The sequence below is a fragment of the Amblyomma mixtum genome, chromosome 2, assembly GCF_055824585.1.
Source record: "Amblyomma mixtum isolate Tamu chromosome 2, ASM5582458v1, whole genome shotgun sequence".
Taxonomy (NCBI): domain Eukaryota; kingdom Metazoa; phylum Arthropoda; class Arachnida; order Ixodida; family Ixodidae; genus Amblyomma; species Amblyomma mixtum.
The window spans coordinates 7546794-7607741 of NC_143013.1; the positions used below are offsets into that span (position 1 = coordinate 7546794).

At 45.4% G+C, this 60948-nt stretch overlaps 1 protein-coding gene across 7 annotated transcripts; it reads left to right on the plus strand.

Moving 5' to 3' along the window:
- Window positions 1-9931: 9931 nt before the first annotated feature.
- Window positions 9932-58172, plus strand: Magi (membrane associated guanylate kinase, WW and PDZ domain containing protein magi). 7 transcript variants are annotated; one of them, XR_016288655.1, is made up of 27 exons: window positions 9934-10585; window positions 12287-12400; window positions 17099-17218; window positions 19061-19340; window positions 21170-21243; window positions 21446-21503; window positions 21605-21669; window positions 22332-22628; window positions 22743-23036; window positions 23913-24128; window positions 25226-25458; window positions 27635-27928; window positions 29041-29259; window positions 31374-31452; window positions 31764-32060; window positions 32949-33132; window positions 33908-34193; window positions 34624-34806; window positions 37021-37122; window positions 38671-38863; window positions 41181-41309; window positions 42352-42519; window positions 45638-45672; window positions 50015-50218; window positions 51342-51483; window positions 53214-53425; window positions 54630-58172. XR_016288655.1 is itself a non-coding variant. In XM_089570357.1 (26 exons), the coding sequence occupies exons 1-25, from the start codon at window positions 10243-10245 to the stop codon at window positions 53354-53356; spliced, it is 4866 nt and encodes a 1621-aa protein (XP_089426483.1). In that variant the 5' UTR covers window positions 9933-10242; the 3' UTR covers window positions 53357-53400; window positions 54630-58172. The 7 variants fall into 7 exon arrangements, 2 of the variants coding, with proteins under 2 accessions (XP_089426484.1, XP_089426483.1); XR_016288656.1 differs by having other exon boundaries at window positions 22746-23036; XR_016288653.1 differs by having other exon boundaries at window positions 9933-10585; window positions 22332-23036.
- Window positions 58173-60948: the final 2776 nt, after the last annotated feature.

Genomic DNA, 60948 nt, shown 5'->3' on the forward strand with positions numbered 1-60948 from the left:
TCCGCCCGGGCAAAAAAATATAAAGGACCACTGGTTCCATTTGGCATTCCAGTTCGACACGTTTGGAATCAGATTGACTCGAATATGACAGCCAATTGGACTCACGAATCTAATTGCATAGCCCAGTTGGTTTTCCTACTTCCTGTCGGCAAGTGCAATTGTTTCTGTCATTCCAACTTAATCATCCAATTTGGAGGTCCAATTGAAATGTCCAACCGGACATTCCAGTCATTTTCTCGACTGGGATCTGCATAATGCACTCTACAGACACAGAACAGAGAACTAACTAGGTTCTTGTTGAAAAGATGTCAGCATACGAATTTGCTGAATTATATTCATCATTTTCACCATCACTGCCGTCGAGATTAAATTCAATAACTTCGTTCAACGGACAATCAAGCTCCACGTGGTTCCAGGAGGAGGGTTCCATGAATGGGGTCCATAAGCCCAAAGGAAAATGTCTATTCAGAGGATATACTGTGACTATTATTGTTTTCTCTTCAGGTTTGTAATGCTTATATATAGTTTATGGGAGAATGGCGCAAGAGTTCGGAGCCATTATTTTTTATTCCCTTATATATATATATATATATATATATATATATATATATATATATATATATATATATATATATATATATATATATATATATATATATATATATATATATATATATATATATATATATATATATATGAATTATATGAAAAGTGAAGCTGAATAAGTTCTCAGTAATATTTAATGGAATTCAAAATTTCAAAATGTCGCATTTTGCCCCTCCCCATGGGACAGAATGAGGCGGTGTACGTGGCAAAATGATGCGCCCTTTTAAAATCGCCGTATCACTCATCCTTGCAATGAATGCACATGAAGTTGGCTTCATGGGCATCTAGACAACGCCTGCCAGCTTATTCGAACGACAGACATTGTACTAAGACCAAACCAGGCATTGTTTTGTTCCGTGCAGTCTATACGCAGTTCCAACGCTGAGCTCTGCAGACTGGTTGCGAGATGTTTTTGAATTTCCTGCCTTCATCACAACTTTTTTTTTTTCTGTTTTAGTGTCACATTTGTTGCTTTTCAGCTCAGACGTACGCGTTGAATAGACATGCGATTGTATTGCGAGCGCGTGAACACGAGGTTTTTACACATCCAATATTCTCGGAGAAAAAATCTGAAAATTACAAAATTGTAAGACACTGTTATGAAAACATTGAAGTTAATGGCAGGTTCTTCTGATATGTAGCAAAAATTTTTCTTTTAAAATGCTTCCATCGATCCCATCGAACACTTAAGATAGAAAACCAATGGGGGAACGCTATTGACGATAGGAAGAACTTTAACAGAAAAAAAAAAAATACAAGACTGCCGTCGGGTGATCGGCCGGTATATATTACCTGTTATAGTGAAATCTTAGATCACATGAAAAAATTGCGTTCATAGACGGTTTCCCGCTGAAAACAGTTTTTGTCCAGAATTGTTAGGTATGGTGGGATAGCAAGCCAGACCGAGCGGGGCTCACTCCATTGTCAACATGTTAGGTGCCAGTAGTTGTCCATGCCCGTCGTACAGAGTGCGACGCTGAGATTCGCAAGACTTTTGTAAAGTTCCTGCTTTTCATAAATTCTCTAAATTTCTTTACTGTTTTGTGTTGGGCGCCTTCGGGTTCACCAAAACGCTTGATGACACCGCGGTGCTTGTGTCTTTTCAAGGCTTAATTACTAGGGGTGTGCGAATATCAAATTTTTCGAATACGAATCGAATACGAATACTTGATTCCGAATATCGAATCGAATATCGAATAATCAAGGACAGACGCATTTAACCACTACCAAACATTTATTTGAGCACCCAAGAACATCACAGTTCAACTATCGATGATTAAATGGACACAAAAGGTGTGTGTGGCTGCACAAAAAGTATCAAAGTCTCGAACATTATTCTTAGAAGAGTGGAAATATCAGAGAGGATGGCTAGTACACAGCATTGATTAAGGCTAGCTTGCCATCAGCACAAAAACGCGTTGCTGGGATGAACATAAAAGGTTGTCGTGAAGGAAAACCAGGTGCTCCACATGGTCAGGCAGAAGTAGTTCCCTTCTAGCTGAAACGACTCCTCCAGCCACAGAAAATGCCCTCTCACTTGGCACTGAACTGGCACGTATTGCGAGGTACTTCGTGCACAGCTCTGACTATAGCAGCTTCGCAGGTATAGCCGCAAAAAAGCTCACCAGCGCAGTCAGCTACGGCATGGCCCTTGGAGGAATGAAAAAATTTCGTTCCTCGAAAGAAAAATTGGAAGGAAAAATTTTCCTTCATCCATGCGCATTGCTCTGGGCGCCGCCATGCTGTTATGTCTCTGTCGATAAGGCTTGCGGACCGAAATGAACGCCGGTGCTCACAATGAATATTCGGCTAGATACGAATATTCGCATCGGGTCGAATATTCGAAAGAACACGAATACTAGGATTTCGAATCGAATACGAATACTAAAAATATAATATTAGAAATATATTCGAAAATTTCGAATATTCGCGCACCCCTATTAATTACCCAAAGAACGCAGGCTATTAAACTTTGTGTAAGTTAAGATCAATAACAAACTGTAATAACAATTGCGTTAAATCTAGGCCGTCATGGAGGTTGAGTGAGCTGCGCAGTCATGAAAAATTTGGCGTGCAGAATTTCGCACTTTTTCGACCGCTTTCAATTGTTCACCAAGGCCCACTTCGCAATTTCGTTTTTTTTACTTAGAAGGGACCAATGTGGACATGCAGCGGGTCATACCACATAAATAACAAGTCAATATGTGAGCTAATTTAAAGGTTAGGTGGCCCTATGTAACAAAATGCCGCATTTTGTCCCACTCTCCTCTATAGATGTGCCATGCTGCTCATGCATGCCTGCCAGAGGTCTTCAAGTAACGTCCCAATTTTTTGTCTGTGTTTTTAGTGACTGGGCGGCGTTCAGAGACTGCCGCGCGTCACACATGTCACAGGCACAGAATTTCGAACAGAAACGATACGATTTGTCCAATAACTGGGTCAAGTGCAACTCGGCGCCAGTCGATGCGGGTGGCACACCGGCACTTTGAATCAAACCGCCTCTGACTACGTGCAGCTCCGTACTGATTGATCCGCATAGAGGTCAACTGTACAAGCCTTCCCATCAGAACGGCTCGCGCCCTCTGGGACAATTTTCTCGCAACAGCTGCTGACTTGAAGAACACCGCCAATTTCAAATCTTGAAGGGCTTGCAGGAGGGCCGGCAAGGGGGAGACCCTCCCTCTGGCTGAGCCCCTGCCCCGAGGCCCATGTCGGTGTGAATAAAGTCGTCTCTCTATCTCTGTCCCTAACCTCCGGCAGATTGAAACAGCGAAAGCTAAATCACAGTCCTATTTTTTGGAATTAAACTTTTTCTAGATGTCTTTGGTATGTCCTCTGGCAGCAGGCGTGTAAGTGATAAGATCCCCATAATACAATATCGAGCATGTTTATGAAATCAACTAGCACCCAACCGCGACGCTCCCACTTACCATTTAATGACGTAGAGTGGAAACGTCGATGATTATCGTCACTATTATCTCCACTCAGGCTCAGCCCTATTTAGCAGGGCAATATCGTCAGGAGATCGAAGGTTACCGAGGTACATTCTGCATAAATTCACGCCACAAGTTCTTCCCGATCCAACCTTCCGAATATTCCTTGCAAGAAAGAGGCGAATAACAACGAAGAAGTGTCCCTCTAGCTGCAACCTTTTTCCAGCGACAGCTGTATATATGGCACGTTCGGCGAGGTCGCATCGTCGTTGGCGATGTCGTCCGCGCTCTCCCCCATCTTCCTCATTTCCTCCTTGCCCATTTTGTTCGCTGCTCCTGTTGCCTATCACGCCGGCGATGGGTGGTCTATTGCTGAGGGGAAGGCGGGTGGGTGGGGCGGCGTCAGTGCGCCGAGAGAAGCATATTGGTCGGCGCTGCATCAATCGGAACCGAAGCGCGCCCATTTGGGCAACCCAGACAGGCGTGTTCTGAAACGCGCTGCAGGTAAAGTATACAAGAATACTACTACTTCGGACAAACAAATTGCGCTGCCAATCGCCGCACCGTTTTTATGAGCGAATGTCAGCGCTACAGGCGGCCACGGACGCGGCCGAGACGGAGCGTCCAGCTCGGTACGCTGCATACACGTATCCTGCAGACGTGCGGTGTGTGCACGAGTAGAGGACGAAAGCGCTAGAAACGCTGGCCACAAAGGCGCTGCGTGAGTTTTTTTTTTTTTTCGCTGTCATTCTCTCAATGTTGGGCTCGAACTACAACACTAAAGCAAATGGCACTGATGTCGGCCTTGCGCCTCGGGTAGGATCACGAGATTGCTGCCTGAATTCGGCTGCAGAATGTCATAAGGTACGCGACAGAAACCCTGAATAATCGCCGATTTCTACCCTAAGGATAGGAATCTGAGAGAAGCATGGTTACTTAATCTAAGAATGGGTAAAGATATAAGTGCACACTAGCCAGATTGTGGGGGGGGGAGGGGGGGGGGCAGAGGGGGCGGTCTCCCCCCCCCCCCCCCCCCCCCCCCCCAAAAGCTTTTACTCATTTTTCCGAACGTCCGTTTTCGGACTCTCATAGGACGAGATGGTATTTTTGACGTAGAACTGGAAAGCTTTTTCGTCTGTGATGCGTCAAGTGGTCTCCTACTTTGTACGTTCACCGTGTTAGCGGCTGTCTTATTTCACGCAATTCTATCTTCTGCAGGTTGGTAGATATACGAGTACAATTCGCAGTGATTGTCGACGTATCGAATTCCTGTTGTGCCCTCACCGTTGTCTTGCCATGCCGCAGGAGCGGTGACCACGGTGACAGCGGTGCCATTCACCTGTGGTTGCGGTGGCCAGCAACCTCGTCGGGGCGGACAGAAGCTACCTCTTCATGTCTTTAACCCACCATGGGACACAGCGACGACAGCGAGGGAATCATCCCTTTTTGGCTTGACAAGGAGCGCCGACCAGCCGCCTTGAAGGAGGGGACTGAGGGCGGAACAAAGCCACTTCCCAGAACTGAGTAATAAGGCCTCTAATCCAACTGGTGAAATGTCCGGGCAGGTGCTTTTACCTTCATGGACATGCCGTGGCGGGATGTCTCAGCCGTGGGCTTGTTTCCCTTGGTATCGAAATGAATATTGCTCGCGTAAACGTTAACATTCGAAGAATGAGTAATGGTATAACATCTATATCGTTCGCCATTTATTTTTCAACAACAATGCGCACAATTTTTTTTTGTGTAAATAAAATAAATAAAAAAACCGCTGTTTCTATTCTTTTTCTTTTTTGGTATACAGAAGTCTGTCCCCCCCCCCCCCCCCCCCGCCTTCTCTAAAACCTCTCTCTGGGACCGTGTGCAGCAAGTAGTAAGTATTTAATGCAACACCCTTATAAAAATGGTCTACGGGCTGTCTATAGACTTCTTATTGACTTTATTGCCTTCCTATAGATATTTCCTTTCGTCTAGTCATAGTCTATTGACTGTCTATAGAAAACCGTCTAATACAAGTGTATATATCCATAAATCTTCATTGTCTATAGACTGTCTATAAGGTTTGTATTGCCTGTAGTGTATAGTCTGCAGGATTTGTCTGAAGAAACTCTATAAACTCTATGGACAAAAGTCTATGAACAGTGTATAGACTGTCTAAAGAAATTTTTGTAAGGACAAGACGCAACGCGTTGGATCGCAGTACTCCGTAGAATCAATTAAGTGTTGTTTTTACAATCGTATCGGCCGTTCCTTCATTCTAATCAGGTAAAAGGACCAGTAATTGTAGTCGTGGGCCTGAAAAAGCGTTTACATTCCTAGTCTGAATAGAAAAAACTGCTGAAGTCGTGGATGGACTCTAATACTTACCGCGCTTCCGAAGGCAGTGCGCGCTTTGCAGCGGGAGCTAGAGCCACTGTAGCTGTCTATGGGAGGTCATCAGGGTCCGCTTCGAAACCTGACTATAGTGCGCCTCACTGATGGAGACGAAACGCGTTCTAACCACAACTAGAAACTAGAAAATAACAAAAAAAATAGAAAATAGCAAAAAAATAAACTAGAAAATAGCAAAAAAAAAACTAAATGCAAGTGTCTCCGTCACCGACCGATCTTAATTGCGCGAAACGCATATGTGCTTCTCTACATCGCCATCCACTTCGAAACAGTGACAAACAGTTTTTTAGAGCGAGAGCTCTATACTCCTCGGGGTACAACTTCCGATTTCGATGTAGATGAGACAATGACCTTCAGTGCCTCAAAGGTCAAACCGAACTTGACTGCCTGGTGGGATGGCCCAAGCTATGGTGGACCATGTGACCATATATATGACTGTCACCATTGCGTACTTGACCATATTAAACAGCGCGAAAACGACGAAGACGGAAACAAGCACAAACTGTTTAATATGGATAATAGCAACTCGCCCAGCTTTCTGTTCTTCTAAATGGGTACCCGAGCCCTGACCTTTCACCTTGACATTTGATTTGAGACAGTGGGCACCACATCGACAATGACCTTCAATTCCTCACAAGGTCAAACCGAACTTAAATGCGTGGTGGTATCACGTGATCATATGACAATGACCATTGGGCAACTGACCTTGACCTTTGACCTTGAAATTTGATTAGAGACAGATGGAGACCGTGCTTAACTTAACAGAGCTATCGCTCGTACAACTAGGTTCAAGCCCCGTTCAACTCCAGCCATTTTTTGACGATAAGAGTTTGAATCGACCAGTAAGAATATTCTTAAATCCAATTTTCTCGCCATTAAATTGACTTTTGCTGCCGGACGAATGTCAACATAACCAGGAAGAGGAATAAATTTTTGCTGAGAACGATAATTGTATGGAGTTTTCCCCTGTGTCCCTGACTCGGCGCCTGCATGCTAGTTTTTGATAATCACAGCTCGGACCATCATTCACAAGCCAAGACATCAATACCTAAGCGGGGCGCCGATCACGTTGCACCTACTCCTCGAACTATGTGCCGATTTGCGAATATTGAGAAATAAACGATTAATCATTATTTATTAAACCAGTAACAAATTTCCAGATTAAAAAATAAAAGCCTCACAGACCTAGACAAAACATGCTGGTTCGCGGATAACTCACGCCTTTCCTCAGTACTAAGGCGCGATCACACTAGCGTTATGCATGCGCCCAAGGAACGAGCGAGTGGTTAGATAGCGTGTTCTTCTCCGTACTGTCTATGCCTGTATGCTTGCAAGCCATATGTCGTAAACTTAGACATAATCGAGGATATATGTCATAACTCCCGAGCACATCATGCAGCTGAAACCGCACTCGTGATGAGCATACTACATGGAGCGCATTGAGCAGAGCTAAGGCCCGACAGCATATGCACAAAACCAAAGAAATTCTCCCTACGAAAGTGCGTTTACGGTCCCGCAAGCTGAAAACTAATGCACTCACCTTGTAATTTGCGTCTTAGGTGACGTGAAGACGTGAGCGCGAACTTCTGACGAGCAGTGTGTGTGCGACGAAAATGTAGCCGCTCTCTTTTTTGCAAATTCGCACCGTGAAAACGTCTTCCAACGTAACAGATATCTTGAAGCTGTACTGCGAACGATGCTTGAAAGCTTCTGTCTGCCATGCAACCTTGCGAGCAGCGATAGAAAAGTGCTCATGTCGACGAGAAAGTGACACGGCGACACCGACTAAGTGACCGTTGTATGAAATTCCCGCCTTTCCGCCTCAGAGACGCTGAATGATCGCTCGCTCTCAAAGCGCCATCTGGCCAAGGTTGAAGATAGCCTGTGTACCAACGTTCATGGTTTAGTTCCATTGACGTTGCTGTGTACAGTAATAACACAGTGTGCAGTCAAATATGAAAGGGAACAGAGTTTGAGCATTCCTCTATTAATTACTCTGCAGTTATGTGTGACAAACTTAGTTTTTTTTTTCTGTTTTATAACTAGTTTTCAAACTCTTGGCGTATAATATACAATAGTAAATAAATAGCCAGAAAATTTGCAATTTTGTGGATAAGTTTTGTTCGCTCTCATACTGCTCACGACCACGGCTCACGACTGTACAGTACACTACAGTGTAAGTGCACTGAAGCAACTCTATGACTGCAGCCAAAGCACGGGCGCTAAGAGGTGCTACATCGTAGGTACTACTATAGGCATTTCGAGTACGGAATAAGTTTCATTCAGCTTTTTCGTCTAGATCAGCTGATGAACTCGGAGTACATTGTTTTCTTTTTCCCTCTCAAAAAGGTTTTACTAGCGACAGGCTCGCCCTCTGTTGCACCACTCCCAAAGTAAAACCTTCGAGCGTTTGTAGGCGCGGAATTCAAAATATGCGAAACACGCGCGCGGCCAGCTAATCAGTTAAGTGCTAGTCAAAGCAGCACTGCGGATTATAAGGCATGTGGTACTAGAGGGCTCCAGATTAATTTCGACCACCCAGCTTCAATAACATATACACCGAAATCGCAGTGCATGTTTGTTTTTATATTTTGCCTCCAGCAAACAGTCCAAATGAATGAAAAGCTAACGCAAAGTACAAGTGACAGGGGGAGCAATATGGAAAGGTCAGTAAAAAGCTCAAGGTTGTCTGTTTCGTGAAGTACACGACAGGTATACGTACAGCCCGGAAAATATGCACTCGCGCCATGTGGAGAGCGGAAGAGGTATCAGACAAGCCTCTCGTATGTCATATTAACGAGGGCAGGGTCCGGCGCGTATCCCGAGAACTCGGCGTGTGTGTAAACAGGCGGAATGCCGGCGCGCCCAAAGTTCGTCAGACAGCGCGGCGTCACGCACCGGCGACTTCCGACAGCTTCCCAACGGGCGGAAGCAAAACGGGGAATCGAATTGCTCGTTTGTTAGTCGGTTGACTGCGCCTCTCTCACGGCTGCCGATATCGGGTGTGGGGGAAACAAAATCAGCAAAAATGGCACCCAGTAATGCCCTCACCTCAGGGGTGACTTCCTGCTTTATATATTTTGACATTTCATTTTACGTTTGCACAACGGGAAGTGGTACACGAAAAATTATACTGGTATGATTAGTCATAAGAATCAAGAACTCAGTTAAGCCTACCTATCATGCACGAAGCTATGTATGTTAGAGCCCTTCAAAACAAAAAGAACGCAAGTGGACCAGTATATATGGGACTCATACAATTGGAACCAATCGGATTTCACTTTGTTCCAGTTACATATTTGAAAGTTCCAACTGCTTTCATTCGTTACATGTATTTTTAGGACGAATGTGTGCGGGTAGGTGGAACTTATTGCACGTTGTAGACTCGCGCATTCCTTATTGTTGCAGTACAACGAATATCGCCTACAACGAATTCTGGCATGCGGGACGTCTGGCAAGCCCGCAGCGCACAGTGCTCTGAAATAGCGGCGTGATCTCTTATGTAATCTAGCGGCGTCATCGTTACATAAACGAGCCGACGTCCTTTATGGAGTACGCGCTTTGTCGGCGTAAGTAGAGCGCGAAGCCGCTGCAACCCTGTACACCTTCCTTCCTTCCCTCCTTCGGCGTGTGACCCGAGTCATTTTGTCGGCGCCTTGGCCGCTCACGTCAAGACAGGGCGAAAATGCGACGCGTTTATAAAATCTCGCACGCAGTATGAGGTCAAGGACCGCGAATGGCACCACTGACCGGCGACGCGCCGTGCGCGTCGCGCTTCGAGACGACCATCGGTGCGACGTTCCGACGTGGCACGCGTACTGCCGCCGCAAAGCGACGCGTTCGGATGTCAAACCAGAGAAACGATGTCATTGTCGACTGCTCCATCCTCTTTCCTTTCGCCGAGCCGCGCCTGAGTGACACGAAACGGTGCCGAAATAAAGCCTCCACTCACACACCGCCGCACATCGCCGAGCACGGGAGCCGACGACGGAAAACGTTACGGCGCATGCGCAGAAGCGGCGCGCCTGCTTTTCCGGACGGGGAAATCTGAGTGTCCGGTTTGTTTATGTAGACTCAAGTGATGGAATTCTTTCTTTTTTGGTCGGTGCCACTGGGAATTGGATGAAGACCACCGTCGACGGGATTACTACACTATCCGCGCGTCGTTCGGCGTCAGCACCGGTGCTTGGTTTCGATGTGTGTGGACGCCGGAGAGCATGAGACGCGGAGACGGTGCTCGTTTCGACATTAGGCCTAGCGCCGTGCTGTGTTGTGCCTCGGAGAAGTGCAAGTTTGCGCCGTTATCGCCGCCAAAATGATGTCCAAACAAGAGTCAAAGTCACACACAGGTCCCAACCAAGTCAGAAAGGAGTTTAGCTCGTGGAGCCAGGCGATCTACGACGCGGTGCTCACGGCCGATGACAACGGAAATTTGAACTTGACCGTCGACGGTGGCTCCGACAGAGGCGAGTTTGCCTACTTTAGTTGTGTCAGTGTGGATAAAGTGAATTTCCTGAGCGGTCGAATCGAAGACGGCGACACGATCTTGGAGATCCAAGGACATCGAGTGGCTGGTTACACGAGAAACGACGTGCTGTCGCTGCTCAGCTACAGCGCACGAAACGACAGTGCCGTGTCGGTCCGATGCGTCAGAGCAGGTGAGTCGCCGGAAAAGTGTCAGCCGCTCGCGCTAGCCACACCAAATTATTCCTTAATTTGCGCAGTCCTTATTGGCAGCGTCGTCGCGCCTTCTTTGGGCGGTGACCTAAGCGGTTGGCTGTGCTTGGTATGTGTGCCTCGATGTCGCGCCTCTTATAATGGCGCACGGGAGGTCAACCGGTGTTTAAAGAGAACGGCAGCAGTAAACAAAACAGAAATACGCACTCGGAAGCTACTTGCAGGCGCGGTTCGAGGAAGTGCGCGAGAAAGTAAGAAACGATAAGCAACCGTGCAGCCCCCTTTTTTCGCGAGATACGGTACGGGAAATCGTGTAGCGTCTAGCGACTTTATCGAATCTGTTCTTTCTTTTCTCATACGAGCGTCTCGTTTCCTGAATGTAGCTCACGCCTCTGCGCGCATGCCGTCGAAACTGGCGTCTGCGCGAACAACGTCGCGCGCGGCCACTAATCTACACTTCGCGCTGAGAAGCGTTTTGATCGGAAACCTCGCTCGCACTACGCGCTTAGCGCCATGTATGCGTTACCTGGGCATGTGTTAAACTCTAGAAGCCTTGTAAGTCGGTTTTCAGGGAGTTTAGCGACAAATCTGTTGCACTGTCCGATCTGCAGCGTTTCGACTTAATGAAGGCGGTGGTACGAGCATACCCAGTCAAAAAAAACCATTGGAACCAATTGGATTTCCAATGGGTTCCAATTGGTTCCAATTGAACCATTTGGGTTTCCAATTGGTTCCAATTGGAATGGTGTTCCAATTGGATGGTCCAAATGGACTAACCAATTGAACCATTTGGGTTTCCAATTGGTTCCAATTGGAACACCGTTCCAATTGGGTGGTCCAAATGGACTAACCAATTGAACCATTTGGGTTTCCAATTGGTGAGCCCAATTGGTCTTACCCATTGCATGCAATTGGTCCGCCGAACTGCACCTAATTTATCCAATGAATGTTTGCATGTTTGACGAAAAAGGTAGAACTAATATGGTACTTACAACAAGAGCTATCAGCAGCTTAGCCTAATAAATTGTACTCATCACCTATACCACCACTGGAGCTGAAATTAAATTAAATATCTGCGCTCAGTGGGCAAGCGCCACCGGCCCCAGCATGAGAGCCTAATAAATTGGGTATATAGGTTGGAGAAGAAGTGTGCTCTGGATGTACATATTGAGCTAATGTATGCTACTAGTGCCTGAATGTGCAGTGTTGCTTGTGTGTGATGCATGTGTGTCTGTTGGCTTTGATTTTCATAAAAGCATGTTAATTTCAATTCCGTAGAAAAATGTTGATTGGTACTAGGCACAGTGTCTCCTTGCAGTCCTCATATATCAGTTTTCCTTTTGCACATTTTAATATGTTAAGTTGTAGAAATATTCATCCAAGATCCTAGCGCATATTATTCAAACATTTAGCTACCTTTCTCAATGAACGTAGAATATTTTGTGAATATTTTCTGGGTCAAATAACTGCCTGGCCTAATGGGTCCAATTGGCTAGTCCAGTTGGATCCAATTGGTCGGGGGCTAAAAACACAACTGGAACCAATTGGTTCCAATTGGGAAGTCCAATTGGAAGCAATGGGAATGTCCATTTAGTTCCAATTGGAATGTCCAATTGGTTCCAATGGTTTTTTTTGACTGGGTAAGCTCACCCAATGTGCTTTCGCCTGTTGCTGCTTTGCAGGACACCTCACCAAGGACTTGAGGCAGTACCTGAATACCCGCTTCCAGAAAGGCTCCATCGACCACGATCTCCAGAACACCATCAGGGACAACCTCTACCTGCGCACAGTGCCTTGTAAGAAAGAATTTTTGCATCGTGCACACTTTTCTGGAGTAACAGTTTTGGGCAGCTTCACTGCTTACCAGCTGCGACTCGTGTGTGTGTGTGTGTGTGTGTGTGTGTGTGTGTGTGTGTGTGTGTGTGTGTGTGTGTGTGTGTGTGTGTGTGTGTGTGTGTGTGTGTGTGTGTGTGTGTGTGTGTGTGTGTGTGTGTGTGTGTGTGTGTGTGTGTGTGTGTGTGTGTGTGTGTGTGTGTGTGTGTGTGTGTGTGTGTGTGTGTGTGTGTGTGTGTGTGTGTGTGTGTGTGTGTGTGTGTGTGTGTGTGTGTGTGTGTGTGTGTGTGTGTGTGTGTGTGTGTGTGTGTGTGTGTGTGTGTGTGTGTGTGTGTGTGTGTGTGTGTGTGTGTGTGTGTGTGTGTGTGTGTGTGTGTGTGTGTGTGTGTGTGTGTGTGTGTGTGTGTGTGTGTGTGTGTGTGTGTGTGTGTGTGTGTGTGTGTGTGTGTGTGTGTGTGTGTGTGTGTGTGTGTGTGTGTGTGTGTGTGTGTGTGTGTGTGTGTTATCATGAAAAGTGCAGTACTTAGTACTAGGTTGAGCCTTGAATAAGCTTGCACCACTTGTTGGCATTTTTTTTAATTGTGTATAATCGGCAGCTTTTTCGTGCAACAGCTTGACATGTTTGCATGTGACAGTTGCAGATACCGGGTGGAACTTGTTTTTCACCAAGCCCTTTACCTATGAATACCTGCAAATCGTGGTGCAGTGGTCATGGTGGTTGTGTTTGCTTTTTCTGTCTCTGTGCAACTGTCAGCTGTGCACAATGGTACCAAAAACACAAATGTGTGGGGATGGAATGGGTGCCCACACATTCGGCATTAGGCCTGCTATGTACAATCATTGTAGGGTTCATTTGGGTGACTTCAAGAGGTGGCAGGCATTTTTTCTAACCTGTTGCAAAAATGCTGGTGATGCTGCTGATGTAGACGTACTGCCTCTACGGTTCGGTTCGGTGAAAAGTGCTATTCATACAACCTGCTTTTTATTAGTGGAGTGGTAGTTTCAGTAGTCCTTTCATTCATACTCTTAGTAGAGACATCACACTCCAGACTTCACTATCTTGGTGCTTCAGCTACTTCACGATCTTTCAGTTGTGTTGGTACCGGGTCATATTACATTGCAGAGTATAACATAAGGTCACAGAGTAAGCCCTATACTTCTCATGTATTTTGGGGCACATTTAAGAGCTGTTTTCTGAGCAACTACTTCACATTATTCAAAATTATCTCTTCTTTTAGCTGGACTATAACTATTGTTTTGTAGTCCATGGTAGAGAGAGGGTGTGGTAGATGGTCCTTTTCGCATTTTCGCATTTTTGTGACATTCCAGTTCTAGTAGTTAGCTTTGTTTGTAATAATGGCCAAGTTATAAAAAATGGCACAACATTTTTAGATATTCAAGGTCAAAGACAAAAACATGTTTACTTTGTTGGGAGGAAGCAACGTGCACTGAAACATCTGCCTAGCAGCTGTTGCATATGTAGTCAGTACCAGAGTTGACTTTACATTTATTTGCTTGTCATTTTGCTTTTCCTGACTCCATTGTGATCTGTCCTGCATCTCCGAATAAATTATTTTCGATGGTGGTTTGCCCCCATATCGTGATGTAGCACCTTGGTGACATCTCAAATGCCTTCTGGATGTTAACTCGGGCCATGCTGCCATCATAAACTGCATCCAATGTGGCAATTCGAAGACGTACATTCTAAGGAATGCATCCTTTGGTGTGCACTTTGGAGTGATATGGTGAAAGGACTCGTGGGCATTTTTAGTTCGCTGGTGAAGGCACTTCTCGAGTAATTCTGGCTGAGCTAGTTGCTGGAAAACAGGTTTTGCAGCGTGACAAACTGATTTGGGTAAGCATCACAAAGGGCTCATTCATCTATTGGTCCTTACGTGCGCACCATGTGTTGGTGTCTTGCGCACAGCCTGTGACAGGGGCCGTTGTCAGTAAACAGCGTTATGCATATTTTCAATGTCTCCATCCAAAAGCAAAAGAAACCTTTTTAAATGACCACACAGGACTGAAGAAATTGTGTGGCCAACACGAGGTGAGAAGAGTACATGCCAGTGTTCAATAAAACGCAGAACGTACTTTTTTTCCTTTGCCTTGCTACTGTTAAGGAGTTAGCTGAGCTTAGGAAAATTTCCAGTTTTCATTTTGACATTATTTTTTTCTGACATAAATGTGGCTGAATAGGAGCTTCAGAGAAATTTGTAATTCCATGTGGTATCAAAAACCAGGTTTTTTAGCTTTACTAAAGAACAGAAAAGCAAAGGAGTGTCACTAAATAGTGTGCAAGATGGTCTCGGCATTCAAGGTCGATATAAAACCAAAATCTGTTTGTTTTTCTCTCAGTTTAAGCTTACCCTGTACCCTTAGACACCATTCTGATAAAGGCGTGGTGGGTTCGAATCCCACCGCTGCCACCAAGTAAACAGTAGGCCTGCAACACCAAACTTTTATATGTGTGTTCGTCATTTCAAGTTTCTGTTTCTAAAATAATTAACTAAATATCCTTGTGATGTGTTTATTTGTAATTATGTTAAATCGCGTGCAGTATTACACGGAGTATAAAATTGTGAATAAATTGCCTAAGTGTTAAAATTCCAAAAGTGTGATGGTGAAAGAGGGCTAAGCATTTTTGGTGAACTTGGGGGGCTGACAAGTTTTATCAAATAGTGGTTAGAGTAAAGAGAACACATGCAGCAAGGGTATGTTCGTACATTGGAACTGTGTTTGAAACTATGTTTGGAACGGAAATGGATTTGTAATGAAACTATGTTCACGTAATTAACCAGGAAAGATTGTGGGTAATCATGTGCACATAGTTGTTTCAAGGCGGTAGCATTAGCATGGTTGCATTTTTGAGTTAATGGGTGCTTGTTGAGTGAGTCACTCGGATCAAAAATATTGCTGATTTGCATTGTGGGCAGGGTTTGAAGTTTAGGCCCTGAAGGGCTGCACACAATCTTGATATTCAAGCTGAAGCGGGCTTAACGGGGTCCTGAGGCATTTTTTGAACACGCCAAGTAAGCTGACCCAGTAGTGCAATCACATGCTGATAAACATCGAAGCCAAGTACTGCCGCCCTAGGTGTGTGGTGGGGGTTCTACAGTCATGCTTAAAAAATGTTTTTGATTTCCTGTTTCCTTTCTAGCAGATAATTGAAAGGATCCAGGAAATGAAACTCCGTGTACAACAGCCACCAGGGGGAGCGGCAGGGCAGAGAAAACAATCCTGGCAGGCTGTATGCCTGAGCCTGCAGCTATCAGATTTGCTGTGCAAGAAAAAAAACAACAACATAAAAGTATAAAGCATTGTTGCTGGGCAGGTTGTCACGGGCACCTTGCAGTGCCGATGATGATTCATACACTCCGGAGTAGTAGGAACAAAAAAAAAAAGGTGTGAAAGCTTTGGAAGATCGGGGATGAGAAGGTGCAATTTCAGACTGCTGATGTCTCCAGTGATGCAGATTGTAATTTAAAAAATTCTTGGCGTAGGCGACGCCACTGGACGTGGCCCTTTATGCAGCACAGATTTCTCAGCTTCGGTGTAATTTGTTTCAGGGTCCTTTTAAGTGGGCAGCTGTAGTAAGCACAGATCAGGAAGTGCGAGCAAATGTAAGAAAATGCAACACAAGCAAGCAAAACTAAGCAAAGGCCTCGACTTGGAACTGGTGGGATGAGATTTAAGGAACACTACTTTAATTTTGCTACTTATGATTCAGTTGCAGGTGAGGCGAAGTATTGGGGCTGTTATTTGCGGCAGAGCAATGTACACTCGCCGTCAAAAGTAAATGGAAGGCAACTTTGTCAAAACAATTTAATTTCTTTAAATCTAAAGCATAATGGTCCATGTCTGTTGGTGCACAGCGCAATTCGCACAATCACAATTAAGTTGCATTTATGTATTGAAGGATGCTTGAATTGGGGGAGCAATGATTAAATTTTTTCGTTAATACTGCCTTCCATTTACTTCTGACGGCACTTGTACATGGCCGCTGCTGTCTGCTGTGTCTTCACACTTGAATCTTTAGTTTCTTGCCTTAGGAATCACTGAGTGGAGTAAATCTGTAGTATAGTTTGTAAGGTGTGCTGTTTCATTTCCTAATTAATGAGAAAATGATGCTCCATGTAAATTCTGGCGGCTTTGAGTTTTTTAAGATAGGCTGCGAAATCTGTGTACTTGGTAGTTTTGCTTTTCACTGTCATTGAGAAGTGGCTGGTGTGGGCAGTAATGAAGTCCACAAACAGTTTCGAATCTCTGCTAGTCAACTTTTGGAATCGCTTTGGCGAGTCAAAGATAACCCGGCGATGTTAAGCGTAAGAGCAGAACAAAGCCTGGAAGCGACCAGAATTTTGTGCGAGTTACATGCATATCTAATCGTGCATGTCGCAGTGTAAAAGCAATGAAACCTTATTGTAATAATGACCAAGACTTCAGTTGCTCGACTGTACAGTGGAAATTTAAATCCTGTATAACCTTCTTTGCTTTTGCACTTTTTCCAACGTAGGTTAAAATGCTGGGCTGTTCTAGTGTTATTGATTAGTAAGAGTGAAGGTAACTTGGGCATGGGCTTGAATGCTGCTTCAATTGCCATGACTTGAGTGTGTCACTAAGTGGCTGTCTCAAATGTCGGTCATCTTTCCCGGTCTCAGGCACAACACGGAGTCCCCGGGAGGGAGAAGTGAATGGTGTTGACTACACTTTCCTGACTCTAGAGGAATTTGTGGCCCTTGAAAGAAGTGGTAGCCTGCTCGAGAGTGGGATCTATGAAGGCAAGTGGTCTTTTACTTTACTTTCAATAGCTGCCTCTCCTTTTTTCTTTGTGTTACTTTTTGTCCAGCCTTCATTCTGCATTTGCCTTGAATATAAGCTACATTCTGGACTTCAGCTGGGAAAATTTGGTGTTAGTTTTGTCAAGGGCCTTTCACCGCACTAGGTAAAGGCTTCTTGGGCTATGTGATGATGCAGGGTAAAATGGTATCCAAAGGGAATAATTTTTGACAGGCATTAAAGCAGTCTTTGCTCAAAAGTTTTAAACGGACACTGAGGAGAGCACTATTAATATTTTTTTTATAGTAAAATCCGATAGTTCGGCATGTCATGGCTTCGTTGCCACTTGGCCGGCAGCGAAAGATGCATTTATTTCTAAGAAATTTGGATTCGAAGTTGAAAAAGTTTTTCCCGCTGCTCTGATTCAAACTTGAGATTCTCCTATGACGACACAGGACTAAGAGACGCGAAACATGACGTGCGCATGACGTAGCGCAGACTCCGTGATTTCTGACGGCCAGCAGTGCGGCCTAGCAGCAGCCGAAAAGAAAGCTACCGCCAGCCGCACGTTGAAGGCATCTATCGGCTATTGCGGCCGTCGCTACAGTCGCTTCGATTACGTTTGCACTGGCGTTTTTCCAGCGTTAAGATGGATCTCGTTCTCGAAGTCGTCAACGAAGTTCTCGCAAATAGACACCTTTAGCATACCGTGTACCTTGTTACCGCTAGCGGAATACCGGGAGCCCGCCTACCGCCGGAAAACAGGCGCTGATTTGTCCCGATGCTTCAGCAGTGCGCGTAGCTGCCGGGCACGTGGCGCCATCTGGCGATGTCAAGGAGATTTGCGCATGCATTGGCTGCGCCTCAGTGATTCATGGCTTCTCGGTTCCTGGTGTTGCTAGAATCATTCGTTCTAGCAACACTGTTTTGTCCTATGATCTCATCACGCTTGTACTTGTGAGTTTGGCCTGTGGCAGTGATACCTGTATTTTGGTTCTTGCTCTTTTCTACGTTACAAGAGCTTTGTTGTCAGTATGAGTGGCGTTTTTGTAATCAGGAGCTGGTATTCTGTCGATACAAGCCAACTTCAATTTCTCCTCAGTGTCCCTTTAAGTTTGAAAGTTTGAAAGAAAACTTTACTGTTTCATAATTGCAGTAACTTTTACGACTTTTGATCTGTGAGAGAAAAAAACCAATGATTTAATTGTGTCTACATTTATATGGCTACCAAATGAAATCTATATGTGTTTACAAACTGTCTATGGCATTGCAGTTAGACTCAAGAGGAATGTATTTTCAGTAATGAGATAAAAGAGTGGCAGAGTGCTGTTGCTGTTGTGAAATGGATGCACCCAATTGGGAATTGCCCTTAAATTCAACAGCATTTCCTGTTCTCATTTTACTCCTGGAATGCTGTTTTGGAATTTGAATGTTTTGGTGTGAGCAAAACGAGTTTACTGAACATGGCTCTTGGCGAGTTTTGCAGGGGGTGTCAGTGAAAATCATGTGATTGAATTAGAATGGCACTAATGATGATTAAAATAAGGTGTCACTTGAGTGAATTGCAAAAGGCAAGAAAAAGAAAATGAAACACACTGAATGAAATGCATCATTAAATTCTGCCGTCCCTTGGCCCAGAACTGGCTTCTGGAACTTGACAGCACTACCCACTTGACAGTGCATGTCTTGGCGGGAAGTTGTTAGGGTCACCAGCTGTCCACGATGCTTGCTGACGGACTCCTTGGGGCACTGTTCATGTGTTCTGCACAAGTGTGATGGGTGCTGGCTGCATTTCTTTCATTCGTGGTGTAAACGATGGTGCCTTGTATGCCTCTCCCCTGCAGGCAACCATTACGGTACCCCCAAGCCGCAGGAGGAAGGCCTGCTGCTGCCCGGGGCGCACCCGTCCTCGGAGGGCAAGCGGCGCAGGAACCGCTCCAATGTGGAGGCCATGACGGCCAAGTCCCAGGAGCCGGCCCCGTCGCCCAGCCCCTTGCAGGGGGGCACGGCCAACGGGGGCGGCCTGTTGCCCAGAGATGCCAGCCCCGGGGCCTTCGACCTGGAGCCGCTTCCCGCCTGCTGGGAGAAGGCCTACACTGAGGACGGCGAGCCCTACTTCATCAAGTGCGTGGCACACTGGTCACATATACGCATGCGGCCGTGAAGTGTGGGGAGGTATTGCATGAGTGTAGGTGTTGAGTGCGAGGGGATGGGCTGTTGCACTCATGACGGTATGTAGAGTGGTGGGCTATTGCATGCATACAGGTGTCAAGTGCATGCAGTTCTGAATGCATGGAGTTATAGAAAGCGAGGGGTTATGGCGAGCTTATGGGTAACAGTACGAGGTGTATCGCCATCAGCTTTCGCCCACTGCCTGGGGTGGTATGAAAATGGGCAGGGCCAAAGGGACTTGTGGGTAAGCAGAAATCCTGTTGGCGTTATGTGATGTTGCATAGTTGTTGGGTGCACTGACATGGATCAAGGACTGGACCAGCCTTGCAAAAATTCTTTTCAGGACATTTACGTGTCTCCTGACCAGTGCCCTGTTGACGAGTGATTTTCTTTTGTGGGATGCGTCCCTTTTGACATATGCTGAGGAATGTTCTGCTGTACTTCTGCGGCTTAATGTCAACTTTGTGCTGTGTATAATGTAACATGCCGAATATGTTGCATGTGGTAGCCCGCATAAACCAGGTGGTGGACAGAAATGCCCTTGATGCAGGAAGGCTCAGTGCTGATTACTATGTCATGTGAAAACGAAACTATTTCCAGAAGTAGTTGTTAAAAAATGGGAATCTAGCTCTCTTTTTATTATTTATTGGCTCTCAGTGGCACTGCTCTTGAATCCAGCAATGTCTGCTAGCTATGTGGGGAGCACCATTTTTTGGCAGTTCTGCTGGGGCTTTTTTAAGGCATTTGCTACCCTCCCTGCAATAGCCAGGAGTGATGTGTAACAAACACAACACTAGCCTGCTCAACGATCAGTAAAGAACAGCATTGAAAAGAAGGTGCAATAAGGGAGTAATTACTCATTGACATTCACCCAAGCGCAGCCATAAGACAGCGAAGGAAAGCTATACAGCTTCCACGGAAACTTTGAAGTTAAAGAAAAATTTGACCTCCCAGGACCACCGCTTCACTGGAGCAGTCGCTGTGCCAGCTGAGCTAACCGGGATGGCTAGCTTATGGTAGGGTGAGAGCGAATTGGTCAAAAACTCGTAAGTGGGAACAGTGTTGGTTAAAAGAAGGTTGACCAAAAGAAGGTGTGTGTACTGAAAAACCCAGTTGCCACATGGTTGGTGCTGATGAATCAAGAGTAACTCAAGCACCATTAAAACAGAGAAGTGCTAGTTAGGTAATTGTCAGTTGACAGTAATGTTGGTTTTGGTATTTGACTATAATATTGCATTTATCTAGGCACTGCATGCCTAGGTCGTGCTGCAAAATTAGGTTTATTGCAGTTTTGGAGGAATTGAATAATTAGTGTGTGCTAACCTTATACGATATTGGAGCTTGATAAATTGAGCGATTTGTTCATTCTATATCATTTGTATTTAAAGTGCCTGCTGCCTGAGTGAAATACTGTCAGGATGTTGTTAAGGGAGCAAGATTGATCATTACATTTCATGGCATTCTATTTAGGCGTTAAACACTCAACTTTAAATGAAGTTTCCACTGCCACTGTACTGTCATTTTGCAGGCTTATTAATGCCATATTTCTTTTTTTTTTGCTGGTGTGTTTTTGGCACGCATCATATGGCTGACCGTAGGGTTTATATAAATAACTTCTGGTTTAACTTGACCAGAGTTCAACAGTGATATCAGATGTAGCAGGTTTAATTTCTGTGCTTAGCATAAGTTATTATTAAGCTCGGTCCATTGTCAAGAATTTCATGCTTGGACCTCGTCTGGGCATAAAATTTAAAATGTCATTCTTTCTCATCGTGTTTCAGCCACAACACCAACACCTCGCAGTGGCACGATCCAAGGTTGAGCAAGTCTAGAGTCTCATACGACGGGGAATATGGTGAGTCAGCCTACTGCGTGGTGGCACTGACCTGCCTCTCTGTTTGCTGCTTTTGCAAATAACCTTCCTTCTAACTCGCATGGTTTCACTATTCCTCTCATTAGAAGGTGAGTGCCTCATCATGCATAAGCTCTTGCATCACACTGAATTAGATCGCATTTGCTGTTTCCCTACATGTGCCTCCCTACTTTGCTGCTTGCAGAGCTGCCCTACGGCTGGGAGAGGATCGATGATCCACACTATGGGACATATTACATAGAGTAAGTCGTATTGCTGCTTTGAGTCGTGACGCATATCGCGCTAGCATGCCCTGTGCAAAACGTTGTCGGTTTCCTGAATCTACACTTCATTTTTTTTGCAGCCATGTCAACAGGAGAACACAGTATGAAAGCCCACTGCCTCATCTAAAGCTGCAAAATTCACCTGGTAGGTATTAAGTGAAAGTTGCTTGGTGGATTTGTTACGGCCTTCCTGATGGTTTTTTCCTTGAGCCATCCTGTGCTTGGTACCACTCCTGTCAGTGTCACTTGCTTGCTAAAACAGCAAATGTCACACCTTTATGTCTGTATTGGCAAAAAATTTTCAGACAAGCATGGTGCTTTTTTTCCCCCAGCGTACTGTGTCTTACATTGTTGGACTTTTCGTGAAACCCTTTTTCACCGGTTTTTTCCTATTTGTTCCAACGCAGTATAGAAACTGTGATGAATTTAAGGCCTTTCATTCCTAATTTTCTTTGATACCCATTATTCGAGTCTTTGTGAGGTGTGCAGGGATAAAAGAGGGAGCTGAATTTGAATTTTATGTGGTGTGATTTGTTTGTGAAGGTTAATGAGCCAATGAAAGCACATTATGCGGTACCACACTGGTAGACAAACAAGCTTAGACTGCTACTCACTGTTTTGTAATGTTGCACGGGCATTGCTATGTGATCTTGTCAAATAAAACTGAGGCCACGTGTGTCAGAATGTTAACCGAAATGGCTGCATCACTCATACCTTGCCGCTTTGTGTAGTGAAATTGGCTTTCACAGAGTGTGTAGGATGGGACGCAAAAGGTATAACTGCTGACATCTGTTGCCACATCCGCAGGCTCGCCTGGCTCTGGAGCGAGCACAGTGCAAGGTAACGGCAGTGTCGGGGGCGGCTGCATCTCCCCAGGCAGTGGCCAGCAGCAGCTGGCGACGGCGAGTCCGCAGGGCTCTCAGTCGTCCCAGCAGCAGCTGCTGGGGAGTAGCAACAGCGCTGCCTCACAGCAGCCCCGAGAGACCAGCCCGGCCCCCGGCACCTCGTCGGCGAGCCCTTCCCACCACCACCAGCGGCCACAGCAGCACTCCCCTGCGACCGGCGGCACCCCTTCTTCCTCCGCTGCGAACAGCAACAATAACCGTGAGTGCCGTCGGCCGCGCACACCCCCCTCGCGGCACTCCCCGTTGTTCCCCTGCCTGCCCTGCCTGCGGGACCAGCCCCCGACTAACTCCTCCTCGCCCCCGTCCTCCGAAGAAGGGGCCTCGCCCCCGACCACAGCTGTGCCTCCGGCCGTGCCCACGCCATCGAGCGCCGACCACCGCCAGCAGCATCAGCAGCAGCAGCAGGGGTTGCTGATGCAGCTGGGAAGCCCTGCCTCCCAGCCGCCACAGCCCACTACCAACCACAGGCCTGCTGTTCCTGGTGCCATCACGACCACGCCCACCTCTGCTGCGGCGGCTGCCGCCGCACTGCGCACGCACCGGCCGCCTCCTGCCACTCCCACGCGGGACAGCTCTTCTCCATGCACAGCTGCTCTGCCCACCTCAGGTGGGCTGGCTTAATCACAGATTACATTCACGGCACAGGCTGCTGTTGCGTGTGGCACTGTAGCTGGCTGGTACTTGTTGCTTCTCGTGCTGCTTCTCTGCATGCAGGTGCTCCATGACTGTGAGAGTAATTCCCGCAGCCATCGTACAAGGACCTCACACTGCCACACACCTTATGCAAGATAGCCTGTGCTACTCATAGTTTCCAGCTCAAGGGCCTGCCTTGTGCCTTCGCATGTGTGCTGCAGCTAATGTCTTTGGTGGAACGGCAGAAGCACTACTGGCTTCTGGCCTCGCTTGCTACTCTGCAGTGTGTGCAACTGTGTGGTCCGTGCGTTGGCATAGTGCATGGGCATGCTGATGGTGGCATGATGGCCCACTTGCACCTTTTGTGGGTCTTCTAACAGCTTGAATTACCCGGGGAAAATGTCTCTTTGATGACTGTACTAAAACTGACATCACAAGTAACACCTGTAGCACACTTGACAGAGAGGTGTTGCTTGCAAAGAATGTTGGGTGGATGAAAAGGTTTCGTTTTTAAAAAACTGAAGAATGTGCTGCATTTTAGTATGTCATGGTATAAGGCTTGATGCTTCTGTGTAATGTACAAAGTTTTTTCTCAAGCTCACAGACAAAAGAGGAGACAGTACTGCACTCTGAAACTCGTTTTATGAGAGTTGCTGTTCTTTCATTTCTTTTTAGTCCCTGAAGCTTTCGCTTTTCTCTTGGCATTTCAAGTACCCTGGAAATAGGCCGCCACATGTGGTGTAATACATGCAGAACTTGTGATGCTTGGCTCGTCATGACTCGTGTCATAATCGTTTTCTTTTTTTTTTCCCCCTAACAATACACATGTGCTCTCCTTGTCAATGTGCAGACCATTCCCCACATGGTGGTGCCCGCCTGCCCTACCTCTTCACTCGGAACCCAGCCGAGCTGCAGGGGGACATCATCCACTCTTCGCTCATCAAGAGTGCCCGGGGCTTTGGCTTCACTATTGTCGGCGCGGATGAGAACGACTCGGAGGAGTTCCTCCAGATCAAGAGCATCGTCCCAAACGGGCCTGCCTGGGCTGACGGGAAGCTCCGTACCGGTAAGGAACTCTGTGCCAGTCCCTGTGGTGCAGCAAATTGTTGCAGCTGTGCAGGCCAAGTGCGAACGGCACGGAGCAGCTGAACTGTTAGTTTAAATCGAGGGTTTGCTGTCAACCTAACCAATGATTCCTTAATTTCGATGCCTCCCAAGTTTAGCCAGTTCCAGCAAATGGAATCCTTTCCTACTGCCCTTTCTTTCGCTTTCCCAACCAATAGCTAGCTTTCGTGCCTGCTCCGTACCTGCAGTGAGAAGGGAAGAGCACCCAGTCACTGGCAACATACTGTGAGAAATAGGCGAACAAACTGTAGAGCGCAGCCCTTGAACACCTGTTCGTCGGTTGAATGGCGTCCCTCGCCGTTGGCCTTGGCGTAGCCGGTTGAGCGAACGAGTAGCACAGCGAAGGATGAAAGAAAGCGCACGCGGAGTGCAGCGGAGGATAAGTGCGGCGATAGCGAAGAGAGCACAAGGAGGAGGGTACAGTGGCTGATAGATGGCGCCAGAATAGCGTGCGCTGCCGTCCATTTGGTGGATTGCTATGTGCTGCTCAAGCTGGAACACAGCGCTGTCTCTGTTCAGCACTGCGTGTTCCGTATGCAGTCACGTATGGTTCAGATACTCTTGCACCTGCGCTCAAAAAATGTATTACCAAGGATCGTAATCATCAGCCAGTTTTTTTGCTCTTTTTTTTCTTCACGAGGTGGCACTTTGTAGAGGAGAGAGTGCCAGACATGCCAAGAGTTCAAGCTATGGCATAACATTCCTCACTCTAAAGAACCCCGGGTGGTCGAAATTTCCAGAGCCCTTCACTACGGCGTCTCTCATAGCCTGAGTCGCTTTGGGACGTTAAACCCCATGAACAATAAACCACTCCATTAGAGGTGCTGCAGTGTGAGGGGTAAATGATCGGAGATTTCGGAAAGGGTCCTATTGCGAAGCAATGGAGCTTGTATTGAATCAAAGGAGGTGTTCTTCCAGCAAAGCTGTCAACTCACTCATGCTAGGACACTTTTGTACTCTGAGCTACAGCTGTCAAAAAAATAATCGAGTTGTGCTCTCTCTCTTTCTCTCTCCCTCTTGCTGCCTTCCCTCCCCAAGGCGATGTGCTCGTGTATGTCAACGGCATCTGCGTCCTGGGCTACACCCACCAGGGTGTGGTGAGCCTGTTCCAGTCCATACCACCGGGCGAGATGGTGCACTTGCAGGTGTGCCGGGGCTACGCCCTGCCGTTCGACCCCGACGACCCAAACACCGAAATCGTCACCACCATGGCAGTCAGCTCTCCCGACGACTCCATGGCACACCACAGGCCTCGTCCAGACGACTACCAGGTGCGTGTGGGATCTGAGCAAATGAGGAAAATGACCTCAGTGCTGCTTGGGCTTTTCTTTTAGAGAGGGAGCTGTGCGGAGGAGTCTCCTTGGGGTATTTTGTGTTGTAGTGTGACATAACAGAAAACTCGCACGCTACTCAGGGGGGAAGTTATCTATTAAAGCATTGGGGTTGGGGCATAGTCCGCTTATCATTCACTTTGTCTTGCTGGAGGGTAAAAAGTTGGACGATTTTTTTTTCTCCACAAGTCTAAGATAATGTGGACTGTTGAGCATGTTGCATGCCGGTGACGCAGTGATGTGTGTGAAGTGTCAAAAGCAGTGGAATTCTTCGAGGCAGAACTCCTCCGAAATGATAGTTGGGGCTCTCTTGTGAGCTCTAAGAAACTAACTGGCTTGGAACTTGGAGGCTAGTAGTGGCTGCAGTTGTAGAGGCGCAGGTGCTCCCGTTTGGCAGCCCCGAGCAACCTGATGGCCTGTGAATACTGTGAAAATGGAAATGAAGTTTGATTTGTCTTTCCTGTGCTACAGTTTTTGTCGAGCTTTTTGTCTTGGTCGCATTTGCATTGTTGTTTGTCATTACTTTTGACCCTTGTGGCTTGCATACTGTGCTGACTGTATAGTTCCTTGCATAGTAGCAGTTAAAATTATTTCAGCCAAAATTCCTTTGTTTTTGCTGCTTGGAGCCCAGTATATCTGCTCAGACATCGGTTATTTTTTTTTTGTGAGTGCACAGGCTGGGGAAGTTGAAGCAAGGAGCATTATCTTTCACTAAAATGCCATATAATCTTGAGTAAGAGCCGCACCCATTTATAGGCCATACCTCCTTTGTTGGACTGGATAAGTAATAAAAAGATCAGGTAATACTTTTTTTATTTACTTTGTATATGGGCCACACCTTCAAAATTCACACCCAAAGTCTTTTTGACAATGTGCGGGCCTTACAGGAGTTTGGCATGGAAGTTAGCAGGCATTTATCAGTGCGCGTTAAATTCTCCACCCCTTCACTACAGTGCCCTTTTTCCTCTTCCTTCTTTTACCCCTTCCTCCATCCTTTCCCTCACAGTGTAGTTGAGGTGTCCTCCGAGGAGTGAGACAGTTACAGTGTCTTTCATTTCCTCAGAAGCAAATTTGATTTTCCTGCCAAGAAACAATTAATCTTAAATTGTTTGGCATGGTTTTGTAGTGCTTGCTTACTACATTCTTTAAGTTAGAAGGCATCATTCACATCAGCTAATTGATCCTTGCTCAATGTTAGTGAATGCAGTTTCAGCACGTTCATGGAAACAGAGTCAAAACTGAGTGGGGAGCTCTCTAATTGATCCTGTTAGGAAGTGCACTTTTAGCACGTTGATGGAAACAAAGTCAAAACTGAGTTGGGAGTTCTGTTGGAATCTTATAATTGATATCTCTTGGGGTTATGCTACTTGGGGGCAAGTACAGGAACTCATGAAAGTCGGGGGCCTCCGAGAGGATATTTTTTTTAGTTTTGTGCATTTGTGTCCTTATCCTTAGATGGGAAAGGAAAGCGTGCAGCATGTACTGCCGTTCATTATTAGGCGTGTGCGTCTTCTTTTAAGATCTGTGTGTAGTTGTTGGTTCTGGAGCCTCAGTGCTGGTCATAAACATCTCTTGGCTCGGGGTATTTTATTTGTTCTTGGTTACACATGCAGCTTGACTGTGTCTTTGAAAATATCTTGTTTTTTTTTTTTGTATGTGTGTGTGTGTGTGTGTGTGTTTCTGCCACACAGCAGAACTGTTAAAAGAAAAACCTTTTGCTTCCTATTTGTGGAGATTTGTGCGGAGAGAAATAAATCATGTCCAGTTTATATAGTCAGCGGAGTTCAAATGTGTTGTCAGCCAAGGTAAAAATGCCAAAGAGATGTGACACTTATACACGTAAGCGTTATTCAAGACTGAGCAAAGCTTGGAAAAAAATGGCAGTCTTAACAGTCTTTTCGATAATCATGAGGTTGCAGCAAAGTTTGTTCAGTGGCTGCCCTAAAACCCCACCCAAAACTAGACACGAGCCTGTTTGCTATGAAAGGAACCAGTTCAGCTGTGTGAGATCATTGTGGGTTGTGAAAAGCTTTTGTTGATTCCATCATGGAACATAGTGGACAAGGGTGGCTTTGCCGTTCCTACTTCACCCACCTGTCCCTGCTGCTTCTGCCAGGACATTTACTCGAGCAAGAGCCTGGAAGATCTCGACAGTACGGAGTCTCGGACGCGGCCAGCCAAGTCCATGCCGGACCTCAGTGGTCCAGACCGTCCGCGACCGCAGAGGCACAACAGTGCAGACCTGCTGAGTGTCAGCGGTGGGGGTGGCGCCCCGGACATCCTCGATTTCACCGGTCCCGCTTCCCCTGGAGGTGCGGTTGGCGCTAAGCCCCAGAACCTGACCGTGGAGATTGTCAAGGGAACCTCGGGTTTTGGGTTCACCATCGCAGACAGTGCCTACGGCCAGAAAGTGAGTCCCTGGGGTGGCAGGCTTGTCAAACTGTCCTCAACTTGGCCAGTGACTTTGGCACTGCTGGCAGCTATGAACACGTCCTGCAGAACTGTGTAGTTGTTCACTGAACATCTGAACTGGAGCTGCTGGCCTCACAGCTTGAAGCTTTTGTATGACCTATAATTGTAATAATACTAGTTATAATTGGCTATTAGGAAAGGAAAGGCGAACAACTGTCTCACTCAAGGTGGACCCCCAAAGTGTACTGTGAAGGAATTGATGAAGCAGGGATTGAAACAAGGATGGCAGAAAAAGGCACTTTAGTTCAAGAGTCCAAATTGACTCCAACAACCACCTGGGGTTCTTGAACGTGCAGTGACATTGCACTGAACACAGAAACTGTAGTGGGACACCCAAAAAAGGAAAATCGAAATATGTTCTTGCCCGGGATGTACAGCACACAGGTGCATATTTCCACTAAAGTCTGGCCTCTGCATCTGCACTACAGTGCCATACTCTCATTCATGTTCGACAGCCAAAAGCAATAACTACTGAGCCACTGCAAGAGGCCTAGACTAGCAAGCATTGTGCACTTTCGAATTATTCTGCATCATGACTACTAAACGTACTGTGCATCCTGAAAAGTGTTTAAGAAGAAGCTTGTTCTTTTGATGGGAAAATGAAAAAAAACTAGTGAAAAGGAAAAGCTGTTGTTGTCAGCGAAGTGAAGATGTTTAAGATAGTGTATCGAGCGATTTCATCCCCTGACCCATGGGTCTGGAGGAGGATTTGAATCTACTGCACTTTACTCCACTGTACAGTGCCAAACAGAAGCAAGGCAGGTTCTGGTGACTTAACTGTTTTTTCTTTTTCACGGCAGAAGTTTACCATTTAATGCTTGTTTACAAACTTTTTATGATGCATGGTATCCTTCAGGCCAACCTAACCCTTGTGTTGCTTGGTAGCCCAAGCTGTGCACAGTCTGTTAGTTGTGGTCCCAGGGCCCTTCGCTTTCGGTAAAGCACTAATCTGATGTGGAAGAATTTGGTGTGAAAGTGTTCATCTTGATCAGGGTGTAGCCGTATTAGGTCAGAAAGTGTGATCTGAGCCCCTGTGTTTTTGGCATACAGGTTAAGAAGATCCTAGATGAGCCGCGCTGTAGGGGCCTCCAGGAGGGGGACCTGCTGGTGGAGATTGAGGGTCGAGACGTGCGTGGCCGACCCCACACAGAAGTTGTGCAGGCACTGAAAGACTGCCCCGTGGGGCAGGCCGCTCGCATTACTCTGCACCGGGGAGGCCTGAGGCCCGCCCCATCTTCCCCGGCCAAGGTCAAGGCTCGTGCTGCCAAGGTTTGTGGAACCAGGGCTGCTCCCAGGGTACTCCAAGACAATGAGGTTATAATTATTAAGTAGAGGAAGGAGCATGCAAGGCTTGTGGAGGATGTGCTTCATAAGATTGTGGTGTATGCTGTAGGTCTAATTTGTCTGCTGTCAAGATGCTGGTGCACTAACATATTGCACATAGCCTAATGGAGCATATTCCTGCTTGTTCAAACCTGGCTAACTAAAAGTAGCTCGTTCTATACCATCCTAGCCTAGCCTAGCCTAGCTTGGAATACACTAACTTTACCTGACATGTGCTCTCCAAGTCACTTAGCTTCACTTTGCCTGGGTAATGTAAGCTGGCCTGACTGCACTAATGTAACTTATGTAAATCTTGAAGAAATGCCTGAATGAACACTAAACTGCCCTGGTGGACACTTATTTCGCTCTCTTCATTGTGACGCTGTCCTTACATTTAGGCACATACATTTTTGGTTGGTTGGTTTATGGGGTTTAACGTCCTAAAGCGACTAAGGCTATGAGAGACGCCGTAGTGGAGGGCTCCGGAAATTTCGACCACCTGGGGTTCTTTAACGTGCACTGACATCACACAGTACACGGGCCTCTAGAATTTCTCCTCCAAAGAAATTCTAGCCGCTGCGGCCGGGATCGAACCCGCGTCTTTTGGGTCAGCATCCGAGCACCATAACCACTGAGCCACCGCGGCGGCACATTCATTTTTGAGCAGAAAGGCCTATCAGCTAGCTAAATTGGATGTGCTATGTTCAAGTGTGATTGTTTAAACTAACCAGTATGCTATCTATATTGCACGCTTTTTCACATACCCTGACGCAGCTTATAACCCTGCCACACAGCAAATTTAATGTCATTCTCATCGAATGACATTTGTTGAAAGTGACATTAGTTTGCTGCCACACGAGAAAAAATTATGTCATTCGATGAAAATGACATAGGTATCAAATGAGTTTACAGAACTCATTCGCCAGTGATCTCTGAGCTGATGTGTTACCTCGACACCAGAGATTTGGTGAGAATATACACCGAAAATAACTTAAAAAGCATCACAAACATTGTAGTATTTCTGTGTCCACATAATTGTGTGGTCGGTCATTTACATATATAAAAATGACAAATAGCATTGGAAAAAATAAAACTCGCTTTCACTGCCAGCCTTGCGTGGCTTGCATGGTTAACGTTGACAACATGGCGGCGCCCTGCCCACCCGCTTCGGGCCAAATACCGTGTCACCGCTGCAATTTCCAACGCGATAGCATGCTCTAAACGGCTGCATTCGCTTTTATTTTGTGCATTCTCATCCTTACGTAATAATATAGGTGAGAAATATTGATCGTTTTTGGGGCAAATTCAAGAATTTCTTGATGTTAAGCCAAACTATGTATGGCATACACTGTCTTCATAGCAACAACCCGGAGTGAAGTTCAGCTTTGCACTGGAATTTAATTTTCATTTTGTCCAGTTGATTTACACTTAAAAAAAAATAAAGCCTTTGTATGCATCTATTACTGCCATTAATAAAACAGAAAAACGTTTCTTCGGCATACAGTTCAGGAGCTTTGACTTGCTGTCACTAGATGGTGCCACAGTATGATATGCTTCTCGGGCGCTACGCTAGCCACTCCCAACCACCATGCTTCCAACTAAAACTGTCGTTGTGAGGGCGGGCGGCAGTGTGCATAAGGTGCGCCCGTAGCATATGCAAAGCTTTTGTGGACGCACTGCTAAAACTGTCTCATTTCACAAAGTGACGTCTGCCATTTGCTTGCCGCTGCTAGCTGAGGTTTGGCTTGGCTTGGACTCGTGGTGGATAGCAGTGATCAACATGTCATTGAAATGAGGATCAAGGTTTTAAAATCAGTTTTCATTCTCAAAAGCAGTAGTTTTGGCAATGTATTGAATCATACATCTGAATTTTTGTATGCTGTACTCTCTTTACATCGCAATCGCCATCATTTGCAAATGGCATTAGTTTTGGCCGTGTAGCAGCACGCAGAAAAAATGACATCAAGTCGAACAAATGTCATTTGATAAGAGTGACATTAAATTTGCTGTGTGGCAGGGGTATTAGGTTGATGTACGCTCTTATTGCTCTCCTTTTTCAGGTTCGTCCCTCAGAAGACTTCCTCTCAAAGGGATCGAACTCTACCTTCTCACATTTTGCTCTCAAGAGTTACCACTCAGGTAAGCAGAAGTCAAGTGGGTGTGGTATAAGGCAAACACAGGCACTGATTCAGGTTGCCTGTTAAAATTTTAAAATTGTGAATGCAGTGTAAAAAGTGCTTTCTTTCGCCTGGTCAGAGCTTCCTGGTATGCATGGTTTGTTTTTCATACCCTGGTATAAATTCTTGCTCTCTCATTGCTGTATAGAGCAGTTTTCTTTTACTTTTTTTTTTACTTTGCTATTTAACTGTCATCATAATTTATTATTCTTACAGGTCTTGTTGCTCCGAGGTTAAACCCATCTTTGCACACTTCCATCTTCTTCCTCCCAGATGGTTATGTGCCGGCGTATCAGGGCCCCTACCGGAGCAAGACGCCGACGGCCGAGCTCTACAGTTCGCGTGAGAAGGAAGCCGTGGTCGTCAGCCGCCCCAAGACTCCACTGGTGGACACCCGGCACTGGACGTCCCCATCTGTGGAGGCACAGGGGACCACCACCACCAGTGCTGCCGCCAGTAGCAGGCTGGAGCAGCAGCAGCAGGCTCCTACGCCCGCTGGCTCAATGGAGGACACCCCAGTGGTGGGCACCCCTTCGAGTACCACTAGTCCAGCCAAGCCTCCAAGGACAGGTGAGGAGTGTCTTTGCTCCGTAGCCATAGTACATTTTCGGTATCTATAGTTCCGGACTCGGCAACCGTTGTGGCCGAGCAGCTGTTGTGCTCAGCTGTTGCGCACAAGATCTTGGATTGGATTCCTGGCCATTATGGTTATACAGCCGGCTGCAAAAGTATACGGGATGGAGTACAGTTGTACGGAAGATAATTTATTTCGACAACGTCAAGCACGCCATTTGCCTAAAAGGATTGCAGATATGAGAGGACTCGCATGCTCCATCCACTGCTGCCGATCCTAACCGACCGGGTCGCTATGCAGCACTTTAGTAAATTTGCCTAGAAGCACACGCATCCCGTCAAATTTTGCTGCTGACCATAATTCAGTGGAGGCGAATTACAAACTACTGCATTCGTTCAGATTGCAGCAGGCGTGTAGAGACCCCCAGTAGATAGAAATCTACGCCGCAGAGTTCTCCACTGGGACATGCCTCAAAGCTGGGTTGTAACTTTGGAGCATCAAATCGCATTACCTTCTTGCTAAGCTGGACTGCCATTGGTTTGAACTCGCTTAACTTGAACTTCCAAACGATTGACCTGATGCTTAGGTTGGCTCCGCATTAAGTGGGCCAGAAAGGCTCCTCTTAATCCGAACTCTGTAATGACTCAATCATCATTCCCCTTTGAGTTGGAATTATTGAAAGCCGACTGTGTTCGCCTGGCTGGTGCACATCAGAGCTTTCGCCTCGATAAGAAATTGCTTTGCACTGCTTTTTCCAAGAGGCTTTTTCCTGTGCAGGCCTCAAGCTAAAGTTCAGTTTTTAGCAAAATGCGAAGAACTGTCTCCAGCTTTGAGCTCACTGTACAGTTGACCTACTAATTCTGTGCTACATGCTTTCGTTTCAGGCCAGTACGGAGCGTGGTACTTTGAACCAGCGTCACGTCAGTCCTCTGAGTGGGCGGGCCACAATTTCCGGGAACCAAGCCGCCTTGTGAATCCCGGCCAGCAGCCGTCGCCTCGCTGGTATTCTTCCCCACAGGCGGACTACGGCACCACGTCTCTCTACGGTGCCAAGGGGAACAGCCCTGCGTGAGTGGTGCCTTTTGTCTGTTAGAAGAGGAAGTGTGAGTTTTATTGTCATTTACTACCCGAGTGTAATGCATGCTTTGAAACATTTACTGCATGCTATTACTGCCACTTGTACCGCTTAGGGGAAGGCGATATGCCTGTGTGCATTTTTTAGTTTAGTTTGTGTTCTTTCTTGATAGTTTTTATGAAAGCTGCAATTGACATTTTAGCTAGCAGGGAATATGACACTTCTCTTTCATACAATTTGTAGAATAAGGTAGCCCTGGTCTTCTCACTTCTTCTCACTCTTTTTGCACTTGCAGGACGCTCCTGTGTGCAGTACACATTTTGGCAGCCTGTTTCTGTCTCTGTTGTCTTTTTTTTATTGTTATTGTTCTTTACCTAATGGTGGCTTCCCTTACACATGAAATGCCTAGAGGAGAGTTCTTTGTGTGGGTTTTGTAGGAGTGAGTGATAGCTAGCTGGAACTGAAATAAAGCTAGCAGTGGAACCAGAAAGTTTGCCCATTTTTGGAATCATTGGAAGTCGCTGAAGGAGTTGCAAAGTAGGAACTGCATGTATAAAATAAGTAAGCCATGTAGGGGTATGGCTGCAAGAGCTTTGTATAAGCATGGCAGTGATGTTGGGTACAATATGACCAAGGTCTTTCACTGCATGGTGCAAAGCCACCCCCCCCCTTCAATCTTTTTGTGGTTATACCTACTCTTTGTGTTGAGGTAGTCTAACATCACCTTCCACTCTCTCTCTCTCTCCTTTTTTTATGCATCTGCACCAGCTCGCAGCTGAGCAGCCCACTTGTTGAAGACAGACCAGCGCTCTCAACACCGACGCAGAAGGACTGGTCGGGCTTACCAGCAACAGACGGCCTCCCACCGGGTCGTAGTTGGAACTACAGCTCTCCTGACTACGGCTACACGCGGCTCCCCACCCACCAGTCCCCGGGGCTGCGGTCTCCCCTCTCCTCGCTGACTCAGCAGCTCAACAGCAGTCACCTGAGTGGCAGCAGCCCCTACTATGGCCTCTATGGCTCCTCAGCTCTTGAATCTCCAAACTACGCTCAGGTACGTGTGCGTGCATACGTGTGCACATATAGCCACATGGCTTTAAAAGGGTTCTGTGCTGCCTTTCTTTGATGCCCCTGTTCCTTTGAATCACAAGTTGTGCTCCTCCTCATTCTCCTGGCATGGTTAGCACTCTGAAAACTGCTTGGAAAGTACCATGCCGGCAGAAAGCATGCAAGGCCCATGTCAGACAGTCATTGTGCTGTATGTCTTTTCCTAGAAGGAGAAGAAGACAAGGATTCCAGTTTCTTTTGTGTGTAGCCCTGGCCAGCCATGTGGGTTGCTATGGGATCACTTTCTCATGTGCACTGGTTCTCACGGCTGTGGTTTGTGAGCCTCTCCGCATCGTACAGTGTGTAGTCATGACCTTTCCTCTGAGTCGCGCTGCCTTGCCTGCTTGTCTTCACACCCCTTCCTCTCTACATTGCAGGATGGGCTACCAGGTCGCAAGCACTCGACTTCCTTTGAGCACGAGCAGCCAGTAACGTCAGCAACGCTGCGTCCGGGGGCTGATACCCATGCTAGTGATGCAGTGGACCTGATGGTGACGCTTCATCGGCAAGAAAGTGGCTTTGGCTTCCGCATTGTCGGGGGCACTGAGGAAGGATCTCAGGTGAACGCTGCTTCCATATTGTTGAAAGTAACCATTGGGACCTTTGAGCAAAGTTGGAGCAGATAAAACTATAATTAACACGTCTGATGTAGCTCTGAGCCATTGGTCACTGTCACAGGCCAGCTTGAGTCCATAGCACTTTTGAAGTTGCTAGCTGATTAGAGAAGGGCCATGGAGTTATGCGTCCAGTTTTTTTGCTTTTAGTTTTGCCTATTTCACAGCCTACTTTTTAGCTGTATTTGTTTCACATTCTGTTCACCTCAGGGTTTGTTGTTGAAGTGGTGCAGTGATAGTTGTATGAGGGACTTTTTTTTGGGGTTGACTATAAGCAACCTGCTTTGCCCTGGTAGTACCGAAAGTGTACCTCTGTGCACCTAAAAGCTGTAATATCAGTCGCTTTGGCTGCTATAAGCCCAAAACCACATGGAGTTTGGCTGATAGCATTCCTTGCCTAGCTTCTCTCAGCATAGCCCAGTTAGTTGACACATGGAACGTGTAGCTTTGAAAGAGCGCTGAAGTTCATGCCTTTATTAAGCTCAGGCACGTGGTTTGGAAAAGCTCTGAGGCTGCACCAAAAACTAGGCCTGTGCGAATATTCGATTATTTCGAACATTCGTTTCTAATAGTAAGGTATTCAATATTCGATTCGACCCAAATGTTTGATATTCAAAATGTCGGAAGTGTTCGTGTCAAGCGAATAGTATTTTTGGAACACCTGCTTCGTGTGTTTTGGGTTCAGCGCACCTCCTTTGGGATGGCACCAAGGCATGCGTGCAGCCAAGCCTCGATTCCATAGACACCTGCTGGGGGTGTGCACACCACGTGCCTTCGCGCACACGCATGTCAGAGCTGGTCTGTGTGTGCGTGCGGCAGCGCACGCGAGCAGTCACGAGCGCAGCGCCCAGATCTAAAGCTGCTAGGTGACTGCACCCGCACTACCTGTGGTGCACAAACAGCGGAACCGGTGTGGCGACGTGTGTCAGTTGGGTGACTCGTGGCTCCCTTGACTTAACTTGGGACAAGTCTGAGCTGGCTGCAGCTGCTGCTGCCGCTCTTCTTCACATAAAATTTGCGAATCAAGCACAACGGTGCAAACATGAGAAGGAGCTAGCATGAGGCGCATGGAGATTGGTGCCCCTCTCTGATGCCTCTCGCAGGATGGCACTGAGTGCATAGGCTCGAGGTGCGTAGACTTGGGGTAGGTATGTTCAGGGAGTCTGCTTAAAAGCTGCAGCTGAAAGTCCCACAATAGGTCCCCCACCCTGCAAATAAATTAGCTCCGCTTGTAGGTCAACTCCCCCATTTTTTCCACTGGCCATTTTTGCAGAAAGTAGACATGGCTTGCAATAAGTGTGTCAAACCTTCAATGCACTCTTTTCTTTTTTCATGTAATGGCTCATGTAATGTATTTCAAAATACATGGTTTTGAAAATGCCTATTGTGCTGCTCAGCCTTTTTTGTCTGCAAGAAGTAGTCAAAATATCCAATTCAAATCTATTTGAACAAAATTACTAGGTGCCTCGAATTCACTTCGAACCTAAAAGTAACTATTCGGTCTGGCCTGCCAAAAACTGCTTATTCCTTTCGCTAGGCTGTGTGTTATGGTACTGCGATCGAAATGGCAAAACAAGCGCAGGTTGCCTCTGCTGCCGTCACTGCTGGTAGAGTTTTCGCATTCTAAAGCTACGCATTCACCAGCTAATTGATTAGGAAACTAACCAGTGTTGCCAGGGGGTGGGCACTGTCGAGATCCTGTGGACGTGGGATAGGGGTGGCCCAGGGAACTTTACTGAAACTTTTATGCTAGGTTCTTCAGACTGATTTTATCGTTTGTGTGAAATTTCACAGCTGCATAGCGTTTTGTTTCAGCACAAATGAAGTCTTCTTGCCATTCCTGGCCATTGGCGAGTTTTGCTTCCGGCTTCCATAACAATGCGCCACTGTGTACTTCATTGTCAAGGAGCGTTGGTCTGTGATCACAGAAATCTAAACTCAGAACCAGCACCTCCTCTATTTTGGGGTGCTGCCGAAGCACTATAATCTGAGACAATCAAGCAAGCATAGCCAACCGAGTGCAAAAGCAGATGCCGTTTCAAAGGCTTCCTCGTAGAATCCGCCAGTTGCTAGGGGCAACTGCTGAGGAGACCAGTGCTGACACGTGGCAGTCGCATGGCAAGACCTTGAAAGTTTTGCTTTTTGTATCATTGCTTCTAGCCATGGAGTCGAGCTGGGGTGCCAGATTTGAAGGCGAGGAAACAAGCTTTCCTCCGAGCCCAAGACAGCGCTGATTGGTCGCGGTGCCACAAAGATACCAAGGTTCAAAAAATACCGATTTTTCTACCCTTCCAAGATATACAGCATGCACCACTGCGGTTGATATAGCAATCTTTGTTTTGGTATACTTCCTGGTAGGTTTCTGCAAAGAAACTTCGTGACAGCATAGAAAACGGGTCATCCAAATAGATACTTCAGCTTTTGAAAGATGGAATTGTTGACCATTTTCATGGCTTGAAAACCATTTCCCCTGTTAAAATGGGGAAAGTCATAATACAGTAGGCTCCCATTAAGACGAACTTAGTTAGGATGAATTTTGGGTAAGATGAACGATGTCAGACCTTTGGTTGGTTTCCCATAGTACTCATTGCAAAAAAGATCTGCTTAAAACAAACTGTCTCGCATGTTTTTGGTCAAGACGAACTTTCGCAGTGACCACGAACCACGACGACCCTGCACAATGGTGCTTGCGGGGCGTCTTCCGCCCGGCTCTGTCAAGCAAAGGAAAAATCTATAAATAAAGCGCTGCCAGGCAAGAAAGTACATCGTGACAAATGTAGCTTCCGCATAACTTGAAGCCATTGTGCAGAGAAGCTGTCTTGTGGGCACGCGCTTTCTTGCCTATGCAGAAAAGGCAGGGCACCTTCACTCTTGCTTGTGTGGGGCGCAGAAATGCCAGATCTTAGCAATGTGTGTGCGCCGCGTGCCACGCATTGCCACTGGCATACTAAAAGGCGAGTAGGCACGCAGTGCTCCTGCTCATTGACTTAAGGCTTAAAAGGTTGGGTGCTGAATTTTAGCCAACACAACGTTGCAATACATGTTATCGCAGTGTAGAGATGGCCAGATCAGCGCCACATGAGCACTGTCTGCCGCGGTCAGAAAGGCACATGGTGCACTTGCTTGTAGAGTTGATGAGAGCTACACTGCGGAAGGAGCAAGATAAGAGAGAGTTGCACAGCTACCCTGCAGGGCACCTTCAAAGCACTCGGAGCCTCAAAAATCGTCAGGAATAAAAGAAAAACAAAACAAAACAAATAGCAGTTGCTGCGGAAGAGTGAGAGTGAAAAAGAGATGGTAAAAACAAGAAAACTAGACCAGTGCTCTTTTCAGGTAGGATAACTGTTTCATGCCCTCACTGTTCAGTTCACTTCATGCACAGTGCCATATATATGTTGCATTTGCAATTATTCTCTCACTGTGAGGTCATTTTATTCATTGCTTTCATATAACACATATTTGGACACACAAAGCATGCTCACATATATATATATTTTTTTTTTTGGATGCACTTCTGTTAAGGTGAACTTCTGATAGGACAAACAGATTTCCTGGTCCCTTCAAGTCCGTCTTAAAGGGAGTCTACTGTACAGCTGTCTCACTTCTTCATCTGGTGGGAGGGGAAAGATTTTCGAGTGCTTTTGCATTCTGTGTCGATGAGTGTTCTGAAGGACACTTTTGGATTGAAGTTACTCTCGGATTGGCTGGAGATGCACTTGCTGAAAGTGACGTCCCATTTGCCAGTCTTGATTTTGGTGTTGGAAGAGTGAGCAAGCCTGACTTGGGCCATTTGCGTTTGTTTGTGTGCAGGTCTCCATCGGTCACATAGTGCCTGGTGGTGCCGCCGATCTGGACGGTCGGCTCATGACTGGCGATGAGATAGTCTTTGTGGATGGCCAGAATGTGCTGCACGCGTCTCACCACCACGTGGTCCAACTCATGGGGGCTGCCGCGCTCAACGGATGTGTCGCCCTAGGTCTCCGACGGAAAGCGCGCTCGTTAGGTGAGCACGTTGTTTCCTTCACGCTGGTTCGAATTCAGGCTGATGCCTTGCACTCTACATCAGTATGGCTTCCTGCCTTGATGACATATTTTAATTCAATCTTGAGGAGAGTGTGGTCAATCAGCATTGAAAACAGGCACGTACAGATGGTTGTATTGCTCAGAGTGCCCCTTAAAACGCTTCTCTCCGCTAACCTGCTGGCTTGTTTAAGTTGAAGTTTTGCGCAGAGGTGGCATTGGGAGGTAATTTTGGTTTATACAGTGAAAGGTCATTAATTCAGACTTCATTACTTTGAGTTTCTGGATGATTCGAACTGCGCTTTGTACATAGCGCTTTGTGTCTCGTCCTTGTCTTTTCGTGGTTTGCATGCTCTGGCGCTATTTTCTTCAAATCATGCATGACTTGGTCCATCCGTGCTCCATTGGAGCCTATGTAAAACATAGCCCTTTAATTTGAATCTATATCGGCTCGACCACTGATAATTCGAACTACTCACCGCCACGCCTTGGTTGCCTGGGCACACAGCCTACCGTGTGCAAAGATATGCAACTAAAATTCAGTGTCTATGATGCTTTAAGAAAACACGTCAGGACAGCGGCCCACCCCTCTCCGTCCTGCCCGCATCAATTGGGCTCACTCAATAAGAAAGCTCCATTTGGAGGCCCCACATGTACCCATATACCGTAGCTCCTGTAACGGCCACACTTTTTTTTTTAAATTTGGGTCTGAATTTTGAAGGTGCGGCCCTTACACAAATTTTTTTAAAAATGTATAGCGGTACTAGTCCAAAACGGGGTGCAGCCCATACATGGGTGCAACCCTTTCATGAGATTATACGGCAGGTCTCACACTCCACAGATATGTTTGCACCGCACGTAGGTTGGCTCCCCCAATTTCCGATGGCAATTCTTTGCAGAAAGTTGACACAGCTTCAGCGTGTGTGACAAAGCTGCAGTAAGTTCTCTTTTTTCATGTAATGGCCTTCAAAATATTCACTTCAAAATTATTGAGGAAAATTACTATTCACTTCGAATTCACTTCGAGCCAAAAAACTGCTGTTCGTACATGCCTGCTCATAGTACTCTCGGCTCAGCAGAACCTACCCAGGCTCTACAAATAGTTCGGTTCCGTGTGTAGGTCGACTTCCTCAATTTTGGATGGTTGTTTTTGCAAAAGGTCGACAAAGCTTCAGTGCAATCTTTTTTCTTTTCTTTTTAATGTAAGCCTTGTGTGCCAAAAGTCTTTGAAATATTCGCTTTGAACAAAAAGAACACTACTTGCCTGCTAATCCTACTAAAGATGCATGAACTGGATATGGGGAACTTGTAGAAACGTTAACTTGGCGCATTTCGTTTGTTGTCTAGGCATTTCTTTCACTTGCATCGAACAGACCTTAAAGCAGTTGTCTTTGATGTTCGCGATGCCGTGCATGTTATTCATTCAATTTGCTAAAAATTTCCTTTGTTACATTGGAGTTATTGGCTTATTAAAAGAGGAGATTACCATAGCAACCATATATTTTAAAGAAACGGGTTATCTTGCCTTTGTTTCTGTTTTGCTTGACCCATTCACAAACGTAACTCATATTGAAATACATATTTACGACCAGTACCTCTGTTGGCTGTATGGTATTCAGTGTGTATGAGCTGTGGGAAAGGCTCAAATACTTCATTTGGAGTTCTTCTAAGTAAAATGAAAAAAAAAAAGTCCAAATACTTGTGGTTTTTCTGATTGGACTATTGATGCAATATTCTGCATTAATTTTTTTCATTGATATGTGACTTCTGCTGAACTTAAGCAAACAAGGGAAGGGGTATGAGGGGCTCGTTATAAATATGACAGAAGCCAACAGCCACAGAAACCAAGGGGCACAGGGATTTTTTTAATTTTTTTATTTATTTATTTTGTGCTGTTGATCAATTTAGAATATTACTGAATATGTTATCGGTTAAAGTAATTGATTAGAAAAGCAGAAGAAAAAACAACCACACGCCGCCGGTGGGATCCGAACCCACGACCTCCGAATTACGCGTCATTCGGAGGTCGTGGGTTCGGATCCCACCGGCGGCGTGTGGTTGTTTTTTCTTCTGCTTTTCTAATCAATTACTTTAACCGATAACATATTCAGTAATATTCTAAATTGATCAACAGCACAAAATAAATAAATAAAAAAATTAAAAAAATCCCTGTGCCCCTTGGTTTCTGTGGCTGTTGGCTTCTGTCATTCTGCTGAACTTGTGTGACTGAAATGGAACACTCTTCATCTGAGTGGTTTTGATAATAGCATATCTTTCTTTCTCTCTTTTCTCTTGTCCAGTTGATTCTCCTCATCGATTAAATAACTGCGAGGTCACCTATCCCTATAACGTGACTGTAATGCGTCACGAAAATGAGGGGTTTGGCTTTGTCATCATCTCATCAGTTGGAAAAGCGGGATCCACAATAGGTAAGCGACACATTGGCAGACCTTTTCCTCTTTCAGTCTTTCGGTTTTGTTTTCTCTCAGTAACTTTCCTGTGTTCTTCATGCGAATAATTTTTCAGCAACCATATTCTCTATCTGTGAACAAATAGACTGAAAGTTTATATATTGACGAACAAGTTTTATTACCCTTTCTTCTGTTCCAGGTGTGGGAGCTATTTTCGCCTCTGCTACAATAAGAGTAATGTTTTCTGCCACTGGTGCTGAATCTCTAGTGATGTCACCTGTCACAGCTTAGCTAAACATGGAAGACAAGGGAGTTGATACGGTGATAGCCGTGGCATTTTTGTGTGAGAATCTAAGACTTGCTGGAGCTTCTCTCATAATCTGTTCTAACCTTATTGGAGCAGAATACTTTTTCTTTATTATAATTTATATGCTTGTCACGAATTTCCTGTCTAAAAATTAATATTTTTCACCATTCATTTCAAAAGCAAGAATTTTTGTACTTTTGGCTTTCTTAGCATCCAGCTTAGACAGCATATGTTACATTATACTGTTCCACTTCTGTTAAATACTATATACTGTGTTCAAAATGTATACTAGTGTCTTGTGGCACTTTTCCTTCTATTTTGCTCAGACAGAAAGGCTTGGTTATGTCTTTTCTTATTTTAAGAACCTCATTTTTATCCAAGGCCATGAGAAATCACAGTTTGTGCTGTTATAGCGAATGAGATGACGTAGATGTGTGCTTTTGTACTTGCATTTTTATAATTTTTTTTTTGCATAGCATGCATTCTCTTTGCTATGAGCTGTGAGTCCTTTGGAGAGGCTTAAGTTCGACTTTTTCAAGCTTGCTCATATTTGTATGGTGTAAATGAATGGGATGAATTTAATTGTCAGTCTGGTCATTATCTGCTCCAGTCACCGAAAGAAAATTTGGAGGGAGCATTAGCCCATGTATGGTAAACTTACTCTTCAGAAAATATTGTGCAGCCAGCTTCCCCTGTGTACAGTGTGCATGTGTGTGGTTACGTGAGTGCCTGTTGTCTTGCTTTGTGTTCCAGGCCGCATCATTGAGAACAGCCCTGCGGAGCGGTGCGGTCAGCTGCACGTGGGTGACCGCATCCTGGCCGTCAATGGCATCAGCATCCTGGACATGCACCACGGTGAAATAGTCAACCTCATCAAGGTGTCTGGGCTCTCGGTCGTCCTCACCATCGGGCCGCCTTTAGGTGCGCACCCCGCTTCTGTTCTGCTCCTTTTTTCTTGCTCGCGTAAACAACAGCGGTAGTGTGTTCGCATGGCTGTGAAGCTTGTACTCTTAGGAGTGTAGACATCAAATTCTGGGTCGCGTGTTTTCTGCTATGGAATGATCCGTAAAGAATGAGTATGCACGGATAATTGTGGTATTCACCTTTGCCCCGTGAATAACTTAGTCGTTTCAGCAGCTGAAAAGTGGCCACGACATCAAAATTTAGCTCAGGCCATGTGAAGCATAAAAAGACTGTGATATAATCAACGCTTCATCTTTTGTTCATTACTATTTTTACTTCAGCTTGTCACAAGAGCCAGATTGACAATAAATGAAGCGGCTAAAATATTGCTGTTTTTGTGTGCCTTAGGTCACCTATTAACTTTTGTGTCATAGCGGCATCCAGCTGAAGAAATTCAACCATAAATTATTTACAGCACAGGAAAATTGCATTTGGTGTTCTATGTCTACTAATTAATTCCTTGAGCATCATTACAAAGAAAGGACACACAACTAATAACTGGTGTCTTTACTCCTCTAAGATGTTTTGTACTGCTTGATAGTAATGCATATTGTTCTGGACAGGCTTTTGCCAATTCTTTGTTCATATTTTAACCCAGTTGGCTTTTGTCAATTCGAGCTAGGCAGAATTTGCCGGTGCTGTTCCTTTCAGGTGACTGTGAAGACACTCTGAGTAGCGTACTGATGTGCGAACAGTGGTTATGAGAAGTCCGATCAATATGGATCATTTTCCGCCTTCGCAACTGCACCGTGTACACAGCGCTCGGTGCCCCTTTGTTGAGTGCATTGCGTGCAGTGATGCAGTGCACACCATTGGATGCATAGAGAAAGCAGAGCTCTTAGGGCTGCTCATAACACCGTGCCTCAAAAGATGAAACTTGGCTAATGCAAGAGCCGCATGTATGGAAATAGCTTACTGCAGGTGTGTGAATGGCACTAGTGGTCAGCATGTACTTCCAGCAACAAATGAAATGCGAACAAAGCAATTGAAACATGTCTAACAAAATCCCACCTCAAAGGTGCGAATACTTCCTGTTAGAAGTGTTGACCATACGTTACTTGTGTTTCCTCTCCAGGCGCTATATGTTTGTGTTTTTGTGTTGAGATTTTAGTTTTCATGTTCATGTTTCATGTGTTGCTAATAGTGCACCACAACCATAAGCTCTCTACCCGTCACGGTGTTAGGTTTGTACAGAGTGGTGCCCAAGGCATGATGCTGTCAATCCCCATCAATGCCTGTTGAGAGTGAGCCATTTCTAGCTTGTATGCAATTGGACGGTAGTTCGAAAATCTTAATTTCATAAGGCTAAGACTGGCAGACCAGTGCCGCAGAGAAATTCATTCATGAGGATGTGGACAGTTCGAATATGAAGAAAAAAAAATGGTTTTGAATATCGAATCGAATATCTGTTCAGTATGAAAAAATAATTTCAGACAAAGATAAACAAGCAAATGCTGATGTGATTATTATTTTTATTTTATTTAATTTATTTTTTTCAGTATACTGTTCGGTCTTTGCGACTGAAATCAACGAAACTAGACTGACTCAGCACCATATCAAAAAACATGATGTGCACAGAAATGTATACTACAGTGAAAGCTCGTTAATTCGAGCCCCGTTAATTCGGAAAATTGGATAATTCTATGTGCACGCGAGGTCCCTGCAATTATACATTGGAGTCTATGGGGCGTTAATTCGAACAAATTTTGTCGTGCGTCGGTTAATTCGACTTCACTCCGCAGCCCGCCAATTCGGTGCACCGAGAGCAAAAAGAAAAAAGAAAAAACGCTGCCATAAGCAGCGCTGCTGTACGGCTGGTAGGCCATCCGTATGGTCATCGTCATCAGCAGCGTGAGAGAGGGCGAGGGTGCGAGGTTAGCGGCGGTCGAAGCGGCCGGCATCTTTCTTTGTGCTTTGTTGTGTTGCAGCAGTTGTGTTGGTGTCATCCGCTTACCCCTATCGACAGCAAGTCTCGTTCTGGCGTTTGTCATCGTTTCCGCGTGTTCTTGCTGCTATGATCGTGGTTGTTTAACCGTAAGGCGGCGCCTTTATTGGTAATTGCACGCTTTGCCAGCGTGTTTACTGCGCTGCTTTCAAGTGGGTATCGCGCAGTGCCTGCATGCCTCGCCATTTTGTCCTGTCAACTGACCAAGGATAAAATAACTGAAGAAGTGACCGGCGATGATAACGGCAATTCGTCGGAAGACGACGATTGTGAGCAGTTGCCCCAAATGCCGAAGCGCACGGTGAAAGAAGCCGCAGAAACCTTGTCCATGCTGGAGAACTTCTGTGAACAAATCCCTGACAGTGCGTGTGCTGCAGAGCACCTGGCAGCTGTTAGAGCTATCGTAGTTGCTCAAGTTCGCCCGAAAAAGCAGACAACGGTAACAGATTTCTTTGCCGAATAAAAGTACGTCCTGTTGCGGCAAACATTCGATATTTCGACATTCGGATAATTACAATTTTTCGCGGTCCCATCAGTGTTGAATTATCAAGCTTTTACTGTACTTAATTTGACAGCATGACATTATCCAACTTGTAAAGTGGTCATGCAAAATTAAATCCATAACATGACACATGACTGGCAACTAAAAATAACATGATGGCTAGTAAAACCTCGTTAATTGAGGGTTCAAGGGGCCGAAAAACTCATTCGTCGAATAATTTGCCCAGATATTGGGGTTTCGTCTCGGTCGAGTTAATGAAAATTGGCACTGTGCGTGACCACTGGCGAATATCCAGGAATTTTCGATATTTAGATATTCTTGAATAACAATTTCTCGAATACGAATATGAATCGAATATCAAGCATATTCGGTCCATATTTTAAATTTCGAATATTCACACATCCTTCCTCATAAACTGTTGCATGCACCATATCGGTACTTTTGTTGCTGTGTGCATTGGCGGAGAGACCTGCTCAGAGTCGTGCGTCCAATGCGGCTCTTCACGCGATACAGTGTAGCACTAGTGCTTAGGAAAAGCGCGTTTTGAAGTTCGATTTAGTAGGGTTTTTATTATTCTTCTGAGGTTGTCTGTAAATGGTATAATTTGCTTTCTCTTTTTTTGTTTTTAGATGACACTTCAAGCAATGCATCTGTGTCACAGAGGGTAAGTTGAAAAATCTGAGCGTTTCCTGAAGATCGCACACTTTTTGCAGTGTGTTTGTGCTTGGCTGTAATTTTGAGAGGTGCTAGTGACCAAGCGCAGTGGCTGCTTGTTTTCATTCACGCAAATGTGCAGCCTCGTGTGTGATCTTGCGTGCGGTCTCGTGTACAAGCAATCTCTTGAGTGAGCTAGACATTGTCACGCACACTTGTGGCAAATGTGGGGCTCACTTCCTAGACTTTCAGTGTAAAGTGGCACTAGAAAGGTGAATCTTGCCAGCCCAGGATTTGAAATGTCGCCAAGGTGGTTTCCAGAGTTGTATAGTTCCAGGATTCTTGCCTTTGTGTGCTGCGTGGCACAAAAGAGTCTGGATTTCTCCAAAGCCTTCGATCGCGTTCCACACCGGCGTTTAATGACAAAACTCTCCTGCCTCCACATCGACCCTTTAATCCTGTCATGGATCGACTGCTTTCTCCGCGACCGCTCACAATATACAGTAATAGGCAACCATAGATCGTCAAATACCACAGTCCTCTCTGGTGTCCCTCAGGGATCGGTGCTAGGACCACTCCTTTTTCTCATATTTATAAATGATCTTCCCAATGCCATATCATCTCGTATCCGTCTCTTCGCAGACGATTGTGTCCTCTACCGCCGCATATCTACTCCCGATGATCAGACTCTGCTTCAACGCGATTTAAACCTCATAGAAACCTGGTGTACATCATGGCTCATGCAACTGAACATTTCGAAATGCAAGTTCATGCATGTATCGAGAAAGCGAAATAACCTCAGCTATCAGTATTCATTAAGTTCCACACCACTCTCCGAAACAGAATCATACAGGTATCTTGGAATCATCATAAACAACAAACTAACCTGGTCTGAGCACATTGCAAAAATTTGTACAGACGCTTCCAAAATGCTTGGGTTTATCAGACGATCCCTTGCTTTTTCACCCCATTCTGTCCGACAACTCGCCTACGTAACATTCATCCGTTCCAAACTCGAATATGCCTCGGCGATCTGGAATCCCCATCAAAAATATCTAATCGATCAGCTTGAAGCCATCCAAAATCGCGCGGCCCGCTTTATCACATCGCAGTACGGCAGACAACACAGTGTAACTCTTATCAAGGCATCCCTTGATCTGCAACCCCTGGCACTCCGGCGTAAAATTTCACAGCTCTGTTTGTTACACAAATTGTACTACACCTTCCCACAGCTAAGAAACTCTGTATTTCACCCGCCGCTTCGCACCTCACGACGACTTTTTAACTCTTTAAGTCTGCAGCGCATACACAGCTCCACAAACTCATTTAATAAATCTTTTTTACCTAGCTCCATTACACTGTGGAATGACTTACCCGATTTCATAGTTAATGAAACAGAACCCATTAAATTCAGGCAGTTATTATCATCACATTTCAAGGGCTGAGTTATTTTGTCGTGTTTTTGAGTGTGTGCATGTGTTTTTTTTTTGTTTTTTTTTTCTTATCTCAAGTTGTTCTTGAGCTGCTGTGTCTTTATCATGTTAATATTTTGATAATGTTAATGTTGACCATGTATCCTGTACTTTGTATTTCTTGTTGATTTTACTGACCACTGATTATGAAACGACCTTTCCCCCCCCCCCCCCTTATGTAATGCCCTAAGCCAAGGGCCCTTAAGGGTAAATAAATGATGATGATGATGATGAAAAGAAAGGCTGCTTCAGGGGCAGATATCACCATTGGTGGCTTATTATAGGCACGTTACAGGCTAATAAGCAAAGTTAGGCTGAGGTTTAGTTTGAGATGAGCACCTAGGAACGAACAGCATGACACAGTCAGCATGGCAGTAAACGCCAGATGTGAATGAAAAAGTAAATGCCAGCCATGCAGGCAATAAGCTCATCTTAAAGGGGCTGCGAAACACTGCCTGGGGGTATACCGGCTATACTTCAGGTGGGTTCTTTATGTCACACAGGTGCTGACTTAAAAAGAATTACAGGAATCGATGCACAGGAACGGGAGTTATTCAGTGAAGAAATTTCAAAATACAAGGAAACAAAACGCTGCCCTCAACTCCATTTTGGCGGGGCTTCCCACTCCTATTTCGCTCTCCCAATGACGGCACCTGGCGCAACCAATCAAAACAGCCAGCCAGAGCTCGTCGCGGAAGTTTGTGCTCCATGGTGGCCTGCTCTCTGTAACTCGTTCTTGCTGAGACTGGCAGCGTTGTTTCCATGCCAGGGCGCCCCTGGTGGTGTATTTTTATTTTACTTGCTTTGCAGGGCTTTTATCTAAGACAAACAAGTTGTTTTTGTTGATCTAATATAAAACGCAGACAGGTGACAAAATGTGTCTCTGTTTATCCACACTATTTGCAGTATATTTATTGTTTGTCCGATCATCAAGCTCGCGCCAGGTGATGTCATATCCGCTGCTAAAAACCCGCCACTGTGTGGCGACACCATCAGAGCCATGAAGTTGTTTTTGGGAGGACATTAAAATATCTAAAAACAGAATATACGCGGTATTACCGACGCTAATAGCACCATTATAACTCACTGTATGCAATCAACAGGCAAAACAGTTAACTAAGATTGTGTTTCTGGGCCCCTTTAAGGGGGGACACTGGTCTTGAAAAAAAAATTTTTATTAATGAAGTCACAGTTATGAAATCCTCAGCGAATATGTATTTTTGTGTGTTGATTCTAAATATGTCATTTAATTTCATGTAAAACAATTCCTTGAGCACTTATGCACTTTTTATGCGAGTATTTTGCGGAGAGTTTTGAAGAAAATTTGCTGTGGGAAACTCGCTGAAATGTATGCCATTATGTTCTCTTGACACCAAGGAATACAATAAGGGTGAAATTGTCTTCCTGCCTATATAGAATTTAAGTTATAGAGTTTTGAAGTTGTCGCTACAGAAATGAGAAGGAAAGTGTGTATTCCTGTTTCTGAAGTGGTATCTTCAGTACCCTATTAGTCGAGTTCTATGAGAGCCAGGATTATAATTTTACCCTTATTGTATTCCTTGGTGTCAAGAGAACCCAATGGCATACATTTCAGCGAGTTTCCTGCAGCAAATTTTCTTCAAAACTCTCTGCAAAATACTCGCATAAAAAGTGCATAAGTGCTCAAGGAATTGTTTAACATGAAATTAAATGACATATTTAGAATCAGCACACAAAAATACATATTCGCTGAAGATTTCGTAACTGTGACTTCATTAATAAAAATTTTCTCTTCAAGACCAGTGTCCCCCCTTAAGTGTATTCAGCTCTGTTCTTCTGGTGTGCCTTTTCTTTTTCTTGGAGGCCCATGCTTCACATAGCCGTTTAAAGTGGGTAGAAGATGCATTTGGCAGGCACTTTCTTTCATTTCATCATTGCTTCTTCTCTTCCCATTTCTTCCACCTTCTTTTTTTTCCTTGTCTCTCTCTCTCTTCCTCCTCCAACCTCTGGCCTGGCTTGTTCTTTTGCCCCATCATCTTCACTGCTGCTGCTGTCGCCACCACCGCCACAGAGTCCGTGCACTCCTGTGCCCAACTTGGCTGCCACCAACGCACCTTTCTGGTACCAGACGCTTCCTCCTCCGGGTGGGGACCACGCTTCTCTGGCGAGGTCTGCACCTGCTCTCTGTCTCTCACTTCCCTCTCTAGCCTCATGCCTTTTTTTTTTTGTTCCTCGTTTCGAATGGATTAATGGCCTTCCTATTATATTTTTCGTGCATTAATTTGAACTTGAAAGGTACAGAAAAGATACTTAGACTATACAGGCTTAGAATTAAAGGGGAGGGGGCGGTTTAACGCTCGTGGTGTTAGCGGGACCGAAATGTCATTTTTAATAAACCAGGCTCACCTTATAATTTAACGTGTTGAGACAAAGGCATACTATATCATATTTACTTAATCTTGGTTGATGTCATAATGGTCAGCCCCCGATTTTGGGGGCCTACCTCTATAAAGGCGGTCGCATTACATCTGGGTAAATGCAGTATTTTTCAATAAAAAGGCTAATTGCCATTCCATTTCTAGGAGAGAGAACAGCATGAAAAAATATTTTTATCTGGGTTTCGCTGCATATGGTGGTGGCCCATCCTATTCTTCTGGGACAAAGCAAACGTACCATCGCCAGGTTTTGGGAAAGTATAGCATTTTGCAGAACATGCCACCCATATGCCTTTCCTGTGGGAAGACCAAGCTTGAATTGTGGGAATGGTTTAGCTCTGAAGAGGTATTACTGATCGGCCTCCAGTGGTGACACGATGTTTCATAAACCCTGTAGTGTGGCGGGTGACAACTTGTCGTGTGCTCTGACCTCCCTCCTTTGTCGGGTGCACACCGTGGCGTGCAGGGGGAGGAGGTGGCCCGTGGCTCCGAGCCCCCTGGTGGCAGCGGCGGTGCCGGCGGCGATGGCGAGTACCACAGCGTGGAGCTGCAGCGGGGGGTGCGGGGCTTTGGATTCAGCATCCGGGGGGGCCGAGAGTTTCACAGCATGCCCCTTTTCGTGCTGAGGATAGCCGACCAGGGCCCTGCACAGCTCTCGGGCAAGCTGCAGGTGGGTGGTGGAGGAGATGGACGGCAACCTCACCCCTCCTTTGACACCCAGTTTCGCACACCTCACAGAGGCTCATTCTATGAGTGCGAGGGTGTGTGAGGAAGGTTGTGACTGACATGTTTGGTGACGCTTACGAGTGCTGGCAGGTTTCAGTAGGCTTATGAAACCAACACAACTTTAACATGCATGTAAGTGTGATTGAAAACTGGCCTGAGCACAGAGAAGAAATGTCTTTTCTCATAACCACAAGCAAAGTTGCCACTTAGTATTGCTAGTGGTCTTTTTGGACCAGCTAAAAAAGAAAAACTAGCCTGCTGGTGTTTATGCATCGATGACGATAGTGTGAAGAAAGCAGACTGCAGCAAGAAAAATTTCATATCCTGTTTTGATTGCACCAAGGGGGGGATCTGCAAAAGCCCGCCAATAAAGTTTGCATAAATTGAAGAGAGCTTTGTGTGAATGACTGGGCTCAGGTGCATTCATTGAGAGTTAGTAAAAAAGACGCACACTTGCCACTGTAATATAGTACTTTCTCTGGGTGTAAACCGTGCTTTTGTGAGGTTAGAGTTGTAACAAAGAGCAAAAATAGGCTAACTCATGAAGTTTTGTAGGCATGTGATATCGACATAACAGGAAATGGGTGCATCATGGATGCATCGTGGATGCTTCGAGTGTGTTTACAGTGATGAAGAGGTGCAGTTTCTTGTTGCCCCGTTATTTCAGGAGGCTTTTGCGAATTCCAGTGCTTCTTGTGCACGCAAATTGTTTAATAGGGACTATGAAGATTGTGCAACTTTCTTGTGCCTACGAAGTTGCTTTATTCATGTAATGTTACCAATAGGAGTGACGTTAATCGCAATAGTGAGGTGAACTTCAGGAATGGTTACTGCATATTTAGAGTTGTTTAATATGCTGCAATATGTAAGTGCAGGTTTAACGTTCATCCATTTTAGAGGAAGCTTCTACAGCTTTGAGATGTGAGTATGCAAAAATCAGATAACCAAGTCCTGTGCTAGTTCAAAACTAGAGAACCATCCTCCCGAAGAAATTCTTTTAGGTCTGCGAGTGAGTGATGAGATGCCTGGCAGGTCACTGACCGACAGCACCCTCTGTTGGTGAACAGGTTGGGGACCAGATTCTGGAGGTGAATGGCATCAACACGAAGAACATGACGCACGCCGAAGCCATCAACATCATCCGACAGGGGGGCAACACTGTGAGGCTGCTGGTCAAGCGGACACGCAAGGTGCCCTCGCCACTTGTCGGTGAGTGGCTCCCTTGGTCAAGGTATTGAAGCATGGATTACAGATTATGGCTGAAACAAGTGTGTGGGGCATATCAGATGCCTCTTCTGCTCTGCTGATTTCCTGCTCTGCACAGATTCATTATCATTCATAAGGCATGTGTCATGCTACAACAGATAGGACCTCTGAACCTGCCACGGTGATGCAGTGGCTTTGGCATTTGGCTGCTGAATGAAGGTGTAACTCAGAAATGCCTGTGTGCTGTGCAATTTCGGTGAACATTATAGAACCCCTGGCGGTCAAAATTAATCCGGTGCCTTCCACTATGGCATTTCTCATAGACCATGTGCTGCTTTGGGACACCAAACCCTGCATGCAAACCCTGCATGCATGTTTTAATGTCTGTCCTTAATGTTAATGCTAGTACATTGCTGTGGTAGTAAACGCAAGTGGAACATCAACAAATCAATCTGTTTGTCTATTCAGTAACAATGAGGCTTGGCAGTTATAAATTCCACGAAACGAAGTTCATTATCATGAATGGAAACAATAAAAGTTGTGTCCGTGGCCTGTGGATAGTTGTTTTGATGTTTAAACCTCAGGAAAATACATGCCATGAGTGCAAGCTGCCTCTGTGATGGCACATTCCGTCATCTGAGGTGCTCTGTTTACTGCGGCTTTTGTTCTCTCTCATGCTTCCTCTGGGTGGTTGTGTCGTGTACGTATCCCCCAGCCTTGGGAGAGGCAACCAGAGAAAAAATAATGCCTCTGCTCCAGAGCGTAGGAAAAATTTGAGACTAAAATTTTTTCATAATATATGCCATTCTAAAACTGGAATACCTAAAGACCAATACATAAAGCCCCCATCTTATGTATCACAAAAGCATGACCACTCTTTCAAAGCCTGTGAACTTTCTTTCAGAGGTGCTGTTTTGCCTTATTCTTATTTTGCGCATACGGTAAGATACTGGAATGCTTTACCACCACATACTGTTTCAGTGACAGCAAATTTTACCATGTTTTGTGCATGTGATTTCGCATGTGATTTCTGTTTCTATCTGTCCCCCCTGCTGTAATGCCTGAACAGGCAATGCAGGTAACAAATAAATAAATAAATAAGAATTGCAGTGGGTGTGGTAATGCCCATTGTTCAGACCGCAGGCATCCTGTGTAACGTGATTGGTTTTGAAGTGCTTTCATCTAGCAGGAGGAAATGTTGTAAGTATGAAACTATTGCATGCAGTGTTTTACAGGCTTTGAGGAGCAAATGAAATTAAGTCAAAGCAGCAGTGATACTGTCTACTACAGTAGCTTGCTTAAATTATTATGGGTACAGCGGCTTGAAAAAAAGAAAGAGAGAGAAGACTTGCCAAGTCAGGAGCCAGCTGTGTTAGCCAAGACTCTCCATCCTGCTCTCAGGGAAAGAACTTTCCTCTATAGATAGTGCCTCTTAAGCTTATAATTTTCTCCTCTTTTTTTTTTTTGTGACACATGTATTAATTTCATGTGTTGCGTTAAAATGCTTTTATTACTAGTAGGGGCTCGACCTGTGCAGTCTTGTTTCTCTCTCAATTTTTTCTGAACTTTCTGTCCAGCTTGCTAAATACGGTGCTATTTGCCTAGTACGCAGGCGTCATTCGGGGAAAGTGCCTTCGACATCAACTCGGTGGTACAAATGGACCAGCAGTTCTTTTTTGCTTTGTGGAAACGCTCACGCGCGGCGTTGCCCTGTGCCTTTCCTGTTTTCCCAGTGGAGAGCCCGCCCTCCCTGCTGCACCCCGGCATGTCTGGTCTCCTGAACGGCCCCCTGAGCCAGAGCTCACCGCGCAGTTCCAGCCAGGTGAACTCACCGCCCCAGCAGAAGGACTGGTACAACTGGAACATGGACACGTGATTGGCGGGGAACCGGGGGAGAGCCTCTTCCCCACTGTGCGCAGGGTTCGTGACGGCTTCGTTGGCCTGGGTGAGAGCTGCTTCTCCCCAATTTCTCACATTACTCTAGGCTGGCTCAGTATGTGTGGCCGAGAGGAAGATGCCCTCAATTCCAAGCAAGAAAAAGACAAAGTGATTTTGTTCCTCATTGTATTTTTTACCGAGCACTACAAAAATGGTTTAACCGTTTTCTAGTATTCATTAATAAAAATAAAAAAAAATTATTAATCAGAAAGGTATGTTTCATTAAGTACCACGGCAGTATGCACTGACTGGCAGTCACATTCTCGTTTGGCAAAAATCAATTGGCATTGAGTCATGTTTGTAACTTAGGAAAGAGGAAAAAGTTGCATGGAGCCAGGCCTGATTGAGTGCTCAGTTTGATGCCTGTAGTTAGTGCAGTTCTTCCTTTGGGATGCTTTGATTGCCTTTGTTTTGTTTTTTTTTTTCTCTTTCTCAATTCTTATGACATCTGCAGTGGCAAGCACTTGCCTCAAGCGTCTGTCATTTGTCAGTGCCTTACTTCCGGTTGGAAACAGGTCTGAGCTAATGAGAAATATGAAAGCAGCAAGCTGAGACATCAGTGCATGAAATGTGGTTTACCAGACTTGCCAGTCTTTGTTACGGCCTTAAAAAGGCATGGGGTAGGAAAAAAGGGTGGATGAAGATGCAGTGAGGGAAATTTTCATGGCACTTCGCTCCTTTTCATTGCACACGGTGGGATTGCATCTGCCCTTTCAATACCTTCAGCCATTCTTTTTCTTTTTCTTTACATTTGTGTGACTAAACGTAACAGTAAGTTTTCAGTTGTAACAAAGTAGCGAGGGGAGTCAAAAACTGCTTTGCCGTTCGTTTTGCAAGTTTCACTTGGTGCCAAGGGTTTGAAGGTGGTGCCTCTCTATTGAATCCAAAGCATTGCAGTAGAACCACTAGTACAGCGATTGCTTCATTTTGTGGCATTGGGGTTTTCCGGAATATATTTACAAATTGATTGAAGGAACAGTTATTGTGCAACTACTCTACAAGTTCACAAATATGCTAATTGCCTGTGTGTGACATACTCTACACTTAACATATGCACAGAGCATGTGTAGGTCTACATATTCTCATGTGGATATGTAGGGGCATACACAGCACCTTATAATTAAAATATTTTACATTAGGTTTCTATTGATTTGTCCAGCTTGTAGTTTGATCTGCTGGTTAACACTTTTTTTGCTTGATCTTTTTTCCAGGTGCTTGCCACACCGTGTAAAGAGTCAATAAGCTGCGGTCATTTTCTGGACGTCCTTCTTCATATCGCTCCCATTCTGTCAATGAGTGTAGATTAGCTTTAGCGTACAGAGGCAGTTGTTGGGGTGACAGCCAGCCTAGCTGGCAGACTGAGCCGCGTTCTCAGGAGGACTCAACGTTTTCTGTTGTGTGGTGTATCGAGGGGCAGCCGCATTTGGCCAGCCTCTCTCTCTCCCTCTCTGTCCCTCGAGTTTGTGTGTGTGCGTGCGTGTTGTGTATATTGAGCCGAAGAGTATCTCACCTTGGAGTTTAAAAGTGCACAGTAATAGCATGTTGGACACAAGCACCCTTGTAGCGGCGCATGTCTGCTGCACATGATCTGCATCCAATGCACACATGGGGTCGACAGCACTGTGGAATCGCCGTTTTCTTTTTCTTTTTGGAGCAAACAGGTGCAGCAACACCCGTTCTGTTCTCAAATTTTCAATTTTTTTTTCTCATATGTGTTGCATTTAATGGTCGAATGTATAAGTTAACAGTAATGTAAATGTGCAGTTAGCGTGTGATCGTGCAGTGTGCATGCATTGTCTCTGATCCAAATGCCAATTTTTGTTGTGCTGTTTGCTTGGTCGCACATGCCTGTTTATCCATTCATGGATGACTGTGTACAGGGAAGTTGAGGAGCCAAAACGCATGCCTAAAGTTGACTGACGGCCACCCGCTGGATTAATTACTAGGGAGGACCGGTCAGTTGCGGGCAGATGCTTGTTGCTGCCTTACGATAGTGTCTGAACCGCTGCAGCAGCTGAAAAAGCGGCAGGAGTTCTTGTGGAGGCTGCTTCCAGGAATTTTTAGAGTGAGGAAAAAAAAAAAAGGAATTGTATCTTCGGTTTTGACAATAATGTTGTTTTACGCATTCACTGGCGTGCAGTTTACTTTGGCTGCACCAGTGGTGGTAGTGGAACAGAGGCAGCTCTTTGAACAGTTGTTGTGAACTAACTGTGTTTGCAAAAGCAGTATTTGCTGTCCAAAATTTGGTTCACCTCCCTCTCTGAGACAGCTGTAATTTGACCCTTGTGGTCAGAAAATTGTCTTCTGTTGTCACATAAAGGACAGTGTTATAATACTTGGGCACTGGTGTGGCAACAGGTGAAACAGTAGTGAACTGTTATTGCGAAAGGTATTGTTTTGCTTATTAGTGCCCAAGTTTTGTGTACTTGATGCTGTCGCTGACACAAATTTAATATGTGTCACAGCACTTGTTGCCACTGGTTTTACTAAATGTGGTTTAAGACTAGTGGTTGAAACGAATTTAAGGGGCCACAAGGCAGGTAATCATATCACATGACTGACGTCCAGTAAGACAGTTGGAAAGGAAACAGTGCTTGAAGTTTATATTAATTTTCTGGCTAGTACTGCGGGTTTAACATATCTAACGTCTTTTTTTGTTGTTGTTGTTGCTCGTTTTGCACAATGCACTGCTAGGGCTGAGCGTCTTTGACGAAAACTGCTCGAGGGAAGAAAAACTACTGCGCATGCGTTTTTAAGGTGCAGCTCATGCCTGTACTGTTTGTGTTTCTCTCGTTCTGACGCTGGAACTTTGTTTTGTGTGAGAAATTTGCTGCCTGTGCTGTGTGAGTATTGTGGAACAGCATTTTAAACATGCTGGAAGCCAGGGATATTTGTCAAGAGACGAGGCTCTGTGTTGAGCTTTTGCCTCGGGAACATGGTAAAGGGAGGCTGGATGTTCATTCTCATAAATTCCCAGAAATCAAGGCATTAAATTAATGCAACCATGAAATACCACTCGGAGCCCAAATGCAGGATTTAACACACCACTACTGTCAAATATTTAACAAGGGAAGAACAAAACGCATCTTGCATTGTAGTATGTACAAATATCTTTGCTTATTTATTAGAAGTCGTTCTGCTTTCACACTTTTAACATTTGCACGATGAATTTTTATTTGTCATACCATACGAGAGCACGTAGAACATTAACAGCATTGGCCAATCAATCTCATTCATGTAGTCCTCATTTCTCAGTGCATTTTACACCTACATTCCTGTGTGAAAATTCTATGAGATTTTTTCATCTTTGGGATTACCATCAGCTTGCATTTTTAACCATTCCATTCTAAAGTCCTCATTCTGGCTCCATTCCTCCTGGGCTGAAGGGCTGCCCCAAATTTGTTTTCCATTATATATCTGTTTTCAACAGTGACTGTGGGTGTGTATGGGATAAAATCACGCCTCTGTAGAAAGCTGTAGTTGATATCATGTATGATCAAGGCAGAAATAGGATTGGTTCGTTGCATTCGCTAAGAAAACTTGTTTGTGAGCTCTTATGTGAAAATCAGTGTAAAACATACAAAAAACTAAATCATAAATGGTTATGCAAGTGTAGTATAACATACACAAGATATTGGAGGTATTGCGTGCATGTTCCACCCTTCTACAGGGAGATGTGTGGTGGATAGTTTTTAATGATGGCACGCACATTAGCACAACAGCAAGCATTATTCCTGTGCTGCATTATGGAATTCAAGGAGTGAGCCATGACATTGCCCTCCCCCCCCCCCCCCCCCCCCCCCCCTTTCTTTTTTTTCTATGAGCTATGGTTCCAGTTGTTTCAGCTGAATGAATTTTGAAATTTTGAAACAGTTGGAGTGCATAGCTTTTAAATGGCATTGCACATTGCGCAAGCAGATAATGCTATCCTGCCATTGGTGGGCAGCTTTCAATTTTACACTTTGAAGGGCAGCTGATGAGCATGATGTTTGCAGAGACTGCTGGAAGAGCTTGAGCTTTGCATTAAGACACTTTTTGATCTTTGTAGGAAGCAGGCACAAACTCTCGAAGTTTACACTATTTTCCATTGTTGTTTGTTAGAGCAGCTTAACACTATACTATATATATACATAGCTACCTACTACTTGCTGCTTGACTACGACTGACAAAAAAAAATGTTTCTAACAAGTGCCTCTCGTGCATTTCTGCACAAAAACATTGCTGCCAACAGTAGCAGCTTGTTTGTCTTTGATGTACTGCAAGAAAAAAAAAGCAGCTGAGTAGGAAAACAAACATGCGATGGCTTTCGTGTGTTTTTTTTTAGACATTTTTTTCCCCACCCGATCTTGTTGTTCCTGGTGCATCTTCATTGATTCTTTGCCAACTTTTATTGATGTTGTGGTGCCAAAGGCCCTGAACTGGTTTTTGTCGTTCTGGGTCTTTGCATTGCTTTTAGTGTTCTCTCCTTCGTGGGATGTACCTTTTTGTACAAGCCTTGCGTGTGTGTCTGAAAGGACTGTGTAATTTAGCTAGTAAATACAAAAGTGTTATTATTGCTGTTTAAGATAGAGAAGAAAAAATAAGATTAGAAGTGTAAAAATGAAATGAAAATTGGCAGTTTGGGTACAGCGAGCTTTTGGTGCTCGAGGAGAGTTGGAGGGATCGGCCGCAAACATTTTCCGTTGCTGTGGCTCTTCTCTGTTTGACAGTGTGCCATCTATGACAGTCGGAGAAATAAATTTTATCTGCAGAGATGTAGTCACACTGTCTTTTTTTTTCCTTTTGCCAGTTATGCCACTAGTCTGGTCTACTATTCTGCTTCTCGTTGTGGTGGTCCTACGGTTCTAGCACTATGGTGACTGGGTGACAGTGGCGTTCCGCAACTAAGCATGAGTTAGCAGGTTCGATTTGTTGGTGCGGTGACAGCATTTTGGCAGACTCAAAGTAAAAAAAATACCAGTGTGCCGAGATTTAAATGAATATTAAAGGGGTAGTAACGGGATTTACAAGGAGAACAGCATGAGGAAAGCTAGCCAAAATGGCGGTCCGAGCTCCAGCCATGAAAGCAGCAATCTCCGCTGTGCACTGGCGGCCCATCTTCCTCTTTACAGTCGGCCCTGGCTGAAGGTGAAGTCATTCTGGCTAAAGTCCCTCCCTGGCGCTAACATTCTTAACTTTTTTTTGAAGCACCACCAATATTTGAAGCACGCTGCTACCTTTTTTCCCACTTCCACAAATGTTTTTCCGTTTTCGTTTTCCGGTTTTTGCCGGAAGCCCATTTTGTGTCTGCATGATTCGTGCATCTGTGCTTCGGCTCGCCTCTGCTCAGTGTACTTCAGCAGCCGAGCAAAGTTTGTATTATTCCGTTGCTACAATGTTTCTCGGTTTCTGGAGGCTTTTGTCCGCACTTTCTTCCAGTTGGTTGATAGATATAACGTCCCAAAGCAGCTCAGGCTATGAGGGACGCCGTAGTGGCAGGCTCCGGAAATTTCGACCGCCTGGGGTTCTTTAACGTGCACTGGGCAAAGCGGTGAGCTACTCTGCCCAGTAGGTCAGGTGATGTTGTAGACTCCTTTAGAAAATACAAAATGGGCAGCTCTTCCGTTCTAGACCAGAAGGCCAATACTATGAGAGACCCTTAGGATAGAAGGAAGTACGGGGGGCAGGGCAGGTTGGCGGTACTTTACCTAGGCAGCAGAAACGCTATGGAGGGGCTTTAATCCTGGCAAGTCAGGGAGACAACGCACATGGGCCATAGTACGGCTTTAGATGGGACACGTATAGTCTCACAGGTAGTCATTGTAGATGTGTTGCGGGTGTGACTGGGTCTGCAATGTGGCTTTTCACCGCTTTTTCTTTTCTACGGGCAAGAACCTTCCTCACCGCTCGATACTGTACTTCCTTACTAGCGTGACGAGTCTGAGTGCACCACTATTTCAGAAGTTTCCAAGCACACCAAGGAGTGCCATCAGCTCACTCAGTCATGTCCGATGAGCAGAGATGTCGAAAATTTCGCTTCGACACCATGCACACTCTTGACAGTTTTCTACCCAGCACCTCCACCAAGTTTCTCCACCAAGTTTTAACGGGATTTTGCATTCCTCTTTCACGGCAGCAAAACCAAATGTTTTGTTGCATGTTTTAGTGCGTAGCACTTCTAGCAGCAATCAAGTGCACCATCAGCACTGACTAAAAGCTTGGTAACTCAGTGTTTTAGTCGGCATTCCTGGTGCACTTGAGGCGTCCACCGACAAAGTGAACTAACTGTGTCCTTTTCCTTTTCTCAAAACCAAGGTAGGTTTTACACCACGAATAAGATAGACTGGGAATAAGACTGTCTTATTTGCTTCGTGCAAGCCACCCCTGCTCTCTCTCTCACTGTGAGCTTGAAGTGTGGGAGACTGAGAGGAAGGTGGCGACGCCGCCGCCTTGTTGGCGGAGCGGCCTCATAGAACGCTGGTGCACTTTGCGTCGCTTATGAAAGTATAGCCGGGGTAAGCAGTGCTAGCACACCTACTTTGCATTTGATTAACTACACAGATCGGCAGTAATTTTTTCGTTCTTTGGGATGGTGAATAAAGAGTAAGCATGGGTCGCCTCACTAAATCCGTGTGTGCCCTGCAAGTACTTTATAATTGAATTTTTTTGTCCTATATGGACTCCGTTCAGCAGCTGATCCATGGCTGTGATGTCGCAAGTATGTTCCAAATCACGAGGCACACCAGAACAGCAATAAAATAGCTGTTCCCACAGTGTCATTTCAGTTCAAGGGGCAGCCTAGCATAGGAGCTGGACAACATTAAAATGGTGAAGCAGCAACATGGGATAAGAATTTCAAGTGTAAATAATTTACCAGGTACAAGCAGATTCCATGTAGTGATTCATGTTTACTAATTTCCTGCATGTTGTCCTGAAATATGAACCTGCAACAAAAATTTGGTGCATGCCACTACGACATGCTTTGTAGTAGTCTGTGCAGCTTTTGTGTGTCAATCCATTTTTTTTTCTCATCCTTAAAGGGACACTGAGGAGAGCACTATTAATACTTTTTTTATAGCAAGATCCGATAGTTCGGCATGTCATGGCTTTGTTGCCACTTGGCCGGCAGTGAAAGATGCATTTATTTCTAAGAAATTTGGATTCGAAGTTGAAAAAGTTTTTCCCGACGCTCTGATTCAAAGTTGGGATTCGTCTATGACGACAGAGGACTAAGAGACGTGAAACATGACGTGCACATGACGTAACGCAGACTCCGTGATTTCTGGCTGCCAGCAGTGCGGCCTAGCAGCAGCCGAAAAGAAAGCTACCGCCGGCCGCACGTTGAAGGCATCTATCGGCTATTGCGGCCGTCGCTACAGTCGCTTCGATTACGTTTGCACTGGCGTTTTGCCAGCGTTACGATGGATCTCGTTCTCGAAGTCGTCAACGAAGTTCTCGCAAATAGACACCTTTAGCATACCGTGTACCTTGTTACCGCTAGCGGAATACCGGGAGCCCGCCTACCGCCGGAAAACAGGCGCTGATTTGTCC

Coding starts and splice junctions, on each gene's coding strand:
- Magi (XM_089570357.1), top strand. CDS start 10,243: ATGATGTCCAAACAAGAGTCAAAGTCACACACAGGTCCCAACCAAGTC. Junction 33,133..33,907: donor GCCAAGGGGAACAGCCCTGC/GTGAGTGGTGCC, acceptor CATCTGCACCAG/CTCGCAGCTGAGCAGCCCAC. Junction 50,219..51,341: donor AGCTCTCGGGCAAGCTGCAG/GTGGGTGGTGGA, acceptor GTTGGTGAACAG/GTTGGGGACCAGATTCTGGA.